General features: G+C 44.3%; 1 protein-coding gene across 1 annotated transcript; it reads left to right on the top strand.

The window, feature by feature from the left end:
* The first annotated feature begins 39317 nt into the window (after nt 1-39317).
* Nucleotides 39318-65740, top strand: LOC143116655 (protein NLRC3-like). Its single transcript, XM_076277920.1, has 6 exons — nt 39318-39395; nt 40564-40664; nt 60043-60188; nt 60761-60967; nt 63158-63256; nt 63934-65740. Exons 3-6 carry the CDS (start codon nt 60061-60063, stop codon nt 65738-65740), a joined length of 2241 nt encoding a protein of 746 aa, XP_076134035.1. The 5' UTR covers nt 39318-39395; nt 40564-40664; nt 60043-60060.
* Nucleotides 65741-72089: the final 6349 nt, after the last annotated feature.

The raw sequence follows: 72089 nt of genomic DNA, 5'->3' as shown, positions 1-72089 counted from the left end.
GTCGCAGTCTTCCCTTATGCGGGACATGATTACAAGAATACCAGCTCCTGTACCAGAGCACAGCACCCCACGCCACTACCGTGCACCTGCTGCAGCGTCCTACCACTCTCCTCCGCCACCATTCCCCAGCTTCCACATGGACGAGTCACACAACGGGCCGTCTGCGTCTTATCAGCAGCTGGACTGATCATATTGTTGTTTTTAATTTTGCGATTTTTTAAAAACATTTTTATATTTTTATAGGGCTCTATTTTTGGTATGGATGGTATTTTTTGTATGTTTGTAAATAGTTATAATACACTGTTGCACTGATGTTTCATTTTGCACTTGTAAATAGTTCATGTTTGGAAATAGTTATAATATGCCTACATTGTACTGTTGGATGTTTCATTTTGCACTTGTAAATAGTTCAAGCACATTTCTTTCTATTAAAACATTTATAGTTTAATCTTCCTGAGTACTTCACTCATTTACATTTGCCAGACTTCACAAATACAGCCTAAGTCCGCGGTTATTCAAATGTGGACGTCTAATCGGTGAAATCACACTTCTTATTGTAATGCTTAATGCATTGCACCGATTGCTTTGGTAACTGCACCTGTTTAGAATATTGTGGACTTGAATGCTAGGAATGCCTGCTGTATTGTTCGAGGACAGGCGATAATGCGAGGACAGATACATGTTTTTATTATGGTAATTAGGGAGCATAATATGATGAGAAGTGCTTTTATTATGCTAAGTAGACAGCCAAGGTAAATAGCCTACAGCATAGTTCCGGAACAGGTGGATGAGAATGTTCGTAAATGATGGCATGTATAGGCTGTATGTGCTGACGTGTAAATAGCTACATTGCATAGGCCTATCTGCTAATATAGCCTAAAGACCTTCACTCAGGAATCATCACGTAGGCCTAGGTCTGTATCATCAATGTCTTTATTTACAATCACAATCACAGCAATATTTAATTCTAAAGCATCACACACAAATGCAAACATTTACAGAATTGACATAATTGCTTCCCGGATAGCCTGTGCCTGTGCACCTGGTCTGGAGCAGGGCGGATGACTTGTTCAATGTTCCACTCCGGTAAAAAATGTTCTTTATTGAGCTCACAAATGTTGTGAAGAACACAACAAGCAAGAACAACGTCAGATACAGAAGCAGTGGCAACGTCGAGTCGCTTGGACAGGCACCTCCAACGACCTTTGAAGCGTCCAAAGGCATTTTCCACTACCATCCTCGCTGAACTCAAACGGTAGTTAAACTTCCGCTGCTGCTGATCGAGTGCGTGGTGGTTCGTGAAGCCTTTCATCAGCCACTTCCTGAGTGGATATGCAGGGTCTCCAATTATATGAACAGGGATCTCTACATCACCAACAGTTCGGGATGCCTGGGGGGGGGGAACATAAACATAACTTAATGCAACCCCTGAAATCAATACCCCGCAGGGTGGCAAAATTGCATTCCCCCACATAACATTTCACTTCAGCACAACAATATAAATAGGCTTTATCAGGGCATGTTTTGAAATGCTCCCGACACATTTGGCTGTAGATGGCAAAAAGTACAAGCAGTAGCCTAAACATGACACTTACTTCACGTGGGAAGAGGTAGCCGTCTTGTTCAGCCTTTATGAAGATGGGCGAGTTGGCCAAAATTCGAGCATCGTGTGTGCGACCAGGCCAACCCATGTACAAGTCTGTGAAGCTAAAAAAACAATGAGGACCAACATGAGTATCATAATGTTTAGAAAACATAGCAAGGTAATAGCCTATGCAGACCTATAATGTTATCCTTACCAGCAGTTGTGGTCGACGACAGCTTGGAGAACAACGGAGTGCCAGCCCTTGCGGTTGTAGTAGGAGTTTGGGTCGTTTCTGGGGGCAATAATGGGAATATGTGTACCATCGATGGCACCTGCACACATCGGATAGCCCCGTTCAGCAAATCCATCGATTGTCTCCTGAAGACGTGCGCCACTCGGCATGCTTACAAAGCGGCGAAGAGCCATCTTCAGGACGGCACTAACTTCCTGCACCACAATACATACAGTGCTGATACCGACGCCAAACATAGAGCTAACACATCTGTATTCGCATGTGCTAGCAAACCACCACAAAGCAATGGCTAGTCTGATCCGTGGTTCCAGTGGCTGTCGCCAGTTTGTTGCCTTGCGCCTTAGATGCGGTTCAACAAGCCCCACTACAAAGTCGAAGGTCTGCCGCGACATTCGGAATTCACGCCGCCATTCATCATCATCAAAATTGTTCAGGACATGTGACCAAAACACTGGCCCCTGTGGCCTGCCGAGGCTCCACATCTTTCTTTCACATCCCAAAGCAAATTGACCAAGAAGAGCCAAACGTCTTCGTCTACGACGTTGAAGATCTTTGAGTCTTCGAACTTCGAACTGCTCCCTGCTTCTCTTCAATTTCTCATCCAAATTACTTTTTATTGTCCGAAGACGTTGCTCGCAAGATGAATCCGATTCTATCGAAGCATAGCACTGCACGATGATGCAAAGTAACTTCAATTGCATCTGCAAGGTACTAAAGATGTGGGCAGCAGCTAGCCAAAGTGTTGTCGGTTCTCCCGCCATGGTTTTGAAAATTACACACCTGCTGCATCTGAAGGGTGCATAAGGCCCATGCATATCAGTCTACACGCCCCCTATTGCACGTCATGTTTAAATTTGCTAGCTGGTCCCGCCCATAGGTCCTGCCTCCTGGCTCCCCAAATCACCGGGACTTGTGAACAGATCAGCAGGCCGGCAAATTTTCACCTCGTTTTCAGACACACGTTGCGGCAAAAAGACGTCTCCTCTTCCCGCAAATTTTGCGTAATCTCTGTGTGAAAGGGCCTATAGACAGGTTATCTTTCAGGTAGCCTATATATTTTCCATTAAAAAACCATCACGTAGCGAACGTGTTGTGGCTAACTCACTTAGCTCCTGTTAGTAGCCTAGGTTATGGTCATAAGCAAATGAGATGACAGTCGAAAGATACAATTAGTGCTGTTATCGATTTGCTTGGTAGCCTATAAAGGCATTTAAGGTTTTCTACAAATACATCAATAATCAAATTGGCCTCCATCACTCAACCATGCTAACGGTAACATTATTGTACCTACGTTCTGCTATTGATAGGATTAACGTAGGCTAGCCTACCTGCAGTAAAAAACAAGCATGTCCGATAAACATTCTCAGATTTATTTCGGCTTCAAGAGGAAATGGGAATTACATGTCATGCAGAAATCATCCTACCCTTAGACGTTCTCTGCGGTAAACTACTGTAGCCTACAGTCTTGTCCTTGTAGGAAGCATAGTGTCTTTTCAACCCACTTTAGATTAACTTCCAACAAAATTACGTCTCACTGCAACGATGCGCCATCTAGTGGACAAACGACTATTTATCGCCAATACTGGAAATGCAGCCATGATGATGATGATGAATATTTATTTTGGCTTTCTTTTAATCCTACTGAATTTGTAATTATGTATCGGCCGTTCTAATACCGATAGTATGTGGGTGCCTGTGTGTGTGTGTGTGCATGTGTATATGTATATGTGTGCACCACCATCTACAGGCCAATGAGTGTACAGTCACTAAATGTACACATAACTTAATTTTTTAGACCCCCCCATGGATGAAATTCTACGAAACGTGGCATACCCCCAGAGAATGTCAGGTTAATCATACACATACAATTTGGTGCAGTTCTGAACGTCTTTACTGAAGAGAGGGGCGATTAAAGTAGAATGATATTGCATTTTCATTTTTTACCGGGGGGGTGCAAATCACAAATGAGTGATTATGGGCTAAGTTGATGTGGGCCCTTGAGACCAACATACCATAAAAATGTCTTCATCCTCGGTGCCACGGTTCAGGTAGTTATTTAGGAAAAACTGCATTTTTTGGGTTTCGGGGGGCCCAGCGCGGAGGAGGAGTGGCCCCCGGGGACCAAACGAAATTTTTCCGTAAAAGTCTAGTGGGGCTACATACCCACCAAATTTCATGTGCCCCGGTGTTTCGGTGCCCCGGGTATCGTTGACCAAAATTTCAGGAAGTAGATGACGGGGGAAAAAAAAAAAAAAAAAAAAAAAAACTTTGACAATCCCTATATGACCGCTTCGCGGCGGTCATAATAATATAGGGTATTATTAGCCACGACATTACTAGGCTATGAATCGTTTGTTCATTTTTTTTTGGAGGGGGGGGGGTTACAACCCTTATTGTACTTATTCAAAATCATCCCCCCCTCTGGTTTTTACACAAATCGCACCCTGATCATCACCATGTACCTGTATGCTGGATCCATAATCTGGTGAATAACAGCAGGAGCAGTTTCTCATCATCATCACCATGTACCTGTATGCTGGATCCATAATCTGGTACAGCAGGAGCAGTTTCTCATCATCATCACCATGTACCTGTATGCTGGATCCATAATCTGGTACAGCAGGAGCAGTTTCTCATCATCACCATGTACCTGTATGCTGGATCCATAATCTGGTGAATAACAGCAGGAGCAGTTTCTCATCATCATCACCATGTACCTGTATGCTGGATCCATAATCTGGTGAATAACAGCAGGAGCAGTTTCTCATCATCATCACCATGTACATGTATGCTGGATCCATAATCTGGTGAATAACAGCAGGAGCAGTGAATGTACTGAGGCTTGTTTGCATGAGAGGTGAATGTACCACCATCACCATGTACCTGTATGTAATGAAATTAAAGTTGCTCTTCCTGGCCTTGTGTCAAAGTGTTTTTGAGCACGACACTGAGGTGTATAGAACTAGATACAAATACAGGTATACTTACAGCTACAGTTTGTGTGACTTTATCTACCTTGTCAACTTATAAAACAGACAAACAAGTTTTAATACCACACTGCTCTTAGTCTATCTCTGCTGTCTGTGTCTTCTGAATGGTTATAAAGATGATGATGATGATGACCTCACATGGTCAGCCAACTCCACTGCTCCGATGGAAAAAAAACGTCTCCACGTCCTCAGGACACTCAAGAAAACCCACCTGTCTGTCTGCAGAGCAGCACAAGGTCTATTATCAGGGCTCTATTGAGAGTGTTTTAACATACAGTAAACCCACCTGTCTGTCTGTTATATCAGGGCTCTATTGAGAGTGTTTTAACATACAGTAACCCCACCTGTCTGTCTGTTATATCAGGGCTCTATTGAGAGTGTTTTAACATACAGTGAACCCGCCTGTCTGTCTGTTATATCAGGGCTCTATTGAGAGTGTTTTATACAGTAACCCCACCTGTCTGTCTGTTATATCAGGGCTCTATTGAGAGTGTTTTAACATACAGTAACCCCACCTGTCTGCCTGTTATATCAGGGCTCTATTGAGAGTGTTTTAACATACAGTAACCCCACCTGTCTGCCTGTTATATCAGGGCTCTATTGAGAGTGTTTTAACATACAGTAACCCCACCTGTCTGTTATATCAGGGCTCTATTGAGAGTGTTTTAACATACAGTAACCCCACCTGTCTGTCTGTTATATCAGGGCTCTATTGAGAGTGTTTTAACATACAGTAACCCCACCTGTCTGTCTGTTATATCAGGGCTCTATTGAGAGTGTTTTAACATACAGTAACCCCACCTGTCTGTCTGTTATATCAGGGCTCTATTGAGAGTGTTTTAACATACAGTAACCCCACCTGTCTGCCTGTTATATCAGGGCTCTATTGAGAGTGTTTTATACAGTAACCCCACCTGTCTGTCTGTTATATCAGGGCTCTATTGAGAGTGTTTTAACATACAGTAACCCCACCTGTCTGCCTGTTATATCAGGGCTCTATTGAGAGTGTTTTAACATACAGTAACCCCACCTGTCTGTCTGTTATATCAGGGCTCTATTGAGAGTGTTTTAACATACAGTAACCCCACCTGTCTGTCTGTTATATCAGGGCTCTATTGAGAGTGTTTTATACAGTAACCCCACCTGTCTGTCTGTTATATCAGGGCTCTATTGAGAGTGTTTTAACATACAGTATCACAGCACGGTACACAAACTGCAGCAGCTGAAAGGAAAAGCCTCTAGAGAGTCATGAACACGTTCCTCGGCCTCTTCCTGCCCACACTGGACGACGTCTTCAGAACACGCTGCCTCCAGTCCACAGAGCCAGCAGCGTCCTGACAGATGAACCTCCCCCCTCTCATCAGCTCCTCTACCTGCACAAACACACACACACACCCCTCTCATCAGCTCCTCTACCTGCACACACACACACCCCTCTTATCAGCTCCTCTACTTGCACACACACACACACACACACCCCTCTCATCAGCTCCTCTACCTGCACACACACACACACACCTCTCATCAGCTCCTCTACCTGCACACACACACACACCCCTCTCATCAGCTCCTCTACCTGTACACACACACACACCCCTCTCATCAGCTCCTCTACCTGCACACACACACACACACACCCCTCTCATCAGCTCCTCTACCTGCACACACACACACCCCTCTTATCAGCTCCTCTACTTGCACACACACACACACACACACCCCTCTCATCAGCTCCTCTACCTGCACACACACACACACACCTCTCATCAGCTCCTCTACCTGCACACACACACACACCCCTCTCATCAGCTCCTCTACCTGTACACACACACACACCCCTCTCATCAGCTCCTCTACCTGCACACACACACACACACACACCCCTCTCATCAGCTCCTCTACCTGCACACACACACACACACACCCCTCTCATCAGCTCCTCTACCTGCACACACACACACACCCCCCTCTCATCAGCTCCTCTACCTGCACACACACACACACCCCTCTCATCAGCTCCTCTACCTGCACACACACACACACACCCCTCTCATCAGCTCCTCTACCTGCACACACACACACACCCCTCTCATCAGCTCCTCTACCTGCACACACACACACACCTTCCTTTTTAAAATGAACCAATTCATTCTTGGATGACTTCATTGGGTCACCGCAGCCACAGGGATCTCAGCACAGCAATCGAAGCGTTGAGCCATGCAGTGCTGCCCTGACCATCAGAGGTGTCGAGCTGCCCTGTGCTGACCATCAGAGAGGTGTAGAGCTGCACTGACCATCAGAGAGGTGTAGAGCTGCACTGTGCTGACCATCAGAGAGGTGTAGAGCTGCACTGTGCTGACCATCAGAGAGGTGTTGTCATGCCCGGCTTTGCCGTGCTGCGCGTCTGTTCAGGCCATCAAGTCTAGACAGTAGCTGATTGGCGGGACTGTTTAAAAACTATCTCCTGCCAGTAGTTCGCTCTCTGCCATGCACAGCCATGCACAGCTCTGTTTGACTGGGCTTAGCTCTGGCCTCCATGCCGGCGGCAGCCTCATCCTTTTTGCCTTTTTGCATTACACATAGTCTACACTTTACTGATCTGCACTACACTTTTTGATTAGTTTTCTCTTGCTTCTCATTTACTGACTTGATACACTTGTTTATGTTAATTATGTTTTCATGGTATAAGTTAATGCTTTAATAAATTATTTTGGATTTAACTTTACAAACGGTGTGGTCTCCCCTATGTCATTGCTACTGTGAGCCAGGTGGCCATGACATATGGGGGCTCGATCCGACCATTTTGAACCGGAATTGTGAGTAGACTACTATAATTCGGACTTTCGGAGGTCTTTTGTGTAGGCGTAGTTGCGTGAGTAGTGCTACGTCATTGATTCACGTTTTTGTGAATGGAATGCACCGGTGATCAGCGGGTGGTGGGCCTAGTAGCCTAGACAGCTGGCACGCGCTGTGTTTGTTTGTTGGGGAGTTCCACATCGACTGTGCAGTTAATGTGCTGATATGTTACTTTAGGACGGTGATCGCTAAAGTTAGTTTTGGTTCTGGCAAAGAGTATTTGCGCAGATTAGAGCAATTTAGCCAACCATTTTGTTTGCTTAGTTTAAGTGGCGAAGCGTGTTTGTATTTACGTTAAGGGATAGCATTTTTCGGAGCTTGTTTTATCCCCAATTAGTGCGCTTCGGCGTTGTGGGTTTAGGCTGCTGGTCACTGAAGTCCGAACGAGGGCACCGCCGTGGAGCACCGGCTGGATTGACTTTTGTCGGGACAGTACGATTCCATCGGTATGGGTGAGTAAATTAGCCTTGTTCTTGGGCTTAGTGTGAAGATAGGTCAGAATAGTAGGGGGGCAAATGTTTAGGGGGAAGCTCCGTTGTTGTCCGGTTGACGTGAACTGCATTCCGCTTTGCCCGATTGTAATTTGGTTGGAATTGTTTAGTAGGCTAACCGAAAAGACGTGGAGGTATAGGCTAGGCCTAGGCCTAGTTTTCGTTTGTTTGGCCAGTTGTATTAATATTGGGGGTTTATTTGTAGACCCGGTTTGGATTGTTGATTGGTGACTTGTAATTCCAATTGCAATAATGAGTACACTTGATTCGTTTTTGTCTGCTCCTTCAGTATGGGGCGCCAAGTGTAACATGCCTTATTTCGTGGACAAAATGACTTTCGTGTGACGAAATACATATATGCATTACGAAACCATGTTACATCGTAACGCCTTTTGTCCACGGAATGCACAAATTGGTTTGCATTGTGTCCACGAAACACTGAAGAGAGCACATCATTTCGTGGACGAAATTGACTGGTGGCCTTTTCCTTTCGTGGACATAATGCTGAATGCAGTATTCACTGTCGTAGACGAAATGTTTGGTCAAAAGTAATTCTGTCTACGTAAATACGGAATGCACCTACACGCATCATTATGTGCATCCTATTTCAATTTCGTCCACATAATTATTGTGTTGTGTTACAGAAGGCATTCCGTCCACGCAATAGTAACTTAACAACTTACGAAATGCATTCAGTGACATATGCTTTCATTCTGTGGACGAAATGCATAAAAGAATCACGAAATCAGTTTTGTGACCTGCTACAATACATTTCGTGAGTCAGCAGTTTACGAAATCAATTATGTGTCACGATAATTTCATTACGTGGACGAAATGCATAACAGAATCACGAAATCAGTTTTGTGAGCTGCTACAATACATTTCGTGAGTCAGCAGTTTACGAAATGAATTATGTGTCACGATAATTTCATTACGTGGACGAAATGCATAACAGAATCACGAAATCAGTTTTGTGACATGCTACAATACATTTCGTGAGTCAGCAGTTTACGGAATTAATTATGTGTCACGACACTTTCATTACGTGGACGAAATGCATAAGAGAATCACGAAATCAGTTTTGTGACCTGCTACAGTACATTTCGTGAGTCAGCAGTTTACGTAATGAATTATGTGTCACGATAATTTCATTACGTGGACGAAATGCATAACAGAATCACGAAATCAGTTTTGTGACCTGCTACAATACATTTTGTGAGTCAGCAGTTTACGGAATTAATTATGTGTCACGTAATTAGAAACTTGATAATTTACGAAATGCATTCAGTGGACAAAATGCTTTACTGAATCACGACATTAGTTTCATGACTTGCTGCAATACATTTCGTGAGTCAGCAATTTACGGAATTAATTATGTGTCACGTAATAGTAATTTGGTAACTTACGAAATGCATTCAGTGACATTGCTTGCATTTCGTGGACGAAAGGCTTTTTATAGAATCACAAAATCAGTTTCGTTACTTTGTGACCCAAGAAATTCAACTTCACATTGGCATATTTTCAATGACCAGTAGGTGGCACTGTGACACCACATGAGCTAATTTTCCGCTTAGGCCTACGCTTGATTGTGACAACTTAGTCTACTTCAAAGCAAGGTTAGAAGAAAGATACTGGCATGGCCAACAATGTCACTCCCAATGTCGCTATCCAGCAAGTCATTGCTAGCCTTAATGTCTTGCTGGAGTCATTGTCCGGCAGCGATGCTGCAGCTAGTGGTGGGACCACAGACCCATCGCCCGTCCTCGTATCTCCATCGCTGAGTCGGCCGCTGCAAAATGACAACCTCAATGTTACGCCTGGTCCCAATGGTCAACATGTTACGGTAAATTGCACTTTTACATCCTATAATAGTGTCGTGTTGTATTTTTGTTGTTGGAAAAAATGTATTTAACATTGACGTTTATTGTAATGTACGCAGGAAGAAGAATTGATCAATAAAATAAAATCCATGCTGGCATTAAATATGAATGTGACCGATGTGGCAAGGGCCGCTGGGATCAGTCGCCAAACACTGTATCGTAAAATCGCCCAGTACGGGATTACATATCGGCGCCATTTCCAAATATCAGAAGAGGAGCTGAGAGAAGTTGTCGTGGATATAAAGACCAGATACCCATCAGCGGGAGAAGTGTTTGTTATGGGACACCTGCGATCTCGGCAAATCGTCGTTCAAAGGAGACGTGTTCGAGCCCTTTTGCATGATGTCGATGGGCAAGGCATCTCCGAAAGGAGAACGCATACAATAACACGCCGGCAGTACTGGAGTCCATGCCCTAATTATGTATGGCACATTGATGGGCTTCACAAACTTATAAGGTGGAAATTTGTCATACATGGGTCTGTGGATGGCTTTAGCCGTTTAATAACTTTTTTAAATTGTTCACTGGACAACAGAGCTTCCACTGTCCTAAATCAGTTTCAGGAGGCTGTCCAATTGTTTGGATGGCCTTTACATGTCAGGACTGATCTAGGTGGGGAGAACACTGGTATTTGGAGGGCGATGACAGAGCACCACCACTCAGGCAATGCTGTCATTGTTGGATCCTCTGTCCACAATGAAAGAGTTGAGAGGATGTGGCGAGATATTAACAGAATTGTGTCATCACAGTTTAGGGAACAATTCTTCTCCCTTGAAGCGGAAGGGCTACTGAACCCTTTGAATGAAGCTGACCTTTTTTGTCTCCACTGGGTCTACCTAGACCTGGTGAACAGGATCTTGCATGACCATCTGTCTGCCCACAATCACCACAGCGTGTCCACTGAACGAAATTACACACCACTGCAGCTCTATCACGCAAACATACATCTTCAGGAGCTACATCAACACCACCCAGATAGTGAACGCACCACTCCTTTACAAGTGAGCAGTGGAACTGTGACAGTGGAATCCCTACAACTCAGGCCACCAGCTGGAGTCCTTGCACATCTGACACGTGACATTCCCAGGGATGCTGTTACAATGTTAAATGCAAAGGCAATGTACCAGAGGGCTCTGCATTGCTTGGGCATACATACTTTAAATCACCTCTAACCTACCAAGAGTGAATATCCTCAGTTCAACACCGAATGCAATGTTAGTAATGTTATGTAAACTTCTTTCACCTGCCTTTGCTTACAAAAAATAGTGTATAGACATGTTTTTCTTAGCACTATCACACAATAAAACAATGTGTAAAGGCATGATTTTGTTACTTGACATGATTTACTTTACATTATTTGCCATGGTAGTCACTATGAAACAAAACCCCTCATAAATGCCTTACTTTTGACCTTCAAAGGCTGCTATAATTAAGTAGTTAAGCAAAACTGTGCATAGATTAAGGAGAAAATCCTATGAATTTACCTTTTACTTTTTCAATTTCCCCTTCTTTTCACACCCTTAGTCAAGGAATCCTTGAATTAACACCTTAAATGTAGATTAAGTCACAGATTAAAATTAAAGCTGTTTTACAAATTAAGGGCCCCTAAATATAAATTCAGTGGTTTTGGTATGTTTTCACAGGTAATTTAAGGTACATTATGTTTCGTAGTAAGTAGAGTAATGCATTCTGCATCCACACACTGTAAGACAGGAGACATGTGCCCCAGTAAAGCAATATGGTGAACCAGAAAAAATATTTATTATTTTTAAGGCTAACGTGTAACATTTGCCCATTCATTAGAGAGACAACAAAGGAATAAGTCCTCATTTTATACATTTACAACCGCAAGGTGAATCCAACATCCCCTACACAGAGCTAAAGACAAGGCCATTCATCAACGCGTCAACAAAGGCACATGCAAAGTCCTCACTTGACATTCGGTCATTAACAAATACATGGAGTTCATTTGCACATGTGTGAGCAATCGGATGGATTTTAGAGACATCATGTACAAATATTAATTTTGGGCTAGGTGAGAAACCCATGGCGGGAACAACACTGCTGCCTGTTGCAAATGCCAACACATTTCCTGGAGTTAACACACTGATGAACTCTCTCTGCTTTGCCGTAAGGTCTGTGTGTTCTTCCAGTCGCTCTAGAAGTTCTCCGTCTACATAGACAAATAGACATAGGCAAATATAAGCCAAATGTATATCGTTTCTTACTTTGAATGACAGTACTGTAGTAATTACCATATTGACATACCTTCTATACTTCCAAGAAAGTCTTTAAATCGGACCACCATAAGTTCCTCTTTCATTCTCCGATTGCTCCCAATTACAGAGTATGTTGGCTTAAAAAGGCCCGCCACAGTATCTGCATCAATGGATGGATGTTTGAAATTTAAGAGTGATCGATCTCATTCCCTGGCACCTTCGAAGAAGATCAATGACCTTGGGAAGACAAATCATTAAACAAATAATGCAGGTTTTTTAGAACAAGGGATGAAGAAGTTGTACATCACAAGTTGGTCATAACACATTACTGTAACTGTAAAATGATGCAGAATTAAGACTGACTTTGGTCATACAATGATTTAGGCACATTTGACAATTGATTTAGGCACATTTGGAAAAAAAAATGCTAAAACATTACATGAATAATAAATCAAAGGGGAAAACTGACTCTTCCTACAAAATATGACAACTAAAAATAAATACAGTAAATCCTAAATGCATCCAATTTTTTACCTCGTAATGGGACAGGCCATGGGCAAGCTCATCAAGGCAGGCCTTTCTGTACATGATTGCCCAGTAGACAGTAGCACACTGAACGAAGTTGGACTTGTTGGTAAGACTAACAGAACTTGGCAATCCTTCTATGGAGAAACGCCACTCACAGTCATCCAACGCCTCCTTCAGTTCTGCCTCACTGTTAGACTTTTCTATCTGAACATAAGACAACAGAAAAAGAGAAGACCATCATTTCAGGTACAACAACTGTATTGCAAACCATAAATACATAATTACATAAAACAAAAATACAACAAGTTCTCTTGTCCTGTACCTTGTGTAAGCACTCCCTTACATCCACTTCAGGTATGTCATCAACTGTAACTTGAGTAGTCTGTGTCATATCCCCAGTTATAATGTAATCCACAATGCTTGGAGCTAAAAAGGAGGGTGGTTGACCTCCTTGCACTAGGATTGTGGAAATCATCTGCCCAATAACTCTGAACGTCCCGTTGCTGACAAGAGATATATTAAGCCTGGGAACAAATCCATTGGGGGTCTCTAAACATATATAAAGGGTTACAAAATAATAGCAATGGTGAACTGAAAACAAATTAATAACTAATTATAGGACAATAGATGAGAAGAGAAGAGAAGAGTTGAAATGAGTATACAGAACAGTACAGTATAACAGTGTTTCCTCTAGATTTTTTTTTAGCAGTGGGGGCAGACCATCCGCAACAACACCCCCCCCCCCCCCCACACACACACACACACACAAAAAGTCACACTAAATATCAGAGGGTTACAAGATTACAATATGCAAAAAACATTTTTCATGGCATTTCATTACAATAGAATATCTTTCTTAACCATCCACTCTCCATTGTTTAATTTTTGCTGTTGTTGCGAGCGAGCTAATAGGCTACGACAGGGCTATTCAATTACAAATTCATTTGGGCCACATTTTAAAACCACAGACAGAAGTGAAGCTGCTGTAGCCCTCTCTTGTGCAGTGCATGACCGCACCATGGTAGCACAGCTCCGGTTGTAGGATGCAATCAAACTCTGTGCTTTTGCAGCCCTCTCCGAAGAGCCCTTGGGGAAATTTGTCCGGAATGCCGCATGTTTTTCAATGTGGTGTCTACGGACATAATATTCTTTTTGAATAGTAATGCACTCATTGCAAATCAAACACATTGGCTTTGCGTTTGCAGCGGATAGCAAAATAAAAAGGTACCTGTCCGTCCACGTTGGGTTGAATCAACGGTTTTCATCTGTAATTTTACGTTTTGGGGTTGAAAGAGACATTTTATTTTAAGCGCAAACTGCAAACACCAACTCAGAACCAGGCTCTGCTCTGAACTATGCGCAGCATTATGGGTCGTTGCCAGGCGACGCGCATAGTTTTGGGGCTTTCCCAAACTAGCTACTTGGCCCTCCCCTATTCATTTCTCCTCGCGTTTGCCCATAGCCAGAATACATGAATCCAGTGGAAGTGAGTAGGGCTAGATCGAAGTAACTAGCTTCGGAAAGGGCCCTCGCCTGTCCGTAGGACTTTCGGCCGGGCCACTCGGAGGCTGTGTCTGCTAATTGAATAGGCCTGGGCTACGATATGGGAAATACTTTGAATACAGTCAGCTCCAGAAATTAATGGGTTTTCCTTAGCCTGTGCTACACCTTTCCATCAAGTTGTGCGAAAATTGTAGTTTTTGCGATGTTGACAAACATGCGTAGCACATGTAAACTCTTGATAGCCCATGCCACTAACGTCTATAAAATCAATATATTTTATAGCGGGGGAGGACACGTCGGCAGGATTATTTAAAAAGAAACCACAACTACATTGTGCGTCTGCCCTGATTCTGATACCGTGGCGGTGTTAATTTTGGCATGGTGGGTTGCCATGCTAAAATCAACGTAGAGGAAATACTGGTTTAATACTCTGAAAATGCTGAATGACTATAGCTACCTTGGAATCCTCCACTCTCTTCAAAAATGGCCTTTCCAAGGAGTCTCAAAAACTCCCGTCTTGGTCCTCCGTCATCAATGGCGTCCTCCTCCCTCTCATCACACGCAAAAGTTACATTAATTAGGCCTTTCTTATTTGTGAAGGTGCGCCTTCTAAACTGCTCTATGGCAGTACTCCACACAGCCTTCCTACTTATGAAAATCTTTCTTTCTGGAGGGACCACCACTTTTTCACTGTGGGCAGAAAGGATGCCTGCAATTTCTTCAGGTGACAAATTCTCTTCTGGTCTGTAACAACAGAAAAGACATTGTATATTTTTGTTATTACCTTACCTTATGTTACCTTATTACAATCAATTACCCACAACAGATCCATACCTAATGAAAGCTGGAATCTGTGAATCCTCTGAATGAATGCTCTCCAAAATTGCCTCCTGAATCTCATCATCATCATCTGAAATAAATCTAACACATTAAAACAAAGCAAAATTAAAATTCAAGCAACAAAACCATGGGGGGAGGGGGGTCAGACATTAATTCAGACATTTCAGACATTTATTAATGACAATTATTACACGGCTCTTCACAATGCAAGTAGAACGCTCCATTGCGCTCCATTGACTCAAATGGGATTTCACAAAGTTCTAGCGGTCATTATTTTCGACTAAAGGACCTCTGAAAAAAATAATGACCGCTGTCAATGGCAACGGAGTTCGTGCTTCTAATTCAGATCTTTCATATCACTGTGCAACTACTGGAACTGGTTGATCAGCTGTGTTCTAAAGAATGTTTGATTCAAGTTCAGTGTGTGTTGTTGCAAACTATGTTTCTCAGCAAAAGCCACCATGAACAGTAACAAATAGGCTATAGCCTAGGCTATGTAGACTAAAGGTATAAGGTATATAGGCCTACAGTTGCTTTACTAGGCTATTCTTTACACACTGTGCTCCTGTCTTCCTATTATCATACCTGCAAACTCAGATGGGCTGAAAAAGGTGACATATTTCCGAAAGAGAAATCCACCCCCCCAGAAGATTTGAAAAAGATTTTACATTTTAACTATTTCCATTACATGCACATAGGTAGACCTGCAATAATGAATATTGAATATTGAATATTATATTATAATAAACGTGCAGTAAGCAGAATTCAAATATGGCTGTATTTGACACTTTTACATTTTAAAATGACATAGTCCTAACAGTAGGCCTACCAGCTGTTTTGAGTTAAGGCCATGTTTAGCCTAATTGAATAACTTAATGATGGAGAAGACATTATCAGACCTGCCATCCTTGAAGAAATGTCAGTATTACCTCAAACCAGGGAAAACACATTGCCCACTTTGGCCTTCATGTATGCAGCCAAAAACAGACCAAACAACATACATGTCGACAATCCGTTTTAAAGCCTAATCCTTATCTATAAAAATCACTGGTGTTGATATAAAGGGACTATGGATATCCATTTTCTGGTCTCTATTCTAGCATGTCTGGTTTATTAGTACCTCTTTTCAATCCATTAAATTAAATTCATCTATCCCTCATGTTATGTTGGTGTCTTTCTGCTCTTCTCGTGTCTACTGAGGCTGCAATGATCACATTCCAACCAAGGGGCGGGTCTCAGCAATAGGTGCGTTATGTCAGTCTACTCTAGAAGCCTAGCTCTCGCTTGTTTGCGCGCTAATTATCAAGAATTATGATCTATATGCTACACAGAAAACAAACAAATTACACACCTATCACTGAGCAAGTCAAAATATTTTGCTAGGTCCACTTTCAGATTTGTTGCAAATAACTACATTTGGCCTTGGAAAGGTCTGCGCTCCCTGAGAACATCATGTCTAACCATCATCGACACATGAAAAATATGCTAAATGAAATAACTCGTGAACAAGCAATAACTTTCCAAGACAATATTAAACTATTAAGCCGAGCTAAGTTCACAATCGCACTCAGTGTAGAGTCGTTTTGTTTCGCAAAGCAATTCAAAACGGCCAGCTGCGGGAACGTGAATTTGCGAGTAAACACTTGTTAACCTCACCTCAGCAAGTCTTTCATTTAACCCACCGAGGGCAAGAGAAAAGTATCCTAACAATATGATATTTTACCTTGAGTTTATAGTCAGAGAGAGTGTAGCATGTGGCCCGTGTTTGTTAGCTCTCATTTTTGTCTTTTTTTCTTGGTCATATCGGTGCTGCAGGCCATAGCCATAGCAGGCAGGCTATGCATAACAGAAAGTGAGAGAAAGCCCGCCCTCAGAAACAACTGATAGGTAGGTCTTCAGAAATAGCACAGAGAGGCCAATCACTTGTCTATAAATCTCGCATGAAATCGACGATAGTCTCACTCCAGACTATGGGAAGTTGATCCCCCTCTTCGGATCTACACGATTCACGTGAATGACATATTTTGATTCAAAAACAGCGATTTTCGCCGAAAGGTGACTAGTTTGCAGGTATGTATTATGAAAAAAAAAAACACTTACACAAAATCAGCAAACTGAATGGAATTGTTTTGTCTTTGCAGGGGAACCACTTCTTGTGGTTCTATTGCAGTCAGGTCTTCAGTTGGTGTCACCTCCACTGTGTAAGGACATTTAAAAATGTTTAAAAAAAATTACAAATGGAACATTGGGGGTACAATGCAAGTAGCAAATATGTTTAAAAACAGTGCTTGTGTATTGTAAAGGCCAATGACAGGTTTAATGAAACCATAGTCAGAATTCTGCTTACATCAATGTCATGTTGAGTTTGGCTCAGCAATCTCAAAATACATTTAGCCTGAAAGGTGCAGTCTGAGATTTCGCAGGAAGTTGCATTTGTTTGTTTTTATTTAAATGTATTATCAGACGCTTTTGTGCAAAAAAAAGAACGTATGTTATATTTTAACCAAAAAGCAAATCAAACATGCCAGAAGGGTTGCTTACCCCTACCTTCAGTATTCCCAGAGAGCTAGCGGTCGTGAGGAGATGAATGCTGAATGTAACAAAAATGTTATGGCCTTGAAATCGCTGACTGCACCTTTAATGCATTTTGTGGTACCTTGCACGCATACACACAATTTTCAACTAGAATTGCTAACCACAAATTATGTATTACAATGTCAATATTGTTAATTATGTACCTCTGCGTCGTGTTCTTGGAGGAGAAATGCTGCCTGTGCTGGTGTCATCTGGCAGTTCAATCTTCATCAAAAAAAAAAAAAATACATATATACATACATACACACACACACATATATATATATATATATATATATATATATATAAAATATATATAAAAGCAAGTAAGTCCACTTTACAGAGATGGCATAACAACAGCCAATTTATGAAGAATTTGGATTCATGTACCTCAACTACTCGCATATCGCTTTCTGTTGAAACATAGAGTCCCCCTTGACCACAGAGACTGAGGACTTCTTTCCCATTCCACACAAAACTGGAGGTGGTTCGGGGAATCATTAGGAAACGTGCACCTGGTAGACACTACAGGAAAAAATGCAGACTGTAAATTGAAACACAATGAATTTCCCCTTGAGGATCAATAAAGTATCTATCTATCTATCCAATAAAGACTGTGGGTCCGAGTTTGGTGGCGATATAGGTAGTGGGAAGCTACGTCAAGGTAGAGACTCAGAAATAGGCAAGACCTCCGCGGTGAAGTGAAATGTCTTTGGTGAAGTGAAATTAAATAAACCAGTGTTATTTTCTGATCTATAAATCTTTAAATAAGATGCTGCCAAAATCACACCTTGTATCTTTTGGTCAAAGAAAGTGTAATGTTCTTACCTGAAGAAATGTAAATTCAACTTCATCTATATGATCAAATTTGTCTTCGAAAAGGGATCTGATCTCAGCAATGACCTCCCCTGGGGACCATGTGGAATTTAAGTGCATTTTCCCAATCAAACCTAGTAGAGACAGCCTTTCTCGTTCTTCTCCTCTGGGCACTTTCCATTTGCCATTGACTGACAAGTTTTTTGGAAGGCAAATTACGTCTTTGGAGACAACCCGTTCCCTTCCTGCCGGGGTCCTCCTTCTCCTAACATTACCCAAGTTTGACCCCCTGCCACCAAATATTGATGGCAATGTAGGAAGTCTCTGTGGAAAAACAGTATTTTTGCACATTTACGTTAGTGTTAAAACATGCAAGGTAGAATTTAATTGTGTACATGTTGTTTACTGTGATTCGTTTTATTAAGCTTAATAGGTAGCTCTGACTTCAATAAAGGCAGAAAAGTTGGTTGCTGCTACTGGAAGCAACTGGAATCCATGCATTTTGGAATTTGATCCCTTATCATACCTGTTCATTCATACTTGTCGCTAGACTTATCGTTACTAAATTCAAGATAACGGTGAAAGGTAAACTTCCTGAAAGTACTTTCTGTATAAATTGTCTTGTAAATAAACTAACGTTACCAGTGCTTTTTCAGTCGTAAGTCTACCAATGAAGTGTGGAGCTACTTTGAGCCTCGTAAATTGTGTAAAACAGTGATTTATTTGCATGGCTAGTCCGATGCAGGAGGCAGCCCCATCTAAAACCTTTTGGTAGCATCGGCTATCTAGCGCCAGATTTCGGAGTGCAGGGGACAAGCCGAGATGAGCTATGAGACGAAAGTTCACACTCGGTATCATGTTTCAACACACTTTAGGTCAATATCACACCGAACTTAAGGCCCATTCACACCAAGAACGATGATAACGATAATGATAACTATATCCATAACGATAAAAGCGTTCACACTGAACAACGATAAACAAAGTCTCTCCTTGTGTTAATGAATGCGAGGCTAAAATTCGATGGGTTCTGATTGGCTATTAGCATTTTATCGTTGTGAAAATCCCTCTGAAAGTGATCCCCAACGATATCGTTCTTCATGTCGTTATCATTATAGTTTGTGTGAACGTCGTCATTCATATCAACAAGAACGATATTTATTTATAGTTATCGTTATCGTTCTTGGTGTGAATGGGCCTTTACATTTGTACTTTAATTTCCCCCCAAGTGTATGCAATGCAGCTTTTTTTGTAATTGCTATTATTAGCCTATTATTATTCACAAATACAATTCCAGACTATGTGGTCTCTAATGAGTTGTGCAACGTTAACTTAGAGGAGTGTTAGCTGCTAGCCTAAAATAAATAACGTTATTGTGCGTCTAAACTTTGATGTAAAAATCCATTTTAAATACATTCATTTGTTCTTGTGGTTCTATTGTTAATATATTGTTATACTTATCCAAATAACTAAAATACAACACAGCACTATTACATTTGATTGCAACAAAAGTGTAACTTACCATAGCATGCTGACCACTGGGTCCGGGATTAACGTTAACGTTAACGTCGTCATTCCGCAGCTGCCGACCCAATGGAGATAATGGTGCGGGCGATGGGTCTGTAGTAACGTCACCACCACTTGCGGCAACGCCACTGCTGGACAATGACTCCAGCAAGACATTGAGGTTAGCAATGACTTGCTGGATAGCGATGTTGGGAGCAACATGGCTTGTCATGCCACACTATATTTTTACTAGCTGCTACCTGGTAATGAAATAGCGCGCACCCCACCTATATAGTAAAATATTTGGCGCCAATGGGTGAACTATGACCTTTGATGCGTTCACAATAATAGCCTAAATTATACAGCAATTACATAATTAATACCGGTAGTTCAATTTCCTAAGAAATAGTTCACGTGTTTATTTGTAACATATGCAATCCAGTAAAGTCTTCAACTTCAGGCGGCGCTCCACCATCAAGCCTGGCTTAGCTAGATGGTGTTCTCCCCCCGGCTCGTGGTTCACTCCAACCACAAGCACAAAAAAGGAAAATTAGAAAATTGACGCATCATTTCAATTTTTAACTTCTGAACAGAAAACCGTAACTGTGCTCAATTGAAAAATCAAAATAAGCAACAATAACCCATTTACTGTGCCGTCCTAAAGAATGGATAACGGATTTTTAAGCCTACCGGTATTTTTATATATTTAATGTGAATTCTGTTACACGGACCGTCCTTTGTGTCACAGTGCCACCTACTGGTCATTGAAAATATGCCAATGCGAAGTTGAATTTCTTGGGTCACAAAGTAACGAAACTGATTTTGTGATTCTATAAAAAGCCTTTCGTCCACGAAATGCAAGCAATGTCACTGAATGCATTTCGTAAGTTACCAAATTACTATTACGTGACAAATAATTAATTCCGTAAATTGCTGATTCACGAAATGTATTGCAGCAGGTCATGAAACTAATGTCGTGATTCAGTAAAGCATTTCGTCCACTGAATGCATTTCGTAAGTTATCAAGTTACTAATTACGTGACACATAATTCATTCCGTAAACTGCTGACTCACGAAATGTATTGTAGCAGGTCACAAAACTGATTTCGTGATTCTGTTATGCATTTCGCCCACGTAATGAAATTATCGTGACACATAATTCATTACGTAAACTGCTGACTCACGAAATGTACTGTAGCAGGTCACAAAACTGATTTCGTGATTCTCTTATGCATTTCGTCCACGTAATGAAAGTATCGTGACACATAATTCATTCCGTAAACTGCTGACTCACGAAATGTATTGTAGCATGTCACAAAACTGATTTCGTGATTCTGTTATGCCTTTCGTCCACGTAATGAAATTATCGTGACACATAATTCATTTTGTAAACTGCTGACTCACGAAATGTATTGTAGCAGCTCACAAAACTGATTTCGTGATTCTGTTATGCATTTCGTCCACGTAATGAAATTATCGTGACACATAATTGATTTCGTAAACTGCTGACTCACGAAATGTATTGTAGCAGGTCACAAAACTGATTTCGTGATTCTTTTATGCATTTCGTCCACAGAATGAAAGCATATGTCACTGAATGCATTTCGTAAGTTGTTAAGTTACTATTGCGTGGACGGAATGCCTTCTGTAACACAACACAATAATTATGTGGACGAAATTGAAATAGGATGCACATAATGATGCGTGTAGGTGCATTCCGTATTTACGTAGACAGAATTACTTTTGACCAAACATTTCGTCTACGACAGTGAATACTGCATTCAGCATTATGTCCACGAAAGGAAAAGGCCACCAGTCAATTTCGTCCACGAAATGATGTGCTCTCTTCAGTGTTTCGTGGACACAATGCAAACCAATTTGTGCATTCCGTGGACAAAAGGCGTTACGATGTAACATGGTTTCGTAATGCATATATGTATTTCGTCACACGAAAGTCATTTTGTCCACGAAATAAGGCATGTTACACTTGGCGCCCCATACTTCAGTGGCCTTGCTTGCGGTGTTAAATGTCAAACAATTGCAGAGTGTGGCCAAGCACTATGCAATTGAATTGACATTGCCAAAGGGAGCTAAGAAGCATCAGCTGCTTGACTTCATTCGTGCGTGCTTGGTTGACAAGAACGTGTTACCTGACGAGAAATTGCCGGAGCGCAGCGGTCAGGCAGCGTCGGGTTCAGATAGTGAGCTCACTCTTGATAGTGAGCCCACTCCGAGTTTGAATGTAGGCACACAGCCAAAATCCAGTGTATTAACGTTTGAACAACAAGTCGAATTGTTAAAACTGCAACATGATTTGCAAGTGAAACAAAAGACTCTGGAATTAGAACAAGAATTGGCAAGGAAAAAAATAGATGATGAATTGGCTCAAAAAAGGCTAGATAATGAATTGGACCGTAAAAGATTAGAGGCTGCACAGAAAGACAAAGATCGCGAATTGGAATGGGAAAGGCTTAAAAATTTAGAGCAGGATCGTGAAATTGAACGCACTAGGCTGCAATTAGTAGCTGAAGGCAAACTTGGTAGATCGCAACAGTCTGGCCTGGCCGGTATGATCAAGTTCCTGCCTAAGTTTAATGAGCATGATCCAGATGTGTTTTTTTCGTTATTTGAGAATATTGCTACTGAGCAAAATTGGAGTGATGAAGATAAAATTGTGTTATTACAAACTGCGTTAATTGGCCGTGCTCAGAAGGCATTTGTTGCTTTATCGTCCTCTGAAAAGAAGATGTATCGATGCGTCAAGGCAGCGGTGTTAAAGTGTTATGAGTTAATTCCCGAAGCTTATAGGGTCATTCCGTGTGAAATCACCCAATTTCAGCACAATTTGGCAGGTGACCCTCTCCGAAAAAATCTGAAAAAAATCACAGGTGTTTGTAGACCAAATCCATGCATAGATCTTAAATAGTATATCTGGATAACTAATCGTTGCAAATCTACAGCCCTTTGAAACTTCAAGTCATTTTAAGCATTGTGGTGAACAATCCTTTTTGTTCAACTTCCAGCATTATTGGCTCTTTTGGTATTTCACACACATTAGTGAAACTATGTGAATAGAAGTACATTTTCCTGTTGAATTAAAAAATCCAATCGGATCAGACGTATCTTGTGTACTTTTCCCTCTGCAAAGCTCTGAAAATGGCTATAAATTCATAATGTGAAAAGACATCATCACTTTTGAGGGCTTCTCATTCAGAAAGTATGTGACACACATTCATCAGATTTTTTTCCTACACATATATGTATTATAAGGTCCTGTCCATGCATTAACTTTGGTTGTTATCATTTTCATATTTTCAGAGCATTTTTTTAAAATTGGGCCTGATTTTCAAAAAGCCTGTTTTCATCTTCTCATTTCACCACGTGGACAGTTAACAGGATTTTTTTTAAATTTACCATATATCATTCTGTATGTGAGGATCATTTGCCCAAAATTTGGGCTTGTTGCTGAGTTTCTTCATTGAGATAAGATTTTTTAAAAATATTGTCTATAAATCCACTGAATTTGTACTGGATCTGCAGTACCACTTTACACCACATGTGGTGCGCTTTTAATACAATGGAAGTCAATGGAAGAGTAAGAGAGTCACTTGTTTGCTGCACATATCCAATCTAAACACACAGTTTATGGTTCATAGTTGAATTTCTCCAAATAATTATTGCAACATGAACAACATACTACTCATACATAAATCTTATCTAGAGAAATTAAACTGATCAAGTAAATTACACATAAGACTGAGTGGTCATCATACATGCAGCAAGAGGATTTAGCATAATTACCATCTTTGTAACGAGTTTTCTACACCAGCTTCAACCTATCAGTGCCTATGTGAGTACTTTAATAATTACTAGCCAGCTGGTTAGGCAAAGTCTATATCCATCGTCATATGCTTGGGATGCAGTCCTCTGTGATACACAGACAAAGAGCATCAAGATGGAGATCAGTGCTTTGTCTCCATGTGATCTGGGAAAGAAGTTGGAAAATGAATGTCATAAAGGAACATATTCAAGAAACAATGGGTTTCTAAAATTCAGTTCATCAAGGTATTTCACTTGAATGAAATGAAGATGACCATGTGTGTTTTCATCACAAGTATTCATAACAAGGTTTGAGGACTCGTGGATCCAAGAGGCATTTGTAAAAAGATGGTAAATCGTTAGTATTGATTTTTATGCATCTGACAATGCACTGAATTTTAGAAACCCCTTTTTACTTGAACAATATGAACCATAAACTGTGGGTTTAGATTGGATATGTGCAGCAAACAAGTGACTCTCTTCCATTGACTTCCATTGTATTAAAAGAGCACCACATGTGGTGCAAAGTGGTACAGCAGATAAAGTACAAATTCAGTGGATTTATAGACAATATTTGTAAAAAATCTTATCTCAATGAAGAAACTCAGCAACAAGCCCAAATTTTGGGCAAACGATCCTCACATACAGAATGATATATGGTAAAATTAAAAAAAAATCCTGTTAACTGTCCACGAGGTGAAATGAGAAGATGAAAACGGGCTTTTTGAAAATCAAGCCCAATTTAATAACAATGCTCTGACAATGTGATAATGTTAACAACCAAAGTTACTGCATGGACATGACCTTATAATCCATACATGAGTGGGAAAAAAAATCTGATGAATTTGTATCACATACTTTTTGAATGAGAAGCCCTCAAAGGTGGTGATGTTTTTTCACATAATGAATTTATAGCCATTTTCAGAGCTTTGCAGAGGGGGAATTACACAAGATACACCTGATTTGATTGGATTGTTAAATTCAACAGGAAAATGTACTTCTATTCACATAGTTTCACTAATGTGTGTGAAATACCAAAAGAGCCAATAATGTTGGAAGTTGAACAAAAAGGATTGTTCACCACAATGCTTAAAATGACTTGAAACTTCAAAGGGCTGTAGTTTTGGAACCATTAGTGATACAGATATACTATTTAAGATTTATGCATAGGTTTGGTCTACAAACACCTGTGAGTTTTTTCAGATTTTTTGGGAGAGGGTGACCTGCCAGCCACTGGGTGATTTGACACGGAATGACCCTATAGACAGCGTTTTCGATCATGGAAAAAGTCAGATAAGCAAACATTTGCTGAATGGGCTAGGGACTTAACCAGCTTCTTTCATCGTTGGCTTACAGCTGAAGAGGTCGATTCTTTTGATGAGTTGTGTGATCTTATGATATTAGAACAACTTAGGAACACTTTGCCTGATCGCATAGCCACCTACGTTAGCGAACATCACGTCAAAACAGCAGCAGATGCTGCTGTTCTTGCTGATAATTATTCTCTCATACACAAAGCGCCAGCTCGTGATTTTAGTCCGCGTTCTAACAGTAACTATAAAGAACGTCGCTATAGTCGTGTTAATATGGACACATCTGTGTTTTCCAATGCAGTTGCACATGGTAAACCATCGGATTTTGATCTGAAAACAGACTGCAACTACTGTTTTGGGAAAAATCATTGGAAAAAAAATTGCCCATTATTGGAGCGTAATAGGGGGAAGGCTGATGGAGGAAAAGTCGGCCTCTGCGCCTCATCTGTTCCTGCCGTGCGCTCAGGGAGTAAAGCTAAGACAACTCCAGCAAGAACATTGGATCGTGCACAATGTACAGTGTCAATTGCTAAAGGTTTGAGTGAGGTACAATGTGATGAGCTTGAATCTCCTGTATCTAGTATAACAGATTATGCACCTTTTGTCACGGAGGGTTTTGTGGCATTAATTGGAGACGCTCATCGCGTTCCAGTGAAAATTCTACGTGATACGGGTGCATCAGAAAGTTTCATTTGTCAATCTGTCTTGCCTTTCTCGTCTGAATCTGATACAGGAAATTGTGTGTTAATACGGGGAATTGGTCTCCAGTCATTTCCAGTGCCGCTGCACAAAATTCAGTTGTTCTCTGGTTTTGTGAATGGGGAAGTGACCATTGCGGTGCGTCCTTCCTTACCTATAGAGGGAATTGATCTGATTGTGGGTAATAACTTTGCTCATGACTGTGTTTTTCCGGATCAGGTCTCACCACCTCCCGTGGTTAAGACTGGAGCTTCTTTGTTGGATGAGTCAGATAGGTGTCAAAAAGATTTTCCAGATGTTTTTACAGCATGCGCTGTGACGCGCGCTATGGCGAAGAAACAAGATGCTAACTCGTCTGATGTATCTAGGAACACGTCTGCTCAGGTATTTATTCCACAGTTACCAGTACCTTTATCTCGATCTGACATTGCTGAGGCTCAAAAGAGTGATCAGAGCTTACAGAAATATTTTGACTTGGCTGCAGATGATGATTTGGGTCGCTGTTATTTTGTGGAGGATGGCTTGTTGTTAAGAAGGTGGTCACCTACTGCCGGAACTGCTGTGAGAGAGCAGATTTTGCAGGTGGTGATGCCAGAAAAGTTTCGTGAAGTGGCATTAAAAACAGCTCATGGGGAATCAGCGGGTCATTTTGGGGTAAAGAAAACATACAATCAATTGTTGAAACATTGCTACTGGCCACGGATAAAGAGGGATGTTGCACAGTTTGTTCAAACTTGTCATGTCTGTCAGGTGGCAGGTAAGCAAAATGCTGTTATTAAGCCTGCACCTTTAAAGCCCATTCCATCTGTTGGTAAGCCTTTCGAGCATTTGATCATTGATTGTGTGGGCCCCTTACCCCAGTCAAAATCGGGCTCTGTTTATTTGTTTACAATCATGTGCCAGGCGACCCGCTATCCTGCTGCATATGCTTTAAGGACCATAACTACAAGGTCTGTGGTGAAATCATTGTCGCAGTTTATTTCAATCTTTGGTCTTCCCAGAATCATTCAAAGTGATCGGGGTTCTAATTTTACATCAAAAACATTCGCAGCAGCCTTGAAACAGCTGCGTATCCAGCACAACTTGAGTAGCGCTTATCATGCGCAAAGTCAAGGGGTTTTGGAGCGTTTCCACGGCACTCTTAAATCTCTATTGCGTGCGTACTGCATAGAGATGAAACGGGATTGGGAGGATGGTCTACCATGGCTTTTGTTAGCGGCTAGAGCGGTGGTGCAAGAAAGCACAGGTTTTAGTCCTAATGAATTGGTATTCGGTCACAAGGTTCGTACCCCATTGTCTGTGTTATCGAGTGGTTTTGATTCATCTGAACCACCCAAGAGTTTGTCCAGTTATGTGTATGGTTTCCGACGTAGGTTGCTTTTGGCATGTAAAATGGCAACCGAAAATTTGACTGACGCCCAAGGAAAAATGAAACGAAATTATGACCGTAAAGCAGAAGCTCGTGTCTTTAGCCCAGGGGATCAGGTGGTGGCGTTGTTGCCTATACCTGGTTCCCCTTTTGGTGCAAAGTATTCAGGTCCCTACAGTGTGGTTCGTCAAGTGTCCGAGACCAATTATGTGGTTGCTACGCCTGACCGTAGGCAGGCAACACAATTATGTCATATCAATTTACTGAAGCCATATTATGCGTCATCACAGTCGCCTAGTTGTAAGGGTGAATCGTCTGTCTTGGTCGTGGCAAGCATGTCTGTAGCCTCTCCAGCGTCGGAGGATGATGTGCAGGGCCCTGATGATTCCATCCTGCATGCCCGTCTCAATAATTCAGATTCATTGGCCAAATTAGAGGGAGTTTTGGGTCATTTGGATTTACAACAGCAAGTAGAATTAAAAGCTTTAGTCCTGGAATTTCCTTGTCTGTTTTCAGATACTCCGACCTGCACAACATTGATCGAACATGACATTGAAGTAGGTGATGCAAAACCAATCCGTCAGAGGTTTTACCGCACTGCTGCTGATAAGCGTAAAAGTCTTGAGGATAGTGTCCAATATCTTCTGGACAATGGTCTTCCTGTACATTCTTACTCTAGCTGGGCTTCACCCTGCTTGTTGGTCAAGTAATCTGATCATACATACAGATTTTGTACGGATTATAGAAAAGTAAACGGTGTAACAAAACCAGATTCGTATCCACTGCCTAGGATGGAAGATTGTGTTGATCAGGTAGGTGCAGCTCGTTATGTGAGCAAATTCGATTTACTGAAGGGTTATTACCAGGTTCCTCTTACTCCCAGGGCACAAGAGATCTCTGCCTTTATTACACCGTCGGGACTCTACTCTTATACGAGAATGGCTTTTGGGTTGCGCAACGCCCCCTCCAGTTTCCAGCGACTCATGAATCGAGTCGTTGCGGGACTGGAGGGGTGCGCTGTGTATATTGATGATGTGGTCTGCTTTTCAGACACTTGGACAATCCACCTGGCCCGGATACGTTCATTATTTGAGCGGTTTGCGGCTGCAAACCTCACTGTAAACTTAGCAAAGTGTGAGTTTGCTCAGGCTACAGTGGTGTATCTGGGAAAGGTGGTTGGACAGGGGAACGTTCGGCCAGTGAGAGCGAAAGTCGTAGCAATTGATAAATTCCCACGTCCTGTCACTAAGAAAGAATTAATGCGCTTCTTAGGTATGATAGGATAGGGTATTACAGGAGTTTTTGCTGTAATTTTTCATCTGTTGTCGCCCCACTAACTAACCTGCTGAAGGGTTCAGTTAAGTTCAATTGGACTGCTGATTGTCAACACGCATTCGACAACGCCAAGTCTCTCCTGAGTTCTGCACCTGTCCTGTCTGCTCCTAGGCTGGAGGAGCCCTTTCAGCTCCAAGTAGATGCCAGCCAGGTGGGGGCAGGTGCCGTGCTCCTACAAAAGGATGACAATGGTATAGATAGACCAGTTTCCTATTTTTCTCGGAAATTTAATCGTTACCAATTCAACTATTCCACCATTGAAAAGGAAGCCCTGGCCCTTATTTGGGCACTCCAACATTTTGATGTTTATGTTGGTGGTGGGTTACACCCGGTGGTGGTCTTTTCCGATCACAACCCTCTTACTTTCCTCTCTTCTCTTCAAAACACTAACCAGCGCCTTATGCGCTGGGCTCTCTTTCTTCAGCCTTATAACCTGTCTATTAGGCACATCAAGGGGTCCGAGAACGTTATGGCCGATGCCTTGTCGCGGGCTGTTGATGACTGTTAAGGGGTGGCTATCTCTTCTCCTGTCTCTGGTTCTTTCCTCCTGTCTCCTGTCTTTCCATTCTTAAATTGCTATCCAGGCGCCAGGATTTGCTGGGTGGGAAGGAGGAGGTGGGGGGTGAGGATTGCGTGGTTTAGGGGTGGAGTTTGGTCATTTCTAGTGGTGGCTGTTGTATTGAGGGTGTGGGTGAAGGGTGATGAGAGTTTGCTTTAGCCGAACATTAGTCTTTCGGGTTAACTGGTTAAAAAGGGTAATGAGTTGTAATTTTGGGTCTAGTTTGTTATTGGGTTTGTTTCTTTTCTTAGTATTGATTATGGGAAATGGTGTAATGGGTGGAATTTAGTTTTACAGAGTCTCTGTCTTGTGGGGGGAGTGATGTCATGCCCGGCTTTGCCGTGCTGCGCGTGCTCACTCCACCTTTTGGGATAATGTTTGGTGGTCTCTCTCCCCCCAGTCTGAAGGGGGAGCTGTCTGTTCAGGCCATCAAGTCTAGACAGTAGCTGATTGGCGGGACTGTTTAAAAACTATCTCCTGCCAGTAGTTCGCTCTCTGCCATGCACAGCCATGCACAGCTCTGTTTGACTGGGCTTAGCTCTGGCCTCCATGCCGGCGGCAGCCTCATCCTTTTTGCCTTTTTGCATTACACATAGTCTACACTTTACTGATCTGCACTACACTTTTTGATTAGTTTTCTCTTGCTTCTCATTTACTGACTTGATACACTTGTTTATGTTAATTATGTTTTCATGGTATAAGTTAATGCTTTAATAAATTATTTTGGATTTAACTTTACAAACGGTGTGGTCTCCCCTATGTCATTGCTACTGTGAGCCAGGTGGCCATGACAGTGTCAAGCTGCCCTGACCATCAGAGAGGTGTCAAGCTGCCCTGACCATCAGAGAGGTGTCAAGCTGCCCTGACCATCAGAGAGGTGTCGAGCTGCACTGACCATCAGAGAGGTGTCGAGCTGCCCTGACCATCAGAGAGGTGTCGAGCTGCCCTGATCATCAGAGAGGTGTCGAGCTGCACTGTGCTGCACTGACCATCAGAGAGGTGTCGAGCTGCACTGTGCTGCCCTGACCATCAGAGAGGTGTCGAGCTGCACTGTGCTGACCATCAGAGAGGTGTCGAGCTGCACTGTGCTGACCATCAGAGAGGTGTCGAGCTGCACTGTGCTGCCCTGACCATCAGAGAGGTGTCGAGCTGCACTGTGCTTCCCTGACCATCAGAGAGGTGTCGAGCTGCCCTGACCATCAGAGAGGTGTCGAGCTGCACTGTGCTGACCATCAGAGAGGTGTCGAGCTGCACTGTGCTGACCATCAGAGAGGTGTCGAGCTGCACTGTGCTGCCCATCAGAGAGGTGTCGAGCTGCCCTGACCATCAGAGAGGTGTCGAGCTGCACTGTGCTGCCCTGACCATCAGAGAGGTGTCGAGCTGCACTGACCATCAGAGAGGTGTCGAGCTGCACTGTGCTGCCCATCAGAGAGGTGTCGAGCTGCCCTGACCATCAGAGAGGTGTCGAGCTGCACTGTGCTGCCCATCAGAGAGGTGTCGAGCTGCCCTGACCATCAGAGAGGTGTCGAGCTGCACTGTGCTGCCCTGACCATCAGAGAGGTGTCGAGCTGCACTGTGCTGCCCATCAGAGAGGTGTCGAGCTGCCCTGACCATCAGAGAGGTGTCGAGCTGCACTGTGCTGCCCTGATCATCAGAGAGGTGTCGAGCTGCACTGTGCTGCCCTGATCATCAGAGAGGTGTCGAGCTGCACTGTGCTGCCCTGACCATCAGAGAGGTGTCGAGCTGCACTGTGCTGACCATCAGAGAGGTGTCGAGCTGCACTGTGCTGCCCTGACCATCAGAGAGGTGTCGAGCTGCACTGCCCTGATCATCAGAGAGGTGTCGAGCTGCACTGTGCTGCCCTGACCATCAGAGAGGTGTCGAGCTGCACTGCCCTGACCATCAGAGAGGTGTCGAGCTGCACTGTGCTGCCCATCAGAGAGGTGTCGAGCTGCACTGTGCTGACCATCAGAGAGGTGTCGAGCTGCACTGTGCTGCCCTGACCATCAGAGAGGTGTCGAGCTGCACTGTGCTGCCCTGATCATCAGAGAGGTGTCGAGCTGCACTGTGCTGCCCTGACCATCAGAGAGGTGTCGAGCTGCACTGACCATCAGAGAGGTGTCGAGCTGCACTGTGCTGCCCTGACCATCAGAGAGGTGTCGAGCTGCACTGCCCTGATCATCAGAGAGGTGTCGAGCTGCACTGTGCTGCCCTGACCATCAGAGAGGTGTCGAGCTGCACTGACCATCAGAGAGGTGTCGAGCTGCACTGTGCTGCCCTGACCATCAGAGAGGTGTCGAGCTGCACTGACCATCAGAGAGGTGTCGAGCTGCACTGTGCTGCCCTGATCATCAGAGAGGTGTCGAGCTGCACTGTGCTGCCCTGACCATCAGAGAGGTGTCGAGCTGCACTGTGCTGACCATCAGAGAGGTGTCGAGCTGCACTGTGCTGCCCTGACCATCAGAGAGGTGTCGAGCTGCACTGCCCTGACCATCAGAGAGGTGTCGAGCTGCACTGTGCTGACCATCAGAGAGGTGTCGAGCTGCCCTGTGCTGACCATCAGAGAGGTGTAGACCATCAGAGAGGTGTCGAGCTGCCCTGTGCTGACCATCAGAGAGGTGTAGAGCTGCACTGTGCTGACCATCAGAGAGGTGTCGAGCTGCACTGTGCTGACCATCAGAGAGGTGTCGAGCTGCACTGTGCTGACCATCAGAGAGGTGTAGAGCTGCCCTGACCATCAGAGAGGTGTCGAGCTGCACTGTGCTGCCCTGACCATCAGAGAGGTGTCGAGCTGCCCTGTGCTGACCATCAGAGAGGTGTCGAGCTGCACTGTGCTGACCATCAGAGAGGTGTCGAGCTGCACTGTGCTGACCATCAGAGAGGTGTCGAGCTGCCCTGACCATCAGAGAGGTGTCGAGCTGCACTGTGCTGCCCTGACCATCAGAGAGGTGTCGAGCTGCCCTGTGCTGACCATCAGAGAGGTGTCGAGCTGCCCTGTGCTGACCATCAGAGAGGTGTCGAGCTGCACTGTGCTGACCATCAGAGAGGTGTAGAGCTGCACTGTGCTGCCCTGACCATCAGAGAGGTGTCGAGCTGCACTGTGCTGACCATCAGAGAGGTGTCGAGCTGCACTGTGCTGCCCTGACCATCAGAGAGGTGTCGAGCTGCCCTGTGCTGACCATCAGAGAGGTGTCGAGCTGCCCTGTGCTGACCATCAGAGAGGTGTCGAGCTGCACTGTGCTGACCATCAGAGAGGTGTAGAGCTGCACTGTGCTGCCCTGACCATCAGAGAGGTGTCGAGCTGCACTGTGCTGACCATCAGAGAGGTGTCGAGCTGCACTGTGCTGACCATCAGAGAGGTGTCGAGCTGCACTGTGCTGCCCTGACCATCAGAGAGGTGTCGAGCTGCACTGTGCTGCCCTGACCATCAGAGAGGTGTCGAGCTGCACTGTGCTGACCATCAGAGAGGTGTCGAGCTGCACTGTGCTGACCATCAGAGAGGTGTCGAGCTGCACTGTGCTGACCATCAGAGAGGTGTCGAGCTGCACTGTGCTGCCCTGACCATCAGAGAGGTGTCGAGCTGCACTGTGCTGACCATCAGAGAGGTGTCGAGCTGCACTGTGCTGACCATCAGAGAGGTGTCGAGCTGCACTGTGCTGCCCTGACCATCAGAGAGGTGTCGAGCTGCCCTGTGCTGACCATCAGAGAGGTGTCGAGCTGCACTGTGCTGCCCTGATCATCAGAGAGGTGTCGAGCTGCCCTGCCCTGACCATCAGAGAGGTGTCGAGCTGCACTGTGCTGACCATCAGAGAGGTGTCGAGCTGCACTGTGCTGCCCTGACCATCAGAGAGGTGTCGAGCTGCCCTGTGCTGACCATCAGAGAGGTGTCGAGCTGCACTGTGCTGACCATCAGAGAGGTGTCGAGCTGCACTGTGCTGCCCTGACCATCAGAGAGGTGTCGAGCTGCTGTGCTGCCCTGACCATCAGAGAGGTGTCGAGCTGCACTGTGCTGACCATCAGAGAGGTGTCGAGCTGCACTGTGCTGACCATCAGAGAGGTGTCGAGCTGCACTGTGCTGCCCTGACCATCAGAGAGGTGTCTAGCTGCACTGTGCTGCCCTGACCATCAGAGAGGTGTCGAGCTGCACTGTGCTGCCCATCAGAGAGGTGTCGAGCTGCCCTGACCATCAGAGAGGTGTCGAGCTGCACTGTGCTGCCCTGACCATCAGAGAGGTGTCGAGCTGCACTGTGCTGCCCTGACCATCAGAGAGGTGTCTAGCTGCACTGTGCTGCCCTGACCATCAGAGAGGTGTCGAGCTGCACTGTGCTGCCCATCAGAGAGGTGTCGAGCTGCCCTGACCATCAGAGAGGTGTCGAGCTGCACTGTGCTGCCCTGACCATCAGAGAGGTGTCGAGCTGCACTGTGCTGACCATCAGAGAGGTGTCGAGCTGCACTGTGCTGCCCTGATCATCAGAGAGGTGTCGAGCTGCACTGTGCTGCCCTGATCATCAGAGAGGTGTCGAGCTGCACTGTGCTGCCCTGACCATCAGAGAGGTGTCGAGCTGCCCTGACCATCAGAGAGGTGTCGAGCTGCACTGTGCTGCCCATCAGAGAGGTGTCGAGCTGCCCTGACCATCAGAGAGGTGTCGAGCTGCACTGTGCTGCCCTGACCATCAGAGAGGTGTCGAGCTGCACTGTGCTGCCCATCAGAGAGGTGTCGAGCTGCCCTGACCATCAGAGAGGTGTCGAGCTGCACTGTGCTGCCCTGATCATCAGAGAGGTGTCGAGCTGCACTGTGCTGCCCTGATCATCAGAGAGGTGTCGAGCTGCACTGTGCTGCCCTGACCATCAGAGAGGTGTCGAGCTGCACTGTGCTGACCATCAGAGAGGTGTCGAGCTGCACTGTGCTGCCCTGACCATCAGAGAGGTGTCGAGCTGCACTGCCCTGATCATCAGAGAGGTGTCGAGCTGCACTGTGCTGCCCTGACCATCAGAGAGGTGTCGAGCTGCACTGCCCTGACCATCAGAGAGGTGTCGAGCTGCACTGTGCTGCCCATCAGAGAGGTGTCGAGCTGCACTGTGCTGACCATCAGAGAGGTGTCGAGCTGCACTGTGCTGCCCTGACCATCAGAGAGGTGTCGAGCTGCACTGACCATCAGAGAGGTGTCGAGCTGCACTGTGCTGCCCTGATCATCAGAGAGGTGTCGAGCTGCACTGTGCTGCCCTGACCATCAGAGAGGTGTCGAGCTGCACTGACCATCAGAGAGGTGTCGAGCTGCACTGTGCTGCCCTGACCATCAGAGAGGTGTCGAGCTGCACTGCCCTGATCATCAGAGAGGTGTCGAGCTGCACTGTGCTGCCCTGACCATCAGAGAGGTGTCGAGCTGCACTGACCATCAGAGAGGTGTCGAGCTGCACTGTGCTGCCCTGACCATCAGAGAGGGGTCGAGCTTCACTGACCATCAGAGAGGTGTCGAGCTGCACTGTGCTGCCCTGATCATCAGAGAGGTGTCGAGCTGCACTGTGCTGCCCTGACCATCAGAGAGGTGTCGAGCTGCACTGTGCTGACCATCAGAGAGGTGTCGAGCTGCACTGTGCTGACCATCAGAGAGGTGTCGAGCTGCACTGCGCTGACCATCAGAGAGGTGTCGAGCTGCCCTGTGCTGACCATCAGAGAGGTGTAGAGCTGCACTGTGCTGACCATCAGAGAGGTGTCGAGCTGCCCTGTGCTGACCATCAGAGAGGTGTAGAGCTGCACTGTGCTGACCATCAGAGAGGTGTCGAGCTGCACTGTGCTGACCATCAGAGAGGTGTCGAGCTGCACTGTGCTGACCATCAGAGAGGTGTAGAGCTGCACTGTGCTGACCATCAGAGAGGTGTCGAGCTGCATTGTGCTGACCATCAGAGAGGTGTCGAGCTGCCCTGACCATCAGAGAGGTGTCGAGCTGCACTGTGCTGCCCTGACCATCAGAGAGGTGTCGAGCTGCCCTGTGCTGACCATCAGAGAGGTGTCGAGCTGCCCTGTGCTGACCATCAGAGAGGTGTCGAGCTGCCCTGTGCTGACCATCAGAGAGGTGTCGAGCTGCACTGTGCTGACCATCAGAGAGGTGTCGAGCTGCACTGTGCTGCCCTGACCATCAGAGAGGTGTCGAGCTGCACTGTGCTGACCATCAGAGAGGTGTCGAGCTGCACTGTGCTGCCCTGACCATCAGAGAGGTGTCGAGCTGCACTGTGCTGCCCTGACCATCAGAGAGGTGTCGAGCTGCACTGTGCTGCCCTGACCATCAGAGAGGTGTCGAGCTGCACTGTGCTGACCATCAGAGAGGTGTCGAGCTGCACTGTGCTGACCATCAGAGAGGTGTCGAGCTGCACTGTGCTGCCCTGACCATCAGAGAGGTGTCGAGCTGCACTGTGCTGACCATCAGAGAGGTGTCGAGCTGCACTGTGCTGACCATCAGAGAGGTGTCGAGCTGCACTGTGCTGCCCTGACCATCAGAGAGGTGTCGAGCTGCCCTGTGCTGACCATCAGAGAGGTGTCGAGCTGCACTGTGCTGCCCTGATCATCAGAGAGGTGTCGAGCTGCCCTGCCCTGACCATCAGAGAGGTGTCGAGCTGCCCTGCCCTGACCATCAGAGAGGTGTCGAGCTGCCCTGCCCTGACCATCAGAGAGGTGTCGAGCTGCACTGTGCTGCCCTGACCATCAGAGAGGTGTCGAGCTGCACTGTGCTGACCATCAGAGAGGTGTCGAGCTGCACTGTGCTGACCATCAGAGAGGTGTCGAGCTGCACTGTGCTGCCCTGACCATCAGAGAGGTGTCGAGCTGCACTGTGCTGCCCTGACCATCAGAGAGGTGTCGAGCTGCACTGTGCTGACCATCAGAGAGGTGTCGAGCTGCACTGTGCTGCCCTGACCATCAGAGAGGTGTCGAGCTGCACTGTGCTGCCCTGACCATCAGAGAGGTGTCGAGCTGCACTGTGCTGCCCTGATCATCAGAGAGGTGTCGAGCTGCACTGTGCTGCCCTGACCATCAGAGAGGTGTCGAGCTGCACGGTGCTGCCCTGACCATCAGAGAGGTGTCGAGCTGCACTGTGCTGACCATCAGAGAGGTGTCGAGCTGCACTGTGCTGCCCTGACCATCAGAGAGGTGTCGAGCTGCACTGTGCTGACCATCAGAGAGGTGTCGAGCTGCACTGTGCTGCCCTGACCATCAGAGAGGTGTCGAGCTGCACTGTGCTGACCATCAGAGAGGTGTCGAGCTGCACTGTGCTGCCCTGACCATCAGAGAGGTGTCGAGCTGCCCTGTGCTGACCATCAGAGAGGTGTCGAGCTGCCCTGTGCTGACCATCAGAGAGGTGTCGAGCTGCCCTGTGCTGACCATCAGAGAGGTGTCGAGCTGCACTGTGCTGACCATCAGAGAGGTGTCGAGCTGCACTGTGCTGCCCTGACCATCAGAGAGGTGTCGAGCTGCACTGTGCTGACCATCAGAGAGGTGTCGAGCTGCACTGTGCTGACCATCAGAGAGGTGTCGAGCTGCACTGTGCTGCCCTGACCATCAGAGAGGTGTCGAGCTGCACTGTGCTGCCCTGACCATCAGAGAGGTGTCGAGCTGCACTGTGCTGCCCTGACCATCAGAGAGGTGTCGAGCTGCACTGTGCTGACCATCAGAGAGGTGTCGAGCTGCACTGTGCTGACCATCAGAGAGGTGTCGAGCTGCACTGTGCTGCCCTGACCATCAGAGAGGTGTCGAGCTGCACTGTGCTGACCATCAGAGAGGTGTCGAGCTGCACTGTGCTGACCATCAGAGAGGTGTCGAGCTGCACTGTGCTGCCCTGACCATCAGAGAGGTGTCGAGCTGCCCTGTGCTGACCATCAGAGAGGTGTCGAGCTGCACTGTGCTGCCCTGATCATCAGAGAGGTGTCGAGCTGCCCTGCCCTGACCATCAGAGAGGTGTCGAGCTGCCCTGCCCTGACCATCAGAGAGGTGTCGAGCTGCCCTGCCCTGACCATCAGAGAGGTGTCGAGCTGCACTGTGCTGCCCTGACCATCAGAGAGGTGTCGAGCTGCACTGTGCTGACCATCAGAGAGGTGTCGAGCTGCACTGTGCTGCCCTGACCATCAGAGAGGTGTCGAGCTGCCCTGACCATCAGAGAGGTGTCGAGCTGCACTGTGCTGACCATCAGAGAGGTGTCGAGCTGCACTGTGCTGCCCTGACCATCAGAGAGGTGTCGAGCTGCCATGACCATCAGAGAGGTGTCGAGCTGCACTGTGCTGACCATCAGAGAGGTGTCGAGCTGCACTGTGCTGACCATCAGAGAGGTGTCGAGCTGCCCTGTGCTGACCATCAGAGAGGTGTCGAGCTGCCCTGTGCTGACCATCAGAGAGGTGTAGAGCTGCACTGTGCTGCCCTGACCATCAGAGAGGTGTCGAGCTGCACTGTGCTGACCATCAGAGAGGTGTCGAGCTGCACTGTGCTGCCCTGACCATCAGAGAGGTGTCGAGCTGCACTGTGCTGCCCTGACCATCAGAGAGGTGTCGAGCTGCACTGTGCTGACCATCAGAGAGGTGTCGAGCTGCACTGTGCTGACCATCAGAGAGGTGTCGAGCTGCACTGTGCTGCCCTGACCATCAGAGAGGTGTCGAGCTGCACTGTGCTGACCATCAGAGAGGTGTCGAGCTGCACTGTGCTGACCATCAGAGAGGTGTCGAGCTGCACTGTGCTCATAACCATCTCAACCAGCGCATCATCGATCAGAATCCGTGGAGGAGCCAGCTGAGTGGACGCACTGATTGGATGTGGAGAGAGTGGAGCTGATTGGATGGGGAGAGAGTGGCGCTGATTGGATGGGGAGAGAGTGGAGCTGATTGGATGGGGAGAGAGTGGAGCTAATTGGATGGGGAGAGAGTGGAGCTGATTGGATGTGGAGAGAGTGGTGCTGATTGGATGTGGAGAGAGTGGAGCTGATTGGATGTGGAGAGAGTGGAGCTGATTGTGGGCCAGCTCCATCTGCACTGCAGTGGGCATATGTGCAGAACCTCTCCCCACCTGGTCAATCCCTCAATATCATTGGTCAGAGCTGCTCCACCTCTCCCCACCTGGTCAATCCCTCAATATCATTGGTCAGAGCTGCTCCACCTGGTCAATCCCTCAATATCATTGGTCAGAGCTGCTCCACCTGGTCAATCCCTCAATATCATTGGTCAGATATGCTCCACCTCTCCCCACCTGGTCAATCCCTCAATATCATTGGTCAGAGCTGCTCCAACTCTCCCCACCTGGTCAATCCCTCAATATCATTGGTCAGAGCCTATAGCTGCTCCCCTGTACGTCAATGGCATTTATTTGCTTTTGAGGCATAAACTAAGCGTTTTGAGCAAGATTCCGAAGAATATCTTCTGCAGGTTGTCCACTATGCAGTGCAGTTTGCACTAATTGTTTTGAAAAATGCACTAACTGTTGTGCAAATATTAAATATGATTTGAGAAATGCACCAAAGTGACTGATAAACTCTGTAAATGTGCTAATTAAGGCTTCATCATCAGCACCCTGTGATTCATGGATGTACCACCCTCATCCCACACATGCTTCGTCTTGAAGACAGCTGTAGATGTGTTTATGGCATCCCCTGTGGTCAGGACACTGTCACTGTCACACTGTCAAATGACACTGAACAAATCTACATAGAAAGGGTGGAAAGAACATGTTCCTTCCTGGGTGTGGTCATGATAATGATATCAATGTATGTGGCCCTCTGGGGTTTCATGAAAAATATTTATTTTATTTATGAGATATTCCCTTTTCTCAGACTTGTTCTCATTGTTTTCATTGTGAGATGATTTTTAATACCTGTTTTTAGTCAACTTCACCAATTCTGGAAGTATACTACTACCTGAGAAAAATAAAAGGTGACCAGTGGGTTTTCCTTTTTCCTTTGCATTGTGTGTATGTGTGTGTGGGTTTCTCTCTCTCTCTCTCTCCTCTCTCTCTCTGTCTTTCTCTTACTCTCCCTCTCTCTCTCTGTCTTTCTCTCCCTCTCCCTCCCTCTCTCTCTCTTTCCCTCTCTCTCTCTCTCTCTCTATCTGTGAATATGCACCAGTGAGGAACCAAAGGGTTAATTTCTTCTCAACCACAAAACAAGATGAACTGGTTTTCTTGGCTCTCTGAATACATAAGCCATGAAATCAGTTGCACACAGAGAGCACTTGAGTTTCAAGGAAAATGGATATCAGAAAAACAAACACCTGAAACACTCATAAAGCACCGTAAGTTTATTTTCCCAGGATATTTGGTATCAATTAGTGAGTAGTTGCTGCATGCGCTTTGAACAATGTGGAGTTCTGCTGCTGATGTGAATCGTTGGTGGTGGTTAGAGAGGTTCCCTCTTCACTGTGCAGCGTTTTGAAAAAAAACGTGTCTTGTGAAACGTGTGAAACGTGTGTTGTTGTTGTTGTTGTTGTTGTTGTGGTGATGGCATTGGCCTGGAAAAATGACAACTCCTAAACTAAGAGTGAGTCTTCGTTGCTATGGATGACGTCATTACTCATGCACGAGCTTGCCTGAAGCGACCACCTTGATTGGCTGATGATTGTAATGCGGGAATGATTCCAAACACCTCCCTTACGATGATGAGTGACAGGTGACAGGTCTGAGAATGCGTACGCTACACAAGTAGTGCGAAGGACGGAAGATGATGAATAAACATCGCGACGCGAAATGCGACAAAAAGTGGTTTGTGAATAGGTCTTAGTGAGTTAGGAGTCCTCTCGACTTCTTTTAAGCTGTCCCAGACTTAGGTGCTACTTTCAGGTCTAAAATGCTTCGTGAATTACTTTTAGTGAAAAAAAATAGGAGTCCTAAAGTTAGGAGTGACACACCCATTATTTTTAGGAGTTGCTCCTAAATTCGCTAGTTACATGTAGGAGCTACTTTTAGCCTTACTTTTAAAATTCTTTGTGAATACGGCCCCTGAATTGTACTGTGATATCCATCATAAACACTCTGGAGCAAATCTATGAAACAAGTAACTGGCAGACACACACACACACACACACACACACATACACACACCCGATCACACAAGCACTGGCCCAAAAGATCCACACACACACACACACACACACACACACGATCACACAAACACCAGTTCGTCTTGGCTGGCTGCCAACACTCTTTCTCCCTCGAAGTTACACAAGCACCAGTTCACCCCAAAAGACATACACACACGTGCTATCACACAAGCACAAGCACCAGATCACTCAAAAGCTCCCCCCCCCCCCCCACACACACACACAGCGAACTCAGTCTACTGGGGGACAAATGTTCAATTTCAGTTAGACACAGGGGCTGTTGGAGTCTGTGATGTGTCTGTGCTTCAGTTAGACAGAACCAGATCAACTGGTTTTCTTGGTTCTCTGCATATGGATTTAATAGCGTGGGACTGAAGCCGTCTAACCAGTTGCACACAGAGAGCACCCGAGCTTCAAGGAAATGGATATCAGAAAAACAAACTCATGAAACACTCATAAAGCACCGTAAGTTTATTTTACCAGCGTATTTCATTCATCATTTACAGAGAAGTTGTAGTGCTTACAATAATGTGGGTGTTTACTGTTGATCATAGAGGTTCACGGCTGTTTTGATGGCATTGGCCTTTCCCGTTTATGTGTGTTATTCGTGTGTATTTGTGCTGTGAATGTGAATGGTGCAATAAGCAATAATCTGAATTATATCGTATCATTCATAAACACTGCGGGGAAAAGCTATGAAACAAGTCATTTGAAAAAGGAAATGTCTTATAACACATACTGTAATTTATGTTGATTAATATATTTAGTCAGGTTCTGGCTGTTGTATTTTGTCACTGTGTAGATGTAAGTGTATCGCGATTGAGTATTTCTGTTGAGGTATAGGCTGATGCAACACTGAGGATTATGTTGATAATCTCATGTATGTGGTATGAGGAAGTAGCTGCTGAAGGGAGTTATGCTGCAGTGGTTCTATAGGCTCATGCCACACTGAGGATCATGTTGATAATCTCACGTACTGTATGTGGTATGAGGATGTCATGAGGGAGTGGTTGCTGAAGGGGAATACCATGGGAGTTATGCTGCAGTGGTGCTATTGGCCAACGGCCACTTGCCGAGCGTCGCTGCCAGCCTTATGAGTGTGTCATGAAAAGTGTGTGTATCAGAACGCACGTTATACAGATCTCTATAGGCCAACACCCACTGGCCGAATGTTGCCTTATGAGTGTGTCATGAAAAGTGTGTGTATCAGAACGCACGTTATACAGATCTCTATAGGCCAACACCCACTGGCCGAATGTTGCCTTATGAGTGTGTCATGAAAAGTGTGTGTATCAGAACGCACGTTATACAGATCTCTATAGGCCAACACCCACTGGCCGAATGTTGCCTTATGAGTGTGTCATGAAAAGTGTGTGTATCAGAACGCACAGTATACAGATCTCTATAGGCCAACACCCACTGGCCGAATGTGGCCTTATGAGTGTGTCATGAAAAGTGTGTGTATCAGAACGCACGTTATACAGATCTCTATAGGCCAACACCCACTGGCCGAATGTGGCCTTATGAGTGTGTCATGAAAAGTGTGTGTATCAGAACGCACATTAGACAGATCTCTATAGGCCAACACCCACTGGCCGAATGTCACTGAAGTGGGCATTGGCCTTATGAGTGCGTCATGGTTACTGGCATGACAGACAGGCACACACAGACCTAGAAGAGCTGCATCTGTGATACAGACATCCTGGAGAATCAGGACTGAAGCTGAAACTAAGATCCATCTTTGCTTTTCTATGTTTTTTTGTGATTCTGTCTTTGTGTGTCTGTCATGCAACACTGTGAGGAAACTAAAGGGTGCATGAAATCAACAACAGAACCAGATCAGCTGGTTTTCTTGGCGCTCTGAATATTGATTTAATGTCTGGGATTGAAGCCAGTTTACAAAAAGAGAGCACCTGAGCTTCAAGGAAGTGGATATCAGAAAAACAAACTCATGAAACACTAGGGTATCATTTACAGAGAGGGTACAATAATGTGGGGTTCTTCTGTTGATATTAATCATAGAGGTTAAAGTTGGTTTTAATGTTGTGGGCCTTTCCTGTTTCTGTGTGTTATCTGCCTGTCTTTATGTTGTGAATGGTGCTCTAAGCAAAATGTTAATGATCTGAATAGTATTGTGATCATTAACACTCATTATTAACACTCATCATTAACACTGAATAGTATTGTGATCATTAACACTCTGGGGTAAAAAGCTTTAAAACAGGTATCTTGCAGGTGCATTCATTACTTCAAAAGGAAACATGCAGTTTTCCTATAACACTGCAATTGATGTTGACTCGTGTCCAGTTCAGGTCGTTGTATGTTGTCATTCTGTAGATGTAAGCGTATTGCTATTGAGTATTTCTGGTGTGCGAGACTGGTGTGCCACTGTGATGGTCATGTGGATTATCTAATGCCATTGTTATTGGGTCGTCATGAGGGAGTGGTAGCCAGAGGGGAATGACATTGTGAGTTATGCTGCGGTGGTTTAGCTGGAGAGGAATAACATTGTGAGTTATGCTGCTGTGGTTTGGCTGGTTTGAAGCAGGTTCTGCAAGAAATAAAGTTCCTCATAAAACTACTTTAAATGAAACAGATATGATATGGTTACAGTACAAATGGCATAATATAAACCAGATTAAGAGTCTAGTTCAGGGTTGGGTGATGGTGGCTTGGGGTCTTAGTCAGTGATGGGGAAGCTGATGAGTTTCTGTCTATCTGTAGGAGACCAGGCATGCTGTTGATGTTTGGTGTTTAGATTTTTACCAGTTCTTTCCTTTCATGCACTCCCACTCACACATACACGCACAGGCACACGCCCACACACAGGCACAGGCACACGCCCACACACAGGCACAGTCACTCAATATCTCTCTCTTTCTTACTCTCTCTTGAAATATTTCTTTCTTGAAATATTTCAATTTTTACTAAGACAAAAACGATGTGCTTCCGCAAATGTCTGTGGTTTATGTGGACCTGAAAGATATAGCCTACTTGACAAATGACATGTGGCCTATACGTGACAAATGACATGTGGCCTATGTGACAAATGAACCTTTTCCAGGGGTACCAGTAGATGTGGAGGGTGCTGTATATCATAATATTTTTTCTGCATTGTAAGAATTTCAACTATTATTGTATAATCGTGATATTGATGGTATAGTTGGTGATGTTTTGGGGCATTTGGTAGGCTAGAGTATGTGACAGCATCTCCAACATTGTCTATTCGACTCAGAGAAAAGCATTGTGCTAAAGCAAGTGTCTGTGGCTTTCCTGTGAACCTGAAAGATGTAGCCTACGTGAATGGCATGTGGCCTATGTGACAAAGTAACTTTGAAGAGAGTTGTTAAGAACCTTGTAGCTGATGATTTACCTAGCAACATGTGATGTAATTAAAATGATTAGCTGTGTCTCTTTGGAGAGTAACAGCTCCATGCTTATTCCTCCAGACTTTAGTAGTGATCCAACTCATACTGATCCACAGTGAGGGGACATTGCATCATTGATGAACCCAAATTATTGTATCTGTGCCAGGCCCTGTAACATACGTTATCACTTATGAACCTTTGAATAGGCTGCAACATTAAAACCCATTTAATCCCAAATTTTCCCCAGACTTGAATATATCAAAATCATGTGTCTTGAGTATCCCTTTGAAGTAATCAATTATTATTTTTTCAAATTTTCCTGAAAAAGTGGGTGAAAAGGAGTCTTTTATGCTTGGTCACAATTGTGACCGTTGGGAAAAAACATAGTCCGATTCTAGGGATTTTCACAAATTTCATTGTGCAATCATCTAATTTTCAATAAATTCCAGTCAGAGATGATAAGGGGACATTGTCCCAGGTCTGTTCTTTACTTTTAATTTTGTATCACAATACAATACTCAACATAGCCTTTGCAATTCTCTATTATATTATAAGTGTGCCGATTTTTACATAGAAAAGGCATTATACCACACTACTATGACTATAGTGTAAACAACACCACCCTACTGTACAATACAACAGCAACCACAAATGTCACAAAAAGTGATGTTAGTTGTCTGTTTGTTTGTTTATTATTGTATTATTTAATTTTATAATTCATTATTTAATTAATTAATTAATTACACAACAGATTGTCCTGCAAGTCTACTGCCATACTTCCAATGCCATTAATTGCCTTTCCATTGGACCAGCAATTGGTCTCCTTTGCTCAGTGGTATTGTTAAGGTCACTAAATGAAGTAAACCTATGTTACCTGGTCCCTATGCTCCAAAGGCCTTTTATTCATAAGGCCCTATGTTCCCAGTGTCCTATGTATCCTGGAACCTATGCTCATTCGGGTACCTATTATGTGCTTTATAAAGCTGGAGGACCCTGGAAACATACAATGCTTGACCTGGGGAACACAGGACACCTGTCCATGATCCCATCACATATAAACCTGAGGAGCATAGGAACATGCTCTGACCTCAGTTATTGGCCTAATCTAGTGTCAGAGGGGTGTGATGTCCACTATATTGCTAAATTTGATTAATTTTACCACTGGATTAAGTAAGGTTCTAAATGCATACAACAGCATTACCATATGAGCCTGTCTGGCATCAAACATACAAGTGGAGAGGTGTGTTTGGTGAGTGCTGTTAAACATATTTTTATCACAGCATGCAACTAAGTAACTTGCCATCTTCATAAGGCCCTATATTCCCAGTGTGTATCCTGGGACCTATGCTCATTCGGTTCCTATTATGTGCTTTATAAAGCTGGAGGACCCTGGAAACACACAATGCTTGACCTGGGGAACACAGGACACCTGTCCATGATCCCATCACATATAAACCTGAGGAGCATAGGAGCCTGCTCTGACCTCAGTTATTGGTCTAATCTAGTGTCAGAGGGGTGTGATATCCACTATATTGCTAAATTTGATTATTTTTACCACTGAATTAAGTAAGGTTCTAAATGCATAATAGGAAACATTCTGTAATTTTGACATATACAATAGTGTGAGATCAGATTCTTGAGACACTTTTTGATCACATGAAGCTTTGCTTCTGGTTTGTCTGACTGGTCCCTGTGGCAGAGGCCCTTTACTGTACATAAGTGGAGGGGGTATTGTTGGGAAAAGGGGTAGGGAATATTTTTTCTGGTAAGGTTGTTCATATCTACTGCAAGTCTCTGCATAAATTTAGCCAATATGCCTTCAACAGGCTGACTGGCAAGTTGATTATACCCCCCACCACCTTGTTTATATGTGACATTATGTAATATAATAGCTATAAGTATAATGATTTACTGTTTTTGAGGTGTGATTGTAAAATCTGGGCAGTCAGTTAGATCTGATATGTGCAGGATGTGACTGAAAGTAAAATTCAAATAAAAAAAACAGCATAGAAAATCAGCTATTACAATAATTACGTATAATAGTGTGGTATAATGGATTTTCTATGTAAAAATTGGCACACTTAGAATATAATAGAAAATTTCAGAGGCCATGTTGAGAAATACCATGTGATACAAATTTAAAAGTTAAGAACAGACCTTGGACAATGTCCCCATATCATCTTTGAATGGAATTTAGTGGAAATTAGATGATTGTACAATGAAATGTGCGAAAATCCCTAAAATCGGACTATGTTGTTTCCCAACGGTCACAATTGTGACCGTCATCATGTTCACTCATGCTATGAGAATGCTGAACAAAATTCATATATTTCAATTGCATCCCTCCATACTAGACACCTTAAAGATGATGTGTACCAAAAATCTTTGTCCTATGTTTACATAAACATACTTTTCTAAGCTTTAGTTTGGGAGCTTTTGGGTGGACATTTTCTGGTCAGGGTGCAACCAAAACATAAGCAGCTCTGGCCATGTGAGAAATTACACTACACATTTGGCACTGCACATATTTAACTAAGACCCTTTCAGGTTTCTATTTTTGGGAGAAATGTATTGATAATTCATCCAGTAACAGTTTTAAAGGCACAAGAGCCAGATTTTTTTGTACGGTCACTATAGTAGGTCAGTAGTTCAAACTCTCAATCCTAAACAAGCGCGGAAAGTTTGGTGGTTGGAACTACTGACCCTGATCAGTGGCACTTGTCAATGTTAAAGGATAGGACAGGAGCCTGACCAAAAATCACAAAGTGGTTGTTTTTCTCGTGACTCAATAATTGGTGCTTAATGTTCATTAAACGACTCTCAACTTATTGTCCAATGTTTTATGTGTATAGAGGGTTTGAAACATGAATTAATTTTCAGCGTGTTATTGATTCAGTAATAGATTCAGAGGCTTTTACAGCTCTTGGACATGAGCCATATTTGATCCAGCAGTTAGCTGAAGCACTACAGACAGAAAAAACCTTTGGCATTATTGGTTTCAAAAAGTTGACAGATTTGGCAAGAATTAACCATCTGTATAATGTAATTGAAAAGCTATACAAAGGTCAGGCTGTGGAAATATTTCCAATGCCCTTTAGGTCAGACAAGAGAACCACTTTAGCCCGAGACAGAGTTAACACAGAAAGCCCTTGACTTATGAGTATGTTATGAACAGCTTGTAAGACTCATCATATCCACATTCATAAATATCTGACTGTAATTTAATTGAGCATAAACCACTGTGTTTCTAAGAGACAGATAGTTCAAATGTAGTGAAACTCCTTGTAAATCATTATAAACTAGATGTACCGCAGAGCGGTACAAAATATGACCACCGCCCAGTCCAGCACATTTTTTCCACAAAAATAAATCACGCTGAAAGGCCTATATGATTCTAACTGTCTCACTAAATTGCATTATCCACACTCAATTCACACTGGTATCTGCTAGACAACAAGTACCAAAACATGATTAGTTCATAGATTTCACATGTAAAATTCATTTTATACAACCCCACCCCCATCTTGCCTGTTCATAATTCTGAGAAATTCTTGAATTGTGTGCATGTGTGCGTGTACACGTTTATCTTTATGTGCATGGGTGTGTGTGTGTGTGTGTGCGTGCTTGTGTGTTTGCCTGCGTATGTGAGTTTGTGGATGTGCATGCATGCGTACGTATGTCTACTGTGTGAGTATGTGTCATACGTATGATTACTGTGAATGTATGTGTGTGCGTGTGTATCTGTTTATGCTCATGTGTGCACATGGAATGGGTTAACATGACCCCTGGAGGCAAACATACTGAAAAAAATTGGTCATCCTAGGCCTTACGGTTCTCAAGATATTCACAGAAAACTGTGTCTGCCCTACCTTCCTTTCGGGGGATCCAGTACAGCGGGGAGGCTACAGATCAAAACAAAAAATGATGATTCCATGCTATCCATGTGGGGTTACATGCCCACCAAGTTTCGTGTACCCCGGTCTTTCAGTGTCCCGGGAATCCTTGTTGGTGTATGTCACTAAATGTACACACAAATTATTTTATTGTAAGGCCCCCCATGAACGAAAGTTCACAAAACTTGGCATGCATTCAGAGGGTGTCACTAGGTGATCCTACACTTTCAATTTCGTGCAGTTTTGACCTTGTCAGCCAGAGATATTGTGATGGAAACACCTAATTTTTTGCTTTTTAATTTTTAACTAGGTGGCGCTATACATGAAATAAGTGGTAATGGGATGGGTTGACATGCCCCCTTAAGACCAACATACATAAAAAAGGTGGACCTCCTAGGCCCTACGGTTCTCGAAATATTCACAGAAAACTGTCTCCGGCCACCTACAGGCCAGTTGGTGTATAGTAACATGAATTAATTTATTGTGTGGCCCCCCATGAACGGAATTCCACGAAACTTGGCGTGCATACAGAGGGTGTCATAATGATCCTACACTTCCAATTTCGTGCAGTTTTGACTATGTTAGGTCACAGATACCTGCGATTACAACACCTCATTTTTACTTTTTTGTGTTTAACTAGGTGGCGCTATACATGAAATGAGTGGTTATGGAATGGGTTGACATGGCCCCTTGAGATCAACATACAAAAAAAAATGGTCCTCCTAAACCTTACGGTTCTCGAGATATTCACAGAAAACTGTGTCTGCCCTACCCTCCTTTCGGGGGGTGCAGTCCAGCGGGGGGGCTACAGATCAAAACGAAAAACAATGGTTCCATGCTATCCATATGGGGTTACATGCCCACCAAGTTTCGTCTACCCCGGTCTTACAGTGTCCCGGGAATCCTTGACGGAAATTTGGACATGCGAAAAAAAAAAATAAAAAAAAGGAAAGAAAAAAAAAAAAAAAAAAGAAAAAAAAGCTTCGCTGCGCGGCGGTCATAATAACAGAGTTAATAGGAAGGAAGCATGCCATGGAATGAAGGAATTATGTGTCCCTGGAACATCAGAGTATCAGAGGAGAGGGTCTAAAGACACACCACACATAAACATGTCAACACCAAATACTCAGATTCAGCACAGCAGGAAAAGTGAAGGGACGCCACCAACTTGATATAGCCCGCCATCCAATTGGCCTGCAGCTCATGTCCAGCAAGAGAGGGAGAGATCAATGAATGAGCCACTAATTCTAATACACAATACACATATGCACACAAATACTAGTGAGACAACTTGTCTTATATAGCACTGTTCTTCTAACATGTTGACCTGACACAGGCTACTGGTAGGCATGCGCACTCCTCTAGTTAGTCAATTCACAATATGAAACACACACATTCATTCATTTCACAAACACAACTTACACTCCTACAGTGGCTGTTAGCCCTCAACACACTATTTACAAAGTTGTCAACGCCTCGTTTTATATGGTAGGCCCCTCATTATACTATCAAAGAAGTGTCGGGCTACTTTGAGCCTCGTAAATGGTTTAAAATGAGCGATTTCTTTTTACCATTGCAGAAGAAATCATTTCAGAAATGATGTTTTGTGCATATGGTTACCAGGCTACAATAAATTGCCTAACAGACAACAGCCTAATTTCGAGGTATCACTGGACTATTAATATACCTATGTATAAATGTAAAGGACACAGAATAATGACAGAACTGTAAGCTCAAATTCAAAAACGTTTTAAGTCTACCCAAACATATGCAAAGGGAATATAAATAAATTGTGTTGCATATAGCCAGCTTAATTAATGTCAGTTTAAAGATTATGATTAGCAGTTTCTATGCTGTTTTCAATAATAGTTACAGGAAGCCACGTTGTTGTTTAAACTAGTGTTGTAGCCCACGTTACCTTTCACTTGCTGCAGGGACGCACACATTGCATGACCGCTCATAAGCGTTCTTTGAGTTCTACATGCTGGAAATCCTAGTTCTCAGATCTAGAACTCAAATGTGTCTTGACGCCGCTGTTTGTAAAATCAAAATAAGATGTTCTAAATGGAACGCGATCGTATTTAAGACATTGAGATCTCCAGTAGATGTAGAACGACACTCATTGACAGTGAAATGCCGCCGACGTTTCAATAAGATCAAATAAGATGTTCTAAATGGAACGCGATGTAAGCTGTTCAGATCTTTTCCAAGCGTCTTGGATACGTATGTGCTGGCCTGGCTGATGGGCTATGTCTATATAGTTGATGACACCAAATTAATAAGAAGGCTATTTCTGATTGGGGAAACTTTTAGCCTATCTTTCTTTCAGTCCGCTGTTCCATACCATTCAATCTTGCTGCAAATTATCAGACGTGAAGCACCAGGCATAACTTAATTTTGCGGCTACGTGGACCAGTAAGCTAATTGTTGAGGAGGCCCATAGTTTGAGAAAAGCTGCAGATCATAGACAGAGAATAATGAGAACAGTAGCCAAGGGCCTTGGTGCGCGCACCCCCGCTTTCACTTTGACTCGGGCATTTCTACATTGTGACAAAAACTGTCAGACAGACAGTGAATTTGGTTTACTAATAATGTGGTAACAATTATCATTTCAATTCTACCTCAAATCTGATCACTGCAGACTTTACAATGCAGACTCAAGCAGCCTTGAAAGACGCACACTTTGAATTTGATCAGAGAGGCTCGGGTTATTCACTGACGCTAACTTGATGTGATTGGCTTGATGACCGTTCAATCAAATCAACAGACCTATTTGTGTCTCTGTGTGTGCGTTATCAGAGCCCACCCTTATTAGACATACGGTTCCAACTCTTTACGTGAGCCTTTATTTCCATATTTTACTTTCGTTTTAATCTGACAAAAAGTGTGGGGGATAGAATCGTGTTCCAGGAAAAGTGAGTACGTTATAACACCCACATCCCCCACGCTTGCTACGCCCCTGTGTAACAGGGTAGTCTAGCATCCATTGGATTAGCGTTTTTTTGCTCCACAACGAACATTCAAACTTGTTATCATGCGAAGCATATCCAAAATCCATTTCACACTGGATTTCCCCTATAAAACACGCAAGAGTTCAGGCTACAATTTAAATTCAAATCTTAAACTTCGTTCCCTTTTGTTTTCCATCTCATAAACTCCAAGTGTACAGTAGGCGCATTATTCATCTTTCTGCTCTTCTTCACCTATTTCGGGTTACTTTACTAAACTAACTATGGGTCATTCTATTCAAACATGATGGATCAAGATAATGATTTGTGGGGTAGCCATGGCCCTTGAGCAAGGCACCTAACCCCTCACTGCTCCCCGAGCGCCGCCGTTGTAGCAGGCAGCTCACTGCGCCGGGATTAGTGTGTGCTTCACCTCACTGTGTGTACACTGTGTGCTGAGTGTGTTTCACTAATTCACCGATTGGGTTAAATGCAGAGACCAAATTTCAAAAAAGTATATACTTATACTTATACTTGGCTTGTTTGATTGTTGATTTCTGTCGCCATATTACATTCTCTTTCGTTCCATAGCTCTGTCAACATTGAAAAATGAAAATAAGGGAGATTTCCCGGGTTTCTCACGCAAAATACGGAAAATGTTAACATTCGTCTCCATTAACGTTGGAAGGGTTGGAGCAACAAAGTAGCCTACTTTATTCACACCTAACAGCCTATATCCATTTGGTCAACTTTATCCAGCCCTAAAAAAGCTAAATTTAACTTTGGTTTACTTGTAGTTTAAACAGTGTGCATGCTTATAAAGCATAGCCTACTTGTGCTTCATTCATCCACATATCCAGCTCCTAACGTTTTGACAAGCATTTCTACCAATTGACCTTGTTCCTGCCCATCTCTAGCTTTGCTGTCTCCATCCTTTCTGTTTTTGTTGTTTGCAAAAAAATATATAGTAGGCCCTATTTATTGGTAACCAGAAACAAGTGCAATTTGTTAATCGCTGTCATTCTCTCTCCTGCCAACAAAAATGTGTTAGGCTACATTCCAAGTAGAAGTGCGTAATTCTGCTTCATAAAGTTGAACAAATACATTGGTCATATAAATAGCCATATGGTCTACAGTGTAGAGTTGGTAAGTTATGGTAGGCCAACTTGGAGTGAATATACAGGGGGATTTCTTTGGCTCTTAGCCTGGCAGGTGGGCACGTAGACATAGCCTAGCCTACGGCCGAACACTGCAAGCGCCAATGAATCGTGCTCTCACGACAACCACGTCGTTAACTTAAATAGGCCTAGTTTAACATCACTCTGAGTTCGCATTCAAGCAAGCAAAACGATGATCTGAATACATCTGTTTCACTGGAAGGGCAAGGGGTAACAACAGGACAACACAGAGACAGGCCAGAATGCAGGACTAATGTTATGAGAGTAATATGGGATATTCTACGGGAAAATATTAAAACGGCAAAACAGCGTGGAAAAGTTAAAATGATAGGCCTAAACCCGGAAAAAGTTGGCATGTTAGGTATTTTTCGGTCCCTGTGATTATTTGTGAAATTGTGCAAACAGCCTTTTCAAGTCATTTGAGAAGGAAGGAGTGTAGCAAGTTGACGCTCGTCTGAGAAAATGAGTTTTGGATAATGTTCAGCTTCGGCAGCTTTACAATGACTGAGGAAGCCTAGAGTCCATAGCAACAAGTTCATGTGTTGAATTTGTTATTACCCAGTGTGCTTTGTTGAATGGTCTCAATGTTTTATTGTTTTATTTCATGTGAATACTTACGTTTTGATTGATCATAGTAAGTTTATCTGTAGGAGCCACCGTGGGGCATCTGATTAAAATGCAGACATGATGTACAGGTCCAGAGTATTTATTGAAACTTCACAATTGTGCTTGGGATTGTAGATGACAGTAGTTCTGACATTAAAGTTGTGGTTATGGTTACAAGTAAAACAAATGCAACAGTGTATCTTAGAAGCGTATGCATGGTGACTACAATATTGTAGCGTCGGTGGATGTACATGTTTATCGTTGAATGAGTGCCTCCCAGAATGCAGTGCGAGTGAATGCTAGAATGTGTAATGTCGATTATAATAGTTGTAGTTACGTTTAGCATGTTGTGTATTTGTTAGCGTGTTAGTCTCTTTGGTTGTACCTCATGTGCTTATCCTCGTGTTGATGTGTGTGGTAAACCCTTATTGTGTGTAGCATGTGCGGCTGAGACTACCCCTGTGTTGCCCTATGTAGTTGTCTGTGTGCGTCTGAGTCTTCCTGTTCCAATAAATGGCCGTCCTGGCCAAAGGTGAATCTTGTCTGAGGGTGAGATCGCTACATTGGTGTCAGAAGTGGGATGGGCCCCTCCCGGGGCGCGAAGATCTACGCCAGATCAAGACGGAGAAGAAGGCCGAAGACCAGACCAGACCAGCAAGATGGCGGCGGACCTCAGCAGATGTTCCAATGGTCCTTTTAAGGACTAGCCAGCTCGCCGAGCTCGCCACTTCGGAGGATGGAGGACCTGTCGGCCCGGCGCGGGACCTGTGCAGGCGACCAGCGGGACCAGCCCTGCACAGCCGACGAGAGCTGCCAACGCTGGAGGAAGCGGCCCCGGCTGAGGAGTTCCCTGCTCGACGCCGATGTCGATGCTGCCGTCATCCGAGGATCTCATCCATAGAGAGCGCGAACTCTCTGACGACCTTGGAACACGACCACAGCGGCCGGGTTTACACCGCCAGCTACGGAAGAACTTCCAGAGCGTCAGCTGCCGGTCGAGAGTGTGATGGAGTCATACCTGCTAGTTCGGGAGCTTGCGGTGCTCCAGCTAGTGACCAAGAGGGTAACGTCGACCTGTAGAGCCTTGGGAGCTATCGTGTTGTGGACTGTTTGAAGTTTGAAGTGCGCACGTTCGACACAAGTCTGCGCAATGTTTTTCACGTTTTGTGTGTGAGTTTCTGTGTGTCCCGAGCCTGCTGAGAGGGTCGGGGTCTCCATTTCCCGCCACAGTGGAGCATCGTTGTGCTCGAGAGACAGCCGACAAAAGTTCTACAAGAGGGCAGCGCGAGGAGGGACCTCGTGGACAGCTGACCGCCTGGAGATCGGCACACTGTGGACAGGTGGCAACGGCCACGAGCTGTCACAGTAGCCAGAAGGGGCTACCGAACGTCCAGGGGTTCCAGCGTATCCGGGGGTTCGGCTTGCAGTGGGACTGTTTGCTGCTGTTTGAGGTAGCGCAGCTGCACGGCGGGAAACCGAGGGCCCAAGCGACACCACGACCCACGTCTGGCCGGTTCTGGTGCTTGTTCGGGGGAGAACTGACGTGACAGAGGCAGCCGAGAGCCCTTTCAGTCGGGAGGGGTTATCGTGCAGCCGGAGGCTTTCCGGTCACTTGGACTAAGCACTGGGACTGACACCGACGCAGCCGCGAGCGGTGAGCTGAGCTGTCATTGCCGGGGACGACAATGGCTCGGGAGGGGGTTATGTAGCGTCGGTGGATGTACATGTTTATCGTTGAATGAGTGTCTCCCAGAATGCAGTGCGAGTGAATGCTAGAATGTGTAATGTCGATTATAATAGTTGTAGTTACGTTTAGCATGTTGTGTATTTGTTAGCGTGTTAGTCTCTTTGGTTGTACCTCATGTGCTTATCCTCGTGTTGATGTGTGTGGTAAACCCTTATTGTGTGTAGCATGTGCGGCTGAGACTACCCCTGTGTTGCCCTATGTAGTTGTCTGTGTGCGTCTGAGTCTTCCTGTTCCAATAAATGGCCGTCCTGGCCAAAGGTGAATCTTGTCTGAGGGTGAGATCGCTACAATATTAATAGCTAAGCATGGCTAATCATACACTGACACACATGGAGAAGCTTAACAGACACTACTACATGAAATTACCAAATATCCACTTAAATCTAGACATACACGTTATTACACTGATATATTACACCGTTATAGACACCAAATTATCAAATTAGAAACAATCTCCGTCTCACACGGCAGGAAAAGTTACTAATTATAAGTTAACTTAACCGTGGTAGCGCGGTACACGTGGTGCACGCTATAAACGCAAACGTCGGCAAATATGCGGTTATTAACAATGACATTCTACAAACGAACATTAAACAAGTCCTACAAGAAATGCCAACACTTACGGTTTCTGAACACACAAACGGCACAAACAGTCCACAAAACAGAAGGGGTTCCTTTCAAATCTCTGCCTCCCCATCCACTGGTCTGTGCATGCAACCCTCTGACTCGCACTCCAATTAACTGCTTAAGTGTAGCCACAAGGGTTGCACGCACAGGACGCATCGATGGCCAGCAGGAGCATAGACAGTAAAAGAAATGGACGAACAGACTCCGTCGTTCTCAATGGGAGGGCACTGAATCATTTTTCAGTTGGTCCCCCCAGTACTGCGCAGACTCGCACTTAACTTTGTGACGTTAGCCATCGAACTGAATCTTGTAACTCATATGATAGATACACAGAAATTCTTCTCACACTTCCTTCGCCTTCAAAGTCATCAAGTTAAACATTTATTTATGTATTATTATTAATATCATCCTCACAAGTGATATCAAGTCGTGTTAATGTTGAAACTACCTCACATGATCATCTTCAAAAACAGTCATGGTAAAACAAAACAAAAAAGTTATAGCCTTGAGGCTAGAAGCTAATCTTCTTTCCACTTTTCTGACCTACGGTCAATCCATCGTAAACCTCTGAAATGATTATCGTTCGACTACCTAACGGTAAAACTACTGTTTTTCATTAGGTTTACTTGCCTCTATGCTTTACCTTAACATAGGCTACAATGCTATTGTAGGCTACATAGCTTTGTTCACGAGTTTCCGTGCTGGCTGGACTACGCTTCTTATCCAAACAATACGGTTATCTCCCTTCAGTGCGTTAGCTTCCCTTCAACTGGACATGCTAAACATTCTTCTTACGGGAACCTAACGTTACGTACGAGGTAGTCGAGTCTTGTTTTGCCTTTATTGTTTATGTAGATAACACAGAAGCTAAAATATCGGCACATGATATATGTTATATGAAGTTATGGGAGTTCAAAAAAATCCTAAATGAATGGGTGTTCTATGCGGTTAGCAGAGAGTTGATAACCACCGCTACATCGATGCTTCTACTTCCGGGAATTCGCCTGCCCCCTTGAGCAGGAGGCTACCTGGTCATGTGAACAGTCTCTAGTCCTTCACAACAACTTACTAGAGGAGTAACTTATTTCAAGTAGGCTAATGCAGTTGCAGGAAGTGTGCATTTAGTTTCCATGCCTATTGTGTTTCTACAACAATGTTAGTGAGTAAATCTACTGAAATGGCCACCATCTTGGTGAAGTGTGATGTCAGAAAGTGGAGGGTGAGTTTAGAACTGTAGCTAAAGTCGATGTGTTTATAGCGCTGAAAAGCGTGGGCGGAAGGTAGGCTATCGACAATTGGCCGGGGAGGGTCATGTCTTTTTTTAAAAGACTGTTGGAGGGTCGTTGAAAAAAATTTTGCAGGCAGGGGAGGGTCATGCAACTTTTGATTGAAGCACTCAAATTCCCTCCGGTGGCCCCGTTTATAAATAACGAACAGTCCCTTACAGAAATAACCCAACATGAGTAAAAACAACCCCACAAATTCAACCCAAGTGCTGGGTCGACACTGTAGGGTCAATTTGTGGGGTTGTTTTTACTCATGTTGGGTTATATATATACATACATTGTATATGTACATGTACATTCTGCAGAGGTATTACTGATGATAATGTGCTTGCTACCAAGGAACCAGTTTCCACTTTAGAATGGGAGCCAATCTCCCAGTTATTAAGTGCTATTTCACACAGCAACCTGGGCAGTGAAATGCAGCAATGAGGTTGAGCCATACACTTGCTTACTCTACAACTGTTCTCCTACTATTTGGGATTTATTCAGACAGTATACAAGTAGGTTATGCATATTCTATTTTGGTACTTACTACTAATTAGTATGTAGAGATCAAGGCTTACAAGGTCATTATTAAGATTATATCAATAATAAAGGCAGGCTCGGACTGGTAATCTGTACAACCGGGTAAATGCCCGGTGGGCCGGTCCACATGTGGGCCGGTGACCTGCGGGATTTTTTTTTTTTTTTTAAAGTTATTTCGTCTATTTGCTGCCCGCCATGTAGGCCTAGGTCTAGCCTATAAATGCAGTTGCATCCATTTGGCTTGGGGGGTGACAGGTCAATCATTTTGGCCTCTTCATGACAGGTTTAGTGTGTGTTCCGATCGCGCCCCCCTGTCCCACCCCTCAAGTGGATTTGTCCAAGCAGCCGCTAGTTCGAGTGCATGGTAGCCTAGGCCAGGGGTTCCCAAAGTTCCCCGGGGGGTCGCGGGACGGCCAGGGGTGGGTCGCGAAATGATTTCCATAAATCAAATAAATTTGGAAAAAATAAAATTCTGAAAAATTATGACTGTATAAGATCACCATTCACTGTAACCATCGCAAGTCATGTCAGCCGGCATGGAGGACGCACTGGATGAGCTGTCATGTGACCGCACTTTAAAGACAGATTTTAATTCCAAGACGCTTGCTGAGTTCTGGATTTCAGTCCAGAGGGAATATCCACAGCTATCCAAGGCCGCGATGGACGTACTGACGCCGTTCTTTGCACTGACATATATTAAAAACAAATACAGATCGCGTCTAAATGTGGAGGATGATCTCCGTGTGGCCGTCTCCACAATTAAACCAAGAATGGACTGTGTTCCGCACATAGCACGCATCCATCTCATTAGATGAGATTAACGCTGAAACGTAGTTGCCAAAATGTAAATTTGCGCAGCAACAATGTAGCCTACATATGTTTACAACAGTTTGTGGATATTACCCTGACTGAGATATTCTTCTGTTAAAGCAACACCAAAGAATTTTTTGTACATTAAAATATTGTTTCCAAAATCATCAACTCGTAACAGGGTGAACGGCACTTCTGCATTCTCTTCGGGACCCTCTATCAGCTATAACCGCACTATGCAAGTTTACCAGATCGGGTAGCGGATCTGTAGTTCGATGGAATGAGACATAAAAAACTACAAATTTGACTTGCTTCTGATGTCGCAATACATTACTTTCATAAAATCATGCAACGTACTCTACCTTGTCTGTAGACATCGTTATTTCCAAAGCCAGTGCTGGATAAACAAGCGTGCGTGCGACAGGAAAAGTGCTTTGGTGTTGCTTTAAAATGGGAATTAAAGTAATGTTTCAAAGTTAAGTTTGCACATGACAGCAATAATGTGCACTCATGGATATTATTTTTTGACGATATTCTGCTTATCATATAGTAAAGTTCTATATGTAAAATCATAACAGGCTGCTCTGTTCTTTTGTGTTGTCGTTAAGCCCGTGTTTGGATAAGCCTAGTGCGTATGGCCGGTGCGCACATTTTATTTTATTTTTTGAGTCACATCCAGGGATAGTGGGGGTCGCCAGTCTCTGGCACGGTTTTTTTGGGGGTCGCGGGTTGAAAAGTTTGGGAACCCCTGGCCTAGGCTGTATAAGTGCCCTCCGCTGGCTGGTGTTCACATTATTGCAGTTTAACCGCAAACAGCAAACAGAGGTCTAGTTTTATTCCATAAATATATTGTTTTTATAGACGTTAGTTGCACGCGCTACCAAGAGTTCATTTACAGTAGGCCTACTGCACCACGTAGGCTACTGTAGTGCGGTTCTGTCAACATAAAACAAAACTACGGGTAGCCTACAATTTTCGCACAACTTGTAAGTGTGTGCATATGTGTTTGTGTGGGTGTGGGTGGTTGTGAATGTGTTTGTGAGAGAGTCAATGTGCATAGTATGTGTGGGTGTGTGGTTGTGAATGTGTTTGGGAGAGAGTCAATGTGCATAAATGTGTGTGTGTGTGTGTGAGAGAGAGAGAGATAGAGAGAGAAAAGAGTGTCCAACGTTGAGGGTGGACAGTGAGCAACATGTAAAACTCATGAGGACAACATAACTAGTGTCAAGCCTTAGAAACTACCTCCGACTACAGGAGGTGCAGCATACATTGTAGCACTCTCTGCGGGCATATCTCCAGACCAGAGATTGGCTACTGCTACAAAATCCATCACTAGATGTCCTTGAGCGTGGATAGAAACAAGGAGAACATGATTATGCAGCTCTCTCACACACCAGATCCCATTGCACCAGACTACCTTCTGAAGTTTGTCAGCTGCAACTGTGCAGGCATCTGTGACACTCTCAGGTGCTGCTGTAAAAAGCAAGGAGTCAAGTGTATTTCTGCTTGTTGGAACTGTCATGGTAACTCTTGCCAGAACATCAACCAGCCAGAAGATAACAGGAGTGAGGAAGTGCAGGGGAGTTGTGGGATGAGGTTTGTTAAATTTTAAACTGATTAAGAAAGTTTTGTTTTGTAATTGTTCAATAAAACCACTTGTTATGGATTTTTTTATGGACTTGGAGTAATTTTTACTCAAAACAAATGGCTGGGATAGATTCAGCACCCCTAAAAACCCCTAGTTAGACATCTCAAAAGCTAATATTGGTCAACAAAATGTTTTCATTATTTTCGCCCAGTCCCTCTGGGCACCCCAAACTTGATGGGCTCTCCAGGTGTTTCCCCGAGGATTTGGCCGTGGATAAATTGGGCGGTGTTACTAGACACCTATAGGAACACATAGTAAAAAAAGCTATTGGTAAGAAATTTTTTTGCAGATTGGCGGAAAAAAAGTCTAACTTTCCCTAACTATTGAGCAAGGCAGCTAACCCCTCACTGCTCCCCGAGCGCCGCTGTTGTAGCAGGCAGCTCACTGCGCCGGGATTAGTGTGTACTTCACCTCACTGTGTGTTCACTGTGTGCTAATTCATGGACTGGGATAAATGCAGAGACCAAATTTTCAAAATTCTCTGAGAAAACACATCCACAAAGGTGTCCGTCTTGTGGATGTTTTCACAATGACAGCAATGTCCACACGGGAAGTTACCCTTAGGTTTGTGGAGCCAATACGTGTGATATTCGGCATTATAGAGTTGATATTCGGCTTCCTGTATGTATTGGTCTCTACCCCAAATGACCACAGACCCACCTTTGTCAGCTCTCTTAATGATTAGATCCTCATTGTTGGTGATTCAGCGTAGGGCAGTACTCTATATTTAGACAAATTACGCTTAAACGAGTATTTCGGTGTTCAGAAGCCTAAGTGTCTAACATAAGCGTCTAGACAGCAAAGAAATTTGTTCTTGTGGGCGAGGAGTGCATGATACCTGATGCCTGTTTATTACGAGTCCGGTCCTGTCTGGGGGTCCGTTTGGCCACTGGCTGACTCCTGCAGGTGGTATTTTCCTCTGCCTCCCTTGGCACTTTTCCCGCCTGTGTGGAGTCTTTGATTCCTGTGTGGAGTCTTTGATTCCTGTGTGGAGTCTTTGATTCCTGTGTGGAGTCTTTGATTCCTGTGTGGAGGGGAGTCTAAAAAATGTCTAGTCTCGTTTAAACCATCGTTGGCATATTCGTCTTATTCATATGAATTCATATTTGTGTTCTGACTGTTTCCACATAGTGAGACACACACTCTGAGATGTATATTCGTCTTATTCATTTGAATTCATATTTGTGTTGTGACTGTTTCCACCTAGTGAGACACACACTCTGAGATGAGTGAAGAGGCCGAGGGGGCTGCAGGTCACAGGAGACCAGAGTCTGCACTACACAGCTGTGTAACCATGGAGACTGACGATGATACTGTTAGCATGAACAAAGCATCAACACGGACCAGTGCAGGGTGGGTACAGAATGCATAAACACACACACATGCACACGCACACACACACACACGCACACACACACACGCCCACTCATTACAGGTCACACCTGCACAAAATCGGCCCACTGGGAATCCTCCCGATTAGCCACTTCGGGCCTGCATTCAAAATACTAAAGAAATTAATTTAACAGATATTGCAACTGCATGCAAGGTTATATCATGAGGTTATTAAAGTTGGTTCCGAATTAGTCATTGAATCAATAGTTTTACTTTGTTAGATAGAAGTAGACTAGCCTATCTAACAACCTGTTAAAATGTACCAGAATTCAGGACATTGCATCTAGTTCATAAAGTTTTTTTTCTTTTTCGGGGGGACCCCCAGACCCCCCCATCAAGTGTTCCACCCACTTTCAAAAAGCCTCTGACATGGGTTCACACACACACAACACATGTAGATCTGTATCTGTTGTATAATAGTTGTGTGTGTTTGTGTGTGTGTGTGTGTGTATGAAGGGGTGTTTAACATTAACATTGAACATATTCAGTTGTTAATGTTCATTTTGATGTGTTGTATGTCTTTGTGTTTGCAGACCAGAGACATACAGACCTCCATCTCCAGTGCCCAGTGGTGTGTCCTTGAAAAGTAATAAGTCCATGCCTGATCCTCCTGTATTCAGCAGTGGACCACAGACATACAGACCTCCATCTCCAGCACCCAGTGGTGTGTCCATGAAGAGTGAGAAGTCCATGCCTGATCCTCCTGTATTCAGCAGTGGACCGGTCCCATCAGGACTAAAGTGAGTTTAGACATACCATATGTTCAAACACAAACACACACACACACACACACACACACACGTAGGGAGATCAGCCATATATGTAGTGATGTATGGAGTTTTCTTGATGTGCATGATTAGTCAGTTAAATGATTAAATGCTGCCACCCTTGCTAGTCGAGTGTTTGGGTTCTGCTCGTAAAAGCCACAAAGTAAAAAGTCTCTTGGCCTTTTCTAACTCTGTGTCTGACTCAAGACAGCACCAAGTCCACCCACTGATGCATCAGTTGACAAGCCAAATGGTCTTGGATGGGTGTTCCAATGGGCAAGGAATGTTTTTATAATTGAAAACAAAGTAATCAAACTGATTTTGTCACTAATGCTCAGTTGTGTTGCATGCAGTTAGGACATGGTGTTAAATAGTGTTTTTTTTCTGCTGCTGGTCTCACAGGGTTCTGTATGGCATCACCTTAAACTGCATCATCAACTTTCATTCATGCAAACACTAACTCTAGGTTAGCAATTTGGATAGGTTAACAATTTGGATATTTAAACTTTCTTTTCAAGTACAATAAAAACAATTTCGGTGCAATCATATCATTTTAAAACAAATCAACAAGGCCTAAAATGAGGCCTTTGAGCTCTAAACACTGTCATAACGCATCAAAGGCTGTAAGCTGCTGTAGGTCTGTAGGCTACTGTAGATCTGGCAAGACAACTGCCCTGTTGGACAATTAGTAGGCTATTTATTTCACCAATAGAAAGCTTATTGTACGTCCATATCCCCGAAGGAATATTATTCTCACCTTAGTGTGAAGGATGGTGCTGCGCCCTCGTTGTGCACAGGCGACTTACACGGGGCTGCTGAGTGGAGAGGAATAGGTGGAGATCATCTTCCACTGCAAGCCTTGAACGATACTTGTTCTTTATGTACGTCAAGGCAGAAAATCCAGATTCACACATGTAGGTGGATGAGAAGGGTGTGAGCTTCATCAGAGTTTTTTCCGCTTGGATACTTAGGCTGGGATACTCGTTCTCCACTGATAGCCAGAAGCTTCCGATGGATATGCGCACAATCTTATGCTGCAGCTCCCGGTCAGCTGTCAGTTCAGTCAGAGCATCTCATGGATGGACAGTTAAATCCCAAATTGATGTATTTTCATATTTTCGACGTTTGGCTTTGTTGCCCAAATCAGGCTCGGGCCATGCAACACACACACACACACACACACACACACACACAGACACACACACACACACACACACACATCACACATCACACACACACACACACACACACACACACACACACACACACACACACACACACACACACACACACACCTACCTGCATGCTCTCTGATCCACACAACCTCCAGTACTCCATGTAGTGACTGAGCGGGAGGGAGGGAGGAAGAAAGAGAGAGAAAGAGAGAGATAGATCAGTGAAAGAGATTTCTGCCAAATAGGGCATGTGGTGCGACATGGAGAGTGTGGGGTGCTCTATTTCTTATCCTGGACTGCCACCTACTGGATAGAAAAGGCAACAACATAGTAATTATGTGAATAAAAATCTACAGCATGTTCAAATGGCCAAAAAAGGATAAATCATGGGGGGAGTACCACACATTACGTAATGGTGTTAGGGTAGCTTACTCTGTACATGCCATTGAGAGTGAGTGGAAACTTCAGTCATTTACATTTATCATGCTAAAAATCTGACACCAGGCACTACTCTGATGCCTGAGCCAAACGGAAAAGAGAGCCATTGAACTTTAAAGTCTATAATGTTGGATTGGATTCTGCCTAAATTGTGTTTAAGATATGTGTATGCATAGCAAAAATGGATGCATACGGTTAATTTTTATTAATTAATCACAGAATATTTAATTAATTAGATATTTTTTTTAATCAGAGTATGTAATTAATTAGATTATGCTTTTAGTCACTTGACAGCCCTAATTCTTTGATAATTTAGATATTTTGCCCACTATTCACTGTGCTACACTGTTAATGTAGATATTGTACTATTCATCTGATGGATGTTGGTATGAAACATGGCGTCCATGAACCATGTGACCTTTTCTGGCTTTAGGTTCAACATCCCTCTTATCTCATTTTGGTGTGTGTGTGTGTGTGTGTGTGTGTGTGTGTGTGTGTGTGTGTGTGTGTGTGTGTGTGTGTGTGTGTGCATGCGTGTGTTTTGCTGCAGCCCCAAAGAGAAGAGGAGGTCCCACTTGCCTACACCCAGCGATGATTGGTCCAAAGATTTGCCAATCAACTCTAAAGGAGGCGACTCATCTATTGGAGTGTAAGGTCATGACTATACTCTTCATGGTGTGTGTGTGTGCGCTTGTACATGTATGTGTGTGTGTGTGTCCGTGTGTTTGGAAATCCATCAGCCCTCCAGTATTAGAAGGTACAATTTGGTGAAAGTGAGAGAGAGAATGACTGCAAGGTAATAATGAAGCAAGTCTCTTCAACAGTAATCAAATGAGGGAAGAAAATTCAGGGGAAATATGAAGCAAGTCACTTCAACAGTAATCACATGAGGACATTCAGGGGAAATATGAAGCAAGTCACTTCAACAGTAATCACATGAGGACATTCAGGGGGAATATGAAGCAAGTCACTTCAGCAGTAATCACATGAGAACATTCAGGGGAAATATGAAACAAGTCACTTCAGCAGTAATCACATGAGAACATTCAGGGGAAATATGAAACAAGTCACTTCAGCAGTAATGACATGAGGGAAGAGCAGTGAGGGGAAATAGTGTATACAAGTATTCCATGTAAAACTCCTCTGTTTATTAAATGGTCTCCTGGGCTGAAACACTGATAATTAATTGTGCGGTGTGTGTGTGTGTGTGGGATCTACCCACATAATCTGCTGGCTCATTGAATTATGTGTGTATGCATGTGTGTTTTTAAATTATTGAATGATGAATTATTTATTCTTTAATCGTGTGTTTTGGTTTTCACACAGATATCATCAAATGCACAAATCCCACCTGCAGAAGAAGTTTCAGTGCCTGATTGAGGGAATCCCACAGCAGGGAGACATCAAACTCCTCCAGGAGATCTACACAGAGCTTTACATCACAGAGGGGGGAGGAGGAGAGGTCAATGATGAACATGAGGTCAGACAGATAGAGAGGGCATCATGGAGAAAAGCAGCACAAGGCAGATCAATCAAATGCAGTGACATCTTTAAACCCTTATCTGGACAAGACAAACCCATCAGAACAGTGCTGACTAAGGGAGTGGCTGGCATTGGAAAAACAGTCTCTGTGCAGAAGTTCATTCTGGACTGGGCTGAAGGAACAGCTAATCTGGATATCCACTTCATATTTCCTCTTCCTTTCCGGGAGCTGAACCTGATGAAGAAGAGCAAACTCAGTCTGATGGATCTTATTCAGCACTTCTTCCCTGAAATCAAAGATCCAAGAATCTTCACCAGTTCAGCACACAGAGTCATGTTCATCTTTGATGGTCTGGATGAGTGTCGACTTCCTCTGGATTTCCACTCCAACCCGATGTGTTGTGATGTGACAGAACCAGTCTCAGTGGATGTGCTGTTGACAAACCTCATCAAGGGGAATCTACCCTCTGCTCTCCTCTGGATCACTACCCGACCAGCAGCAGCCAATCAGATGCCTTGTAAGTGTGTGGACCAGGTGACAGAAATAAGGGGATTCAATGACCCACAGAAAGATGAGTACTTCAGGAAGAGAATCAGTGATGAGAACCTGGCCGGCAGAACCATTGCACACCTGAAGTCATCCAGGAGCCTCTACATCATGTGCCACATTCCAGTCTTCTGCTGGATTTCAGCCACTGTTGTAGAGAAAACATCAAAAGAATCAGACAAAGTTCAAATGCCAAGGACTCTGACTCAAATGTACACACAATTCCTGATCATCCAGACAAGCATGAAAAATGTCAAGTACACAGAGAGAAAAGAGACAGATGAAGAGGTGATTTTCAAACTGGGGAAACTTGCTTTCCAACAACTGGAGAAAGGCAATCTCATCTTCTATGAGGAAGACATGAGAGAGTGTGGCATTGACATCACAGAAGCATCAGTGTACTCAGGAGTGTGTACTCAGATCTTCAGAGAGGAGTCTGGGCTGTACCAGGGGAAGGTGTTTAGCTTTGTGCATCTGAGCATCCAGGAGTTTCTTGCAGCTTTGTATGTGGTCATCTGTTTCAGCAAAAGACAGAGAAACATGTCTGACCAACAGCAAACTTCTCAGCTCTCTGCTCTGTTCAGAGCTGCAACACTTCATGACCTACACAAGACTGCAGTGGAACTGGCCTTACAGAGTAAGAATGGACACCTGGATCTTTTCCTCCGCTTCCTTCTGGGCCTCTCACTCGAGGCCAATCAGATTCTCTTAAGACACCCGCTGCCACTGAGCAGTAGCCAATCAGATAGCTCAGAGCCAACAGTGCAGTATATCAGACAGAAGATCAGAGATGAGAGTAGCTCAGACAGAAAGATCAACCTGTTCTACTGTCTGAATGAGCTGAATCACCATGCTGTAGTGGAGCACAAACAGAGCAGAGTGGAGGAGAAGAGGGGTTCAGCAACTCTGTATGTAGACATGCTCTTCCCAGGAGAGTGGGAGACTGTGAGATTTACGTTTAAGATGTCAGAAGAGCAGCTGGCTGAATTTGACCTGCAGAAGTACATAAAGACTCCAGAGAAAGATCAGACGGAACTCCTCAGTCCAGATGACGTTCTTCAGAAGCTGGTGCCAGTGATCACAACATGTACATCAGCTGTGTAAGTAACACTAAATGTTTGTACAGTGTGTGTGAGTGAGTGATTCAATGTGTGTGTGTGTGTGTGTGTGTGTGTGTGTGTGTGTGTGCGTGTGTGTGTGTGTGTGAGAGAGAGAGAGAGGGAGAGAGAGAACGAGAGAGTTAGAAAGAAAGAGTGATAGAGAGATTAGTGATGATGAATATAATTCCTATGGCATTTCCCCTAGGCTGAGTAAAGCTCATGCTATGGTCTAAATTGCATGTGAGGAAGATGGACATCTCCAGTGTACCAGCTTGTGTTTAGCAGAGACGTCTCTCAGTGTACAGGAGACTACAGGAAATGTACAACAAAAACTGCTATCTATGTGGTGTAGATTATTCTTCCACCTAAATGGTTAACAGAGAAATCCGGCCATTAGTAGTAGTAGTTTGTGTGATCGACTACAGACTCTACTACATTCTGTAACAATACGCAAGAATCACGAGTGTGTGTGTGTGTGTGTGTGTGTGTGTGCGTGTGTGTGTGTGTGTGTGTGTGTGTGTGTGTGTGTTTGAGTAGAAGGTAGGTGCTTAATATTCTGATCTCTCATTCTGTTTCAGGTTGGATAGCTGTAAGCTGACTGAGAAGAGCTGTTCCTATCTGGCCTCTGCCCTGACCGCACACTCCACAAGTCTCAGACTGCTGCACCTGTATAAGAATGAGCTGCTGGACTCAGGAGTGGAACTGTTGTGTTCTGGTCTTTGTCATCAAAACTGCAAACTGGAGGAACTATGGTAAGAATACTTTCATGTAGTGTGTGTGTGTGTAGAGTAGAGTGGGAGGAAGGGCATTTTCGGATGTGCATAGGGAGAGGGAAAGTGTCTGTGTGTGTTAGGGGTGGGCGATATATATCGTCTGCGATAATATCGTCATTGTTGTTTTAACGATGTGCAAATTTACATTATAGAGTATTTAAATTACTTATGCGGGAAAAACACTCGAAATCACGCATTGAAACCCCATACATTCACAAATCCAGGAGGTGTATGCAAGAGAAGCCCCGTTGCAGCAGAGCAAGTGTCACATGATCCCTAGTGGGTCCACGTTGTCACACGCAGGTCTAATGTTTATTTTGTGTAGCGAGATCAAGACGACGTAGCCTACAAGGGATTTTGTGCAGCTACTTCTGTTCACGTAGCATTGATGAGACAGTCCTTTTTTCCTACATGGTATTATATGGTGAGAAAACATTTGCCTTTGAGTATTTTAGTAGTCAGTTGTAAACAAACTACTCTTCTCATGTAACCCTTTTGTAAATGGACTAAAGTTCGCTCTAAATATCTATGTGTATCGATTATGCTAACCGTTAGCATCTCTATGGGATTTCTCATATACATTAGTCATAAGCTAACGCATTAGTTTCTATTCTCTAACTTGGAATGCTAGCCTACATGATTTCTCTTAAACAAAACATCGAAGGGAATAACTGAGATGTACTCTGTTGGTCTGCTTAGTTTTACAGTGAATCCTAAGTAAAGGTTTTTGAAAGGAACTTCAGCTTCAGACTTTCTCTTGAGACACTGTTAGGCCTAGTCATCTTCTCTAATGTAGCTGGCTAGACCATGTCATTGCCACACACACAGGGGCAAAATTGGAAATGTGTCATAGAGTGACAATGCATTGGTTGATTTGGTTAAAAAGTCACAGGTTAGGTTATTGGTTATTATTGTATTGATGCTATTCATAAATAATGAGCTGTAAAGTAACTCAGACTTTTACAATTTTTTTTAAAGGATATCGACTAATTATCGTTATCGTCAAAATCACAAAAAATATCGAGATATTATTTTTTGTCCATATCGCCCACCCCTAGTGTATGTGTGTGCGTGTGTGTGTTAGTGAGATAGATAGATAGATAGATAGATAGATAGATAGATACTTTATTGATCCCCAAGGGGAAATTCAAGGGTATAAACAAAAGACGGTAAGAAAAACACAAAGACACGGAGCTACCTCGACAGGCTGCCTCTCTCGTCGGCGCCGGAACCGGAATCTGAATCTAGTGTAGAGTAAAGTCGGAGGAGGGGTGTGCATGAGGAGAGGGAAAGTGTGTGTGTGTGTGTGTGAGTGTGTGTGTGTGTGTGTTAGTATAGAGTAGAGTGGAAGGAGGGAAAGTGTATATGTATTAGGGTGAGTGTGTGTGTGTGTGGGGGGGGTTGGTAGTATAGAGTAGAGGGAGGAGGGGTGAGACAGGGTGAGTGTGTGTGTGTGTGTTTATGTGACGGGGTAAGTGTGTGTGCGTGCGCGTGTGTGTGCGTGCGTGTGTGTGTGTGTGTGTGTGTGTCTATCATCTTGTAAATCAGAGTATTGTACATCTACAACAAAGACTGCTAATCTATGTACATTATTTTTCTACCTAAATGGTTAATGGGGAAATACTGCAATTATCACATAGATCTCTGTTCTTGAGGTCATCCAGTACTGTTAGTACAAAAAAAGCAAAAACAATCAGCTTACGTTGCTATAGCCCGCAGCTAAAGCTAAAGCTGCAGCGCCCCCATGTTCCTGCCCCCCCAGATGAAAAGATCAGTATACTTCACACTTCACACTTCAGGAGTGGAACTGTTATGGGACGTGTGTGTGTGTGTGTGTGTGTGTGTGTGTGTGTGTGTGTGTGTGTGTGTGTGTGGCTGCTGGCTGCACCTGGGGACCAGACTGGACCTGGCAGGAGTTCTGATTTGTGTTGTGATCTGGGTCTGAGTTGGGACTGAAACCGAGAGCGAGTGACTGGCCGGCCGTCATCTGTAGAGAAGAGAGGGTCAGCCGGACAAGCAAAGGAGCAGAGATATGCGATATGTAGTTAGCTAGAGTCTGATAAGGTTGAAGTGGCGATGTGATAAGATGCTCATGGCATGTGAATGATTTATGAGTGACCGTCATTTGCCGCAGTGGTGACTGCACCAATCCTACAAGACTGGGTAGGTTCCAAGGTTAACTTGACATGCAGGGCAATGAACTTGCAGTTGCAGAGCTTGGGGTCATTGCAGGGGAGTACAGCTTGCAGTTGCAGGGGAGTACAGGCTGCCATTACAGAGCTCGGGGTCATTGCAGGGTAATGATCTTGCAGTTGCAGAGCTCGGGGTCAGTGCAGGAAAGTACAGCTTGCAGTTGCAGAGCTCGGGGTCATTGCAGTGGGATAGAGCTTGCAGTTGCAGACACTAGGGGGCAGTGCAGCAGGAATATAGGATTGGTGCCGTTGCAGATGCTCATGGCACGTGATTCAATTTCAATTTTCACATTCCATTTTATGTAATAAAACTGTCTGGGCCAGTTCCAATATGCGTTGGTAGATGTTTGAGTTGTGCTTGAAAAGAAGAATAGAATAGGTCTTTATTGTCATTGTCACAGGTACAACGAAATTTAAAGTGCTTTCCCGTCAGTGCATCATTCATGAGTCTATAAAAATATAATTTAAAAAAGAATATAGATAGAAACATAAAATATCATTAGCAGCATACGTAAACAAACACAGTCATACACACCCAGTCATTGCATAAAATATATATGAACACACATCTTCATACATGCATACTTCTGTCATTGCACTGATCCATTTCACAACAGATTCAAAATTGCACCGTATTGTTTTGCAGTATTGATGGTGGTTATTGCGGTTGGATAAAAACTGTGTTAGAGTCCATTTGTCCTTAATTGATCTGTATCGTCTGCCTGAAGGCAACAGTTCAAACAGGGAGTGACCGGGATGGTGGGTGTCCTTTATAATGTTCTGGGCTTTTTTGAGACAACAGGAACTATGTAGTTCTCCCAGTGTGGGGAGAGGGCAGCCGACGATCTTTTGGGCGGTGTTGATGACCCTCTGGAGTGCTTTCCAGCTGCACTGTGCAGCAGGTGTACCATACGCTCATGCAGTATGTTAGTATGCTCTCAATGGAGGCACGGTAAAAGGACACCAGCAGTCTTTGTGTGATGTTATTCCTCCTGAGTATTCTCAGGAAGTACAGTCTTCGCTGGGCCTTTTTCAGCAGCTCAGAGACGCTCCAGGATAGGCTCTCCTCCATGTAGACGCCCAGGAGGCGGAAGTCTGCCACCCTCTCCACACAGTCCCCGCTGATGATTAATGGTGGGATCTCTGTTTTCTTTCTCCTGTAGTCTATGATGAGTTCTTTGGTCTTTGAGGTGTTGAGGAGCAGGTTGTTGGCCCTGCAACATGTTGACAGCCGCTCCACCTTATCTCTGTAGGCAGACTCACCGCCCCCTCTGGAGATGAGCCCCACCACTGTGGTGTCATCTGCAAACTTCACCATGGTGCTGCTGTGATGGACAGGGGAGCAGTCGTGTGTGTAGAGGGACTACAGCAAAGGACTCAGCACACAGCCCTGGGGGGAGCCGGTACTGAGGCTTAGGGCCGTGGATATGTGGTGGCCCACTCTGACCCTCTGTCTGCGGTCAGAGAGGAAGCTGTTGATCCACATGCAGGTGGTGTGTGGAAGCCCCAGGTCTCCCAGTTTGACCACTAGCTTGTGAGGGAGGATGGTGTTGAATGCAGAGCTCTAATCCACAAAGAGCATCTGCACATAGCTCCCCCTGCTGCTCCAGGTGTGATAGTGCAGTATGAGCGTGAAACAATGAGCGTTACCCACAATGTGCATTTGGAGATAATAATTGAATATGTGCTATAAGGGGAAACTTAGACATTACATAGCATGTACACATGGTCTGAATATAAGGATAGTTATTGAACGTTATAAATGGGTGTTACTGGTTTCTTCTTTGCAGTATAAGTTTCTAGAAAACACTGATCTACCAAGGCATCATGGTAGTTGAACTGGAGAATAAATATGAACCTTCAGCATACACTTTAATAGTGGCAGTGTTGTGTTCAAGAGCACGAGAAGACCTGAAAGATCAGAGCAAAATGTAGAGAGTAGAGAATGAGAACAAGCGTCTAGGCTGGAGTAGAGAATGAGAGCAAGCGTCTAGGCTGGAGTAGAGAATGAGAACAAGCGTCTAGGCTGGAGTAGAGAATGAGAGCAGAGCAAGCGTCTAGGCTGGAGTAGAGAATGAGAGCAGAGCAAGCGTCTAGGCTGGAGTAGAGAATGAGAGCAAGCGTCTAGGCTGGAGTAGAGAATGAGAGCAAGCGTCTAGGCTGGAGTAGAGAATGAGAGCAGAGCAAGCGTCTAGGCTGGAGTAGAGAATGAGAGCAGAGCAAGCGTCTAGGCTGGAGTAGAGAATGAGAGCAAGCGTCTAGGCTGGAGTAGAGAATGAGAGCAAGCGTCTAGGCTGGAGTAGAGAATGAGAGCAGAGCAAGCGTCTAGGCTGGAGTAGGTTGGGCATTGACCTGAAGAGCAGTACAAGTGAAGAGCATGAAGAGCCATCTTGAAGCTGAAAGTGATGGATCAGGGTCAAGTCAGGGTGCAGACAGTAGTCAAGCAAGATCCATGACAAGACTTTTGACCGTGTCAGTTTGATAGTATTACACTTCTCGCAGCATGTTGGTGATATTTTGTGTTGAATTTGGGGAAACCAATTGTTGTTTCAGTTGTGTTGAGCTATTGAAATTGTCCTGGTTTGTTTGTTTTGTGTGTATTTTGCTTAAAAACCAAAATGTCTAAAGGGGTGACAAGACTCTTGTCAGGGACTGTAGAGTACAATGGGAGGAGGGGTGTGCATGGGGAGAGGAGAAGTGTGTGTGTGTGTGTGTGTGTGTGTGTGTGTGTGTGTGTGTGTGTGTGTGTGTGTGTGTGTGTGTGTGTGTGTGTGTGTGTGTGTGGAGTAGAGTGGGAGGAGGGGTATTTGTGGGTGTGCATGGGGAAAGGGAAAGTGTGTGTGTGACAGGGTGGAGCATGTATGGCAGAGTTTTTGTGTGTGGAATATATGAATATGAATGTGTATGTCACAGGGTGTGTGTGTGTGTGTGAGTACTCAGAGCTCAGACATTACATAGCATGCACACATGGTCTGAAATATATGCTATAAGGGAAAACTTAGACATTGCATGTACACTGTGTGTATGTGTGTGTGTGAGTAGAAGATAGGTGCTTAATATTCTGATCTCTCATCATTTAAAGTTCAGCCAACGCTGCTTAATTGTTTGGACTATTTTGAGAGAATAAATAAAAACTTCTGTGTGCTGTGCTCTCTCGTGGCAGAAGAGTGTGTATGTGTATGTTGAAGATAGGTGCTTAATATCCTGATCTCTCATTCTGTTTCAGGTTGGAGAGATGTAAGCTGACTGAGAAGAGCTGTTCCTATCTGGCCTCTGCCCTGACCGCACTCTCCTCAAGTCTCAGACTGCTGGACCTGGGTTGGAATAAGCTGCTGGACTCAGGAGTCGAACTGTTATGTTCTGCACTTTGTCATCAAAACTGCAAACT

The sequence above is a fragment of the Alosa pseudoharengus genome, unplaced genomic scaffold (genome assembly GCF_046254945.1).
Source record: "Alosa pseudoharengus isolate Yale_2024_CS ecotype anadromous, Long Island Sound unplaced genomic scaffold, YU_APseudo_1.1 YU_APseudo_1.1_scf_1, whole genome shotgun sequence".
NCBI classification, from domain to species: domain Eukaryota; kingdom Metazoa; phylum Chordata; class Actinopteri; order Clupeiformes; family Clupeidae; genus Alosa; species Alosa pseudoharengus.
This window is presented reverse-complemented; position numbering and strand designations above follow the sequence as displayed.

What these genes read in the sequence shown, in the direction of transcription:
- LOC143116655 (XM_076277920.1), top strand. Translation starts at nt 60,061, where the DNA reads ATGAGTGAAGAGGCCGAGGGGGCTGCAGGTCACAGGAGACCAGAGTCT. An exon ending in CCGGTCCCATCAGGACTAAA is followed by an intron (nt 60,968 to 63,157) that starts GTGAGTTTAGAC and finishes GTTTTGCTGCAG; the next exon opens with CCCCAAAGAGAAGAGGAGGT. An exon ending in GGCGACTCATCTATTGGAGT is followed by an intron (nt 63,257 to 63,933) that starts GTAAGGTCATGA and finishes GTTTTCACACAG; the next exon opens with ATATCATCAAATGCACAAAT.